Genomic DNA, 72,089 nt, shown 5'->3' with positions numbered 1-72,089 from the left:
GGTTTTTCCATGAGAGCATCTAAGGTGTTTTCTGAAATTTTATGGAAGAATATGAAGCTTAGTGGTGTGTGATAAACAATTTTTGTGAAAGGATTTTCATCTAGATACCTAAAAAGGACTAGTTTGCATAAGTTGTAAAGTAGATGATAAATGTGTAATATAGTGGAAATTTGGAGTTTCTATAAGAGTAAAAAGGGTTCGGCTAGGCTTAAGATGTGAATAAATTCGATAAAAATTGATTTTCGAGCCTAGGGATAAAATGGTCATTTTGTCAATGTCTATGGGCAAAATGGTCATTTTACCAAAGAAGTGAATTTTCGATTGCCTAATTTTATCTAATGATTAAATAAGTGTATTTTTTCTATTATAGATCAAGAAATACCGAATCCGAACCAAACTGAGGGAAAGCCAAGCAACTCGACTAAATCGACTAGTCGCCACATTTTGTAATCCGAGGTAAGTTGTATGTAAATAGTACAACTACATTGATAATATATGTGTTTGAATTGTATCGAAATTATTATAGCATAAATTGCTTGACTTGTGGAAATGAGAAAATGTGATGAGAATAGAGATAGTAGAATTCCTGTTGAAACCCTAGGAAAATAAATCAGATATTCATGCCATGACGATTGGGTCACTTGTGTGAGCTAGTGTAAGACCATGTCTAGGACATGGCATCGGCATTGAGATGAGTGCTTGTGTAAGACATGTTTGGCACATGCATCGGCCTCGAGACGTAAGCCAGTGTAAGACATGTCTGGGACATGCGTTGGCTACTAGATGATAGGCAGTGTAAGACCATGTCTGAGACATGGCTTCGACTTAAGATATGAGCCAGTGTAAGACTGTGTCTAGGAAACGTCATTGGCACTTTACCCCAAGTTTGAGGCTATGGAATATCCGATAGCATTCCGAATGGTTCAACAGTGAAAGTTCTGATTTCTAGTTAATCAAGAAAGTATAACCGTGTTGTGAGTGATACAGGTACCTATTTAGTATGTATAAAATGTGAGCCACATTATATGCTATATGATGTGTATTGAATATTGATGAGTAAGTTTTGCTTATGCCCACTTGTGTATTATGATACTTGTTGATGAATGGCAAAGTATTGTTGTATAATTATTTATATGAAACTTACTAAGATTTATGCTTACTCCCTCTCCTTTCCTTTTTCTTATAGTGCTGCCTATCTAGCTTAAGGATCAACAGAAGTCAGAGATATCAATCATACTATCAATCCAAGCATTCGGTATAGTTTGATTTATATTTTTGAATATGGCATGTATATGGAACTAGACTTGTGTTTTGTGTTGTTATTAATTTGGCCAAATGTGTTGGCTTGGGATAAATTCCTCATTTTTTATTAAGCCTTGAATGATGGCTAATATTCATTTTGATATATACAAATGGTGTTATGTTCATGGATGAGTAGAATGCACAAATGAAATGTTGTCTATTGTGGCTAATTTTGTTGCATGAAATAGTCTTGTACTGGTTTTGGTTGCTTTTGTGTAGGTTGTGTGAGCAAGGGTGGAAAAGAGGATTGGTAAATAGCCTGATTTTGTCCACACGGGTAGACAGACGGGCGTGTGTCTAGGCCGTGTGTGACACACGGCTAGCACCATAGGCGTGTTGTCCAGCCGTGTGTCCCCTGCACATAAAATTTCAAGTTAGTATGCATGATAGTAAACACACAGGCAGAGACACGGCCGTGTGAAAGGCAGAGTCTAGCACACGAGCGTGTGCCTTGGCCGTGTAACTGTAATACCCCCACGCCCGAAACCGTCGCCGAAGTCGAGCTTGAGGGTTTACCGAACAGAATTTATCAAATTAAGAACTTCAAATCATTTGTTTCTACATTCACAGCTTTCTAGCTACCCGCGTCATAGTTACAAGAAAAATCATATCTCGAGTTACGAAACTCAAAATCAAGATCCGTAAATTTTCCCTACATCTAGACTCATATATATATTTACTAATATTTTTCTAGAATTTTTGGTTGGCAAAATTAGTACAGTTTATTAGTTAAAGCCTACCCTGTTTCAGGGTTCGATTGCAATGACCTCTGTGTATTTCGAATCAGATATCTATCTATAAAGAATTTCAATGACTACGAGGTTTCTTTATATTAAAACTAGACTCAACAAGAAATCTGTACATATAAATAATGACTTGTAATTATTTTTTTAAAATATATTATGAATTTTTAAAGTCAGAACAGGGGATCCAGAAATCACTCTGGCCCTGTTTCACAAAAGTTTAAATATCTCATAAAATATAATTTATATTTCTATTTTGTTCAATCCACATGAAAATAGACTCATTAAGCTTAAATTTCATAACTTAATCATCATTTAGTTCCATTTATATTATTTTTAGTGATTTTTCAAATTCTGTCATTTCTGCAAAGAATATTACATTTTAAGGCAAATTTCATCTTTTCATGAGTTGTTATGAACTAGATAACCTATTAAACTTCCATGATATCAAACATGATCTAAATGTAACCATCACCATGACTTATCAATATCAAACATTTTCTCAACCAATCATGGCCATATCATAAAATTATTTACACAAAATAAGTATATTGCTATACATGCCATACTTAAGTTTTACAAGCCATTTACCCGGATGAAAGTCCTTTGGATAGTGTGATCGAACCTTCGACCGTCCCGATTCCCGAGTTGGCTTGTTCAAAACTACAGTAAATAAAGAGGAGGAGTAAGCATAAATGCTTAGTAAGTTCATATGTAAATAACAAGTAACATAACAATACAAATATACCAAACAACTTTAGCATGGTATCACCAAAACATATATCGCATTTCTAAACATCATTCATCATCTTACCACCTTATCGTTGTTGTATCTATTTTCAACCCGAGGGTTAAGAACATACCTGTCCAAAGTGTCCATTTCACAACACTTACCAAAACGTCGCTTGCATCTTAAGTTTTCGTCCATTTCACTAGAAATTTCACCCGTTGAACACATTGGAATACAACTCAGATACACGGATAATTTGCACATAAGTGCCTCATATGTAATCAAGAAATCATGTAACCCGCCCCTAAGTGAACTCGAACTCAACTCAACGAGTTCGGATGCCTAGTTACATTTCATGAACTCGGACTCAACTCAACGAGTTCGGACATTCGCATCCATAAATGAACTCGGACTCAACTCAACGAGTTCAGATGCTCAACCATCCTAGTGACATGTCACTTGTATCCTAATCTATTCCTAAGGTTCAAATGGGCTTTTTCACTCGATCTCACATTTGCCGTCTTCCATGGAATATCGGAACCGATACTCGGTAGCAATTCATATTTATCAAGTAGTACACATAATTTGCATATTACTCAACATTAACCACAAAGCATAATATTTCACGATAAAAAAATCAGCATATCATATAATTAACATCAATAACTTAAAAATAACAATTATGCTACATTATTTACACATGAACTTACCTTGGTACCAAAATATAAAGATTTTGCAATTTAGTCCACAATCTTTTCTTTTCCTCGATCGCGACTTGAATCTCGTTTCTCTTGATCTATAATGCCAAATTAATCTTATTCAATACATACATTCATCAAAACAAAGATTTAATACGAACTTTGGAAAAACTACACTTTTGCCCTAAACTTTTGCATAATTACACTTTTGCCCCTAGCTCGAATTAAACTTTATTCCTTATTCTTATGTTTTATAACATGCTGATCATTTTTCCTTCTATGGCAACATCAAATTCTTACTCTAACATATACTTGTGACTATTAGGTATTTTTGCCGATTAAGCCCTTTTACTCGCTTTTCACTCAAAACCGAGTAGCACAAGTTGTCTAACATAATTTAAAACCCAATATTCTATCATAAAACATCAAAATACACAAATTTCACCTATGGGTATTTTTCCAAATATAAACCCTAGGTTGAATTATTGCTAACATAAGCTTAATCGAGCTATCGGGATTCCAAAAACGTAAAGAACATTAAAAATAGGGCTTGGAATCACTTACTATGGAGCTTGGAAGCTTGAAACAAACCCTAACTATGGAGAACCCTTGAAATTTCGGCCTAATGAAGAAGATGGACAAAAATTGGCTTTTAATTTTGTTTTTAATTCATTTTAATAACTAAATGACCAAATGCCCTTACTACTAAACTTTCCAAAAATTCCATCCATGTCCAATTTTTGTCCATAGACTTAGAAATTGGTCAAATTGCTATTTAAGACCTCCTAATTAATATTTCAATGCAATTTCATACTAAAAACTTCTAGAATGCAAATTTTGCAACTTATTCGATTTAGTCCCTACTTTCAATTTAAACACTTTAGGCATAGAATTTCATCACGAAATTTTCACAGAATCATGCAATCATATCATATTCATCAAAATAATTATAAAATAATTATTTCTATCTCGCATTTGTGGTCACGAAACCACTATTCCGATTAAGCCCTAATTCAGGATATTACAACTCTCCCCCCTTTTAAGGATTTTCGTCCTCGAAAATCTTACCGGTAAACAGGTGTGGGTATTGATTTCTCATAGTTTCTTTAGGTTCCCATGTAGTCTCTTCTACCCCATGCTTTTGCCATAACACTTTCACAAGTGCAACACTTTTATTTCTTAGTTGTTTGACTTCTCGAGCTAAAATCTTAGTCGGTTCTTCTTCATAAGTCATATCCGGTCGTAGTTTAACTTCTGTCGGTGAAGTTATATGTGAAGGATCCGAACGATACCGACGTAACATAGATAGGTGAAACACATCATGAATCTTCTCTAATTCAAGTGGTAGCGCTAGCCGATATGCTACCGGTCCAACTTTTTCAATTATTTCATATGGTCCAATAAAACGTGGACTTAACTTGCCCTTTCGTCCAAATCTAAGGACTTTCTTCCATGGAGACACTTTCAAAAATACCTTATCACCAAGTTGAAACTCTATTTCTTTTCGTTTCAAATCCGCATAAGATTTCTGTCTATCTAAAGCAGCTTTCAAACAATCTCGAATCACTTTCACCTTTTCTTCGGTTTCTTTTATTAAATCAACTCCATAAATCTGATTTTCCTTGAGTTCAGTCCAATACAATGGCGTCCGACATTTACGACCATATAATGCTTCATAAGGTGCCATTTTCAAACTTGTCTGATAACTATTACTATAAGCAAATTCTACCAACGGTAAATACTTTTCCCAACTACCTTGATATTCCAATACACAACATCTGAGCATGTCTTCAAGAATCTGAATTACTCTCTCTGATTGTCCATCAGTTTGTGGATGAAAGGCAATGCTGAAATTTAACTTTGTACCTAATGCCTCTTGCAACTTTTGCCAAAACCGTGAGGTAAACCTCGAATCTCTATCCGAAATGATTGACAAAGGTATCCCATAAAGTCTAACAATCTCTCGGATATACAATTCAGCCAACTTATTAAGAGAATAATCAGACGCACTGAATAAAATGAGCCGATTTAGTCGGTCATCAACTATTGCCCAGATGACATTTTTCTTCCCCGAGTTAACGGCAACCACGATATAAAATCCATAGTAATCCGATCCCATTTCCATTCAGAACCATAATAGGTGAAGTAATCCCAAGGTACTTGGTGTTCAAATTTTCACTTGTTGACAAACTAAGCACTTTGATACAAACTCGAAATATCTCTTTTCATTCCACTCCACCAAGACATTTTCTTTAAGTCATTATACATCTTCAGATCGCCGGATGAACCACCAAACAACCATTATGTGCTTCATGCAAAATCTTTTGAATCAACTCATCATTTTTCGGTACACAAATCTGATTTTTAAACATCAAACAACCATCAAAACCGATTCTGAAATCTGATCCCGTATCAGCTTCACAGTGTTTTCTCTTGGCTAGCAAATCTTGATCATTTTTCTGAGCTTCAAAAATCTCTTGTAAAAACATCGGTCTTGCTCTTAACTCTGCTAGAATCGAACCGTCATCTGACATTTTCAACTGAGTGTTCATAACTCTCAAAGAAAACAACAACTTTCTGCTTAAAGCATCGGCAACCACATTCGCTTTTCCCGAATGATAATCAATAACAAGCTCGTAATCTTTCAATAACTCTAACCATCTTCGCTGTCTCAAATTCAAGTCTCTTTGTGACATCAAGTATTTAATACTTTTGTGATCAGTATATACTCAGCACTTTTCACCATACAAATAATGTCGCCAAATCTTCAAAGCAAACACCACTGCAGCCAATTCCAAATCGTGAGTAGGATAATTCCTCTCATGAGGTTTTAATCGCCTCAAGCATAAGCCACCACTTTTCCTTCTTGCATGAGTACACACCCCAAACCATTTAGAGAAGCATCACTATACACCACAAATTCTTTACCCGATTCGGGTTGTATCAACACCGGTGCTTTAGTTAATAACTTTTCAATTCTTCAAACTCATTGACATTCTTCCGTCCATTCAAATTTAACATCCTTTCGAGTAGTCTAGTCATAGGAGCAGCAATTATAGAAAATCCATTTACAAACCGCCGATAATACCCAGCTAGCCCCAAGAAACTCCTAACTTTAGTTACATTTTTCTGTGGTTTCCAATCAACAATGGCTGAAATTTTACTAGGATCAACTCGTATACCATCACCAAACAATATGACCCAAAATCCAACTTCCCAGAGCCAAAATTCACTTTTACTAAACTTAGCATACAAATGCTTATCTCTCAAAGTTTGCAAAACTATCCTCAAATGCTCAGCATGCTCTGTCTCATCTTTTGAATAAATTAAAATATCATCTATAAACACCACAACAAATCTGTCCAGGTATGGCCAAAATATACGATTCATTAAGTCCATAAACACAGCAGGAGTATTTGTCAATCCGAATGGCATAACTAAAAATTCATAATGACCGTACCTTGTTCTAAAAGCAGTTTTAGGCACATCTGACTCCTTCACTCGCAGCTGATAATACCCAGATCTCAAGTCAATCTTTGAAAACCATGTCGCTCCTTTTAGCTGATCAAACAAATCATCAATTCTCGGCAATGGATACTTGTTTTTAATTGTCACCTTGTTTAACTACCGGTAATCAACACATAATCTCATAGAACCATCCTTCCTTTTCACAAATAACACGGGAGCACCCCAAGGTGAAAAACTTGGTCTCACAAAGCCTTTATCAGTCAACTCTTGCAACTGCGACTTTAATTCTTTCAACTCTGTTGGTGCCATTCTATATGGAGCAATTGAGATCGGAGTTGTTCCCAGTATCAAATCTATACCAAATTCTACTTCCCTGACTAGAGGCAAACCCGGCAATTCTTCTGGAAATACATCCGCAAATTCACACACAACTGGCAATGATTCAACTTTCTTTTCAACTTCTTTTGTATTAATTACATACGCCAAATAAGCTTCATAACCCTTTCTCAAATATCTCTGAGCTGACATCGAAGAAATCATACTAAATATTGCCTCTGATTTGTCTGGTTCAACCCGCAAGATTTCACCACTTTCACATTTTAATTCTATAACCTTTTCTTCGCAATTTACTATAGCATCATGCAATGTCAACCAATCCATACCCAAAATAACATCAAATTCATCAAACGACAACAACATCAAGTCGGTCGGAAAGTAATGACCCCGAATCATTAAAGGGCATTTCTTGCATACTTTATCAACTATCACACATTTGCCTAGTGGATTCGACACTCTAATCATAAATTCTATGTTCTCAACAGGTATATTCATACTAGACACCGGTTTCATGCATACATATGAATGAGTAGAACCGGATCAATCAAAGCAATAACGTTAGTATCATAAAGAGAAAATGCACCGTAATCACATCGGTGAGGAAGCATCTTCACGCGCTTTAATAGCATAAGTTCTAGCCGAGCTCTTCCTTCAGATCTAATCACGCATCTCTGCTACATTCTTATCGCTTGTTTCACTTCCACTTTTCTGGATACCTTCCCTTGAGTCTGCACCACTAGCTTTTACATTCTGAAATTTTTCTTTCTCGGCTCTCTCGCGGCGGTCTCTAATAAAATGATCCGGAGAACCACATCGAAAACATTCATTTGCTCTGACGGACCAAAATGATTTCTACCACACGGCACTTTCGGGTTTAACAAATCTCGAGTTCCCTACATCGGGTCAGAGAAGTATTCGAGATTTAGGACCCACATTCCGCTTCTTAAAATTTCCATATGATTGCCCAAATGAAACTTGGGAACGAGGATTCATATTTCTTGACTTTCCGGGTTCTTTGTGAAGGTGCCTTACTTATTGGCCTTTTCTTCCAATTTTGTGTCTCAAATCTACCTTTCTCTTCTCTTTAAGTAGTTCTTCACCTTACAAGCTCGATCAACCAAGATTACCATTTCTTTCGGTTCAAGGATCCCGACAAATACCTTAATGTCTTCGTTGAGCCCGCCTTCAAATCGTCGGCACATCTTGGCTTCAGAGGAACATATTCCCTGGTATACTTACTCAATCGAACAAACTCTCTTTCATATTATGAGACTGTCATATTACCTTGCTTCAGCTCAAGAAACTCTTTACATTTTTGATCAATAAATCTTTCACTAATATATTTCTTCCGAAACTCTTCTTGAAAGAATTCCCAGGTTGCCCTCTCTTTAGGTACCACCGAAATCAAAGTCTTCCACCAATTATAGGCTGAATCTCTCAACAAAGATGTAGCACATTTCAAACATTCTTCAGGTGTACAAGATAATTCATCAAATACCCAGATAGAATTTTCAGGCCAGAACTTTGCTTTCTTTGTATCATCATCAATATTTGCTCTAAATTCTTCACCCCTTGTTTACTTAATTCATCACACGGGGTTCGTGAAATTTTATCATATCCACTCCCCGACGACGGAGGCATAGGTTGAGGAATTGGGGAGGTGGGGAGGTCGACATTTGGGTTCGTACAAACGAACTCAATGTACCATGCACTCATCATTTGGAGAAAGGCTTCCGATCCCTTTCTCCTCCTCCCCGACCAACAAGAGGAGGTGGGTTTTCAATCGGCGCCGCTTCAGCCGAGCTGGCGCATTACTCTCTACTTCATCTCGCACATACTGGATCGGCATCCATTTACTATATAAAAATCATTTAAAAGGTCAAGTCGTCACACTATCACAATTCATACATATGGCATGTATAGCAAAATCCGTACATACAACACGTAGTCCGAGAACTGACTAAACCTACTCTGATACCACCAAATGCAATGCCCCCACGCCCGAAACCGTCGCCGGAGTCGAGCTTGAGGGGTTACCGAACATAATTTATCAAATTAAGAACTTCAAATCATTTGTTTCTACATTCACAGCTTTCTAGCTACCCGCGTCACAGTTACAAGAAAAATCATATCTCGAGTTACAAAACTCAAAATCAAGATCCGTAAATTTTCCCTACATTTAGACTCATATATATATTTACTAATTTTTTTCTAGAATTTTTGGTTGGTCCAATTAGTACAGTTTATTAGTTAAAGTCTACCCTGTTTCAGGGTTCGACTGCTCTGACCTCTGTGTATTTCGAATCAGATATCTCTCTATAAATAATTTCAATGACTACGAGATTTGTTTATTTTAAAACTAGACTCAACAAGGAATCTTTACATATAAATAATGACTTGTAATTATTTTTTTAAAATTTATTATGAATTTTTAAAGTCAGAATAGGGGATCCAGAAATCACTCTGGTCCTGTTTCACAAAAGTTTAAATATCTCATAAAATATAATTTATATTTCTGTTTTGTTCAATCCACATGAAAATAGACTCATTAAACTTAAATTTCATAACTTAATCATCATTTAGTTCCATTTATAGTATTTTTAGTGATTTTTCAAATTCATGTCATTGCTGCAGCAATATTCTGTTTTAAGGCAAATTTCATCTTTTCATGAGTTGTTATGAACTAGATAACCTATTAAACTTCCATGATATCAAACATGATCTAAATTTAACCATCACCATGACTTATCAATATCAAACATTTTCTCAACCAATCATGGCCATATCTTAAAATTATTTACACAAAATAAGTATATTGCTATACATGCCATACTTAAGTTTTACAAGCCATTTACCCAGATGAAAGTCCTTTGGATAGTGTGATCGAACCTTCAACCCGTCCCAATTCCTGAGCTGGCTTGTTAAAAACTACAGTAAATAAAGAGGAAGGAGTAAGCATAAATGCTTAGTAAGTTCATATGTAAATAACAAGTAACATAACTGTGACAGCCCAAAATTGACCCTAGTCGGGATGTGGTTTCGGGACCACAAAACTGAGGCATAAAAATAATTTAAAAATTTATTTTGATGCCTATGATATGTGTTAATTTGTGTGTGACATTTTGATGATTTGATTTAGAGTTATAAAGGTGAATTTCACTAGAAAGGACCTAGTAGTAAGCTTTGAAAGTATGATAGGGAAATGTGTGATGACTAATTAAAGCATGCATGCAAAACAATGGACTTGCATGTCAAATTGCCCAATTATTGCTATAGTGGCCGGCCAAGGTGGGTGTTGATGGGCAAAGGAAACATGCTTCCAACATGTTTGGTTAGTGAGTTATGTATGAAGCAATAAAATAATGTGCTAGCATTAAAGAAAATGTTGATAAAAAAAAAAAGAGTGTGGATGCCCCTTCCCCCCCTTGTTGCCGTGAGTTGAAGGAAAAGAGAGAAAAAAAAATTGTTCATCCTTTCTTTGAGCCAAAACTAGGATGCTTGAAAAAAAAAATTGCCTTGAGCGTCTCCTTGATGCTTGAATGAATAGTATTGAATTGCTTGATGTAATTAAAAATGTGCATGACCATTGTGTAATCTAAAGGGTGGCCATATGACCATTTAAACTCCTTGTCATATTCGGCCATAAGCTAACATAATGAGGTTTTAATAAGTTAAATTTGTGTGAATTAGCTCAAGAACTCAAAGGATCAAAGTTGGACAAGGGGAAAGACAAAGTAATTGAATAGCCGTCGAAGACGTGCGACAACATCCGAGGTAAGTCATTAAGCATGTATTTGGTATTGATTTAAATGGTCATAATATCCATGCAAATTGTGTTTAATGAGATGGTGTGTATATAAAATGTATGTGTATGGAATGATGACATTGCTGAATGTATAAAAGTAGTAACTTGCGTGAGAGCGTTTGGTCTCGGCACTAAGTGTGCGAGCAATAAATGGGCACGGTGACAAGATTGGCACTAAGTGTGCGGGCTTGGAAGGTATGGCACTAATCGTGCGAACTTAAATTATATGGCACTAAGTGTGCGAACTTAAATTATATGGCACTAAGTGTGCAAACTTAAATTATATGGCACTATGTGTGCGAGCTTAAATCGCATGGCACTAAGTGTGCGAGATCGTTTATTAAGCACTACGTGTGCGAATTTAATATGTATGTTCTATCGATTAAATATTTATATGGAGGTGTGATTTTATCGAGTTGAGTACGGACAGCGGAAAAAGTAAGTACCTTGAGTTCATGGCTAATAGATGCTATGTTCATGCTCAGGGTTGAGTTGGTAAGTTTTAAATCTATGTGATGATTTCAATTGCATTCCCGTAAATAAAGTATCGTGGAATAGATGAAAGTTCATTTGATTGCATGATTATTGCGGAAATGAGATGATGTATGGAAATGCCTCTATTATTCTATTGAACAGTATATAAAATGCCATTGGGTGAATTGGTACGAGAATGAACTGAAGGTCCGAGGAACTCGGTACATTTTCGATATGGATGGAGTACCTAGCCTCGTACATTATTTCATGTTGTGATAATTTTATTGATGGATGATTGTCGAATGCTTAGGACTTCTTGAGTTATAAACTCACTCTGTGTTTTCTTGTCACCCATTTTAGGTCCCTTGGATTCGTCTCGTTTGCATGCTCGGGCAACCGTCGTTGAAGTCATCACACCGGCTGGAAATCTTTTGGTATTGTCTTCGTAGTTGAACTAGGAGAACATTTGGCATGTATAGGCTATTTTGTTTTGTTGAATTTTGGGTTGTAAACTTTAAGCCATGCGAAAATGGCCTATGTGGTCGGTTGAGTGTGATTCTAAAACCTATAGTCACGAGCCTTAGAAACCTTAATTTTGATAAGGTGGCCATAGTTTGTATTATGTATGATGAAATAGTTGGGCATGGAAGAATTATGAAATAGTCATTGTTTGCTTTAGTAACAGATGCTGCCAGCAGCAGTGAGGTGAGATGGAAAAATCACTAAAAATAGTAGAAGTAGAATTAAATAGTGAATAAATTATGAAATTTAACCTTGATGAATCTATATTCATATGGACGAAACAAAACGACCATATGAGTTGTATTTTAAGAGATATTCAGGTTTTTGTGAAACAGGTCCAGAACGGTTTCTGGATCCCCTGATCCGAATTTGAAAATTCACTATAAATTAACCAGAGAGAATTAGAAGTCATGCTCTATATTTATAGATTCCCTTGTGAGTCTAGTTTCTCTAGAAATAAACAGCATAAGTGTTGGAGCCCTGTACAGGAAGATATCCAAGTCGTAGTGCACAAAGGTCAGTGTAGTCGAACCCTGAAACAGGGGAGACTTTAACTAATAAAATGTACTAATTTGCTGGTCCAAAAATTCTATAAAAAAATGTGTAGATGGGATTATGAGTCTATTTTCAGGGAAAATTTACGGAACTGATTTTCGAGTTCTGTAACTCGAGATATGATTTTTAAGGTGACAGTGACGCAGTTAGCTAGCCTGCCTGGAATAGAAATTAAATATTTCCAAGAGAGAAATAAGGGAAGTAAGCCCGGTAACACCACGTGGTCAAATCCGGGGACGGTCACGGGTTTGGGGTGTTACATTTTATTGGTATCAGAGCTATGGTTTAGTCGATTCTAGGACTACCATAGCGCGTATGAGTTTAGCTATACATGCCAAATTGTTACTGCTTAAAAATGTGATGACTTCTCACGGTTGAAATTTTTGTTTTGATTAGCAAATGGAACCCGGTGTAGAGAGACCCTTGGCGGATGACGTTGAAAGCGTGGCGGCTGCTCCCGCAAGGGACACCGCTGTTGAGCCTCGGTCATCCGTGAATAATCAAAATGAAGGGCGAAACAAGCCTTCTTCACCATGATGAATGCGTGGGTCGTGCAATATGCCCGAACCAACCCGGTGTCCAACCATTCCCGAATTTAAATACTCCACCCCAAGAGCCCGCAATGCCTCCGATTCTTCGATCCCGTGAGGCCGAGTAAACCACCAGTAGACCTGGTTAGGAAGCGCGGGCTGAGGAGTTCAAGGCCATAGTTACGATGATGCCGAAAAGGCCGAAGTTCGCTCGATAACACCATTCGAGTGTTAGATGAACTGTCATGCACACCCGATGAATGTCTTAAGTGTGCTATATCCTTGTTGCGAGACTCGACTTACTATTGGTGGAGGACTTTAATTTCCATAGTCCCAAACGAACGAGTTACTTGGGATTTCTTTCAATCGAATTTCGAAGAAATACATTAGTCAACGATTCATCGATCGAAGCGTAAGGAATTCTTGGAACTCAAGCAAGGCCGTATGATCAGATTCTGAATACGAACATGAGTTCGTAAGACTTAGTTGGTACGCCGGAGTGTGTGGTGATGAGGTTGCTATGTGCAAAAGATTTGAAGAAGGATTGAATGAAGATTTAAAGTCGCTAGTGGGTATTTTGGAGATAAAGGAGTTCGTAACACTAGTCGAACGAGCACGCAAGGGAAGAACTTGGAAAGGAGAAGAAGAAGGCTGAATTTGAAGCAAGAGATTATCGCAAAAGATCGTGAGTAAAGCTCCGTTCTCGTGTAAGGAAGTTCGGGAGGACACTAGTAAGTCGAGGGCGATCATGGGAATTTCCATCGAGCCCCACCATTGACGGACTCCGAGCTACTTGGTAGCTAGTGTGGGCAATAATCGTCAAGAGAGACTGAATGCCCCCAATGTGGAAGACGACACCTAGGTGAATGTTGGGGTAAGTCATTAATAGGGCTGTTATGGATGCGGTTCAAGGACCACTTCATTAGAGATTGCACGGAGCTAGATGAGAAGAATAAGATGCAAGGTGCAAGACCTAGTGGAACGACGGCTAGAGGTAGGCCCCAAGAATTTACGGAGGTAGGGGTGGTAATCGAGAGGAGCCTCGATACTGGTGTTCGATCCGAGACCCGTGCTCTGCTAGAGCATATGCCATCCGCAAGCACGAGAGGAGACATCCTCCCCGACGTTATCACCGGTACTTTTACTCTCTTTGATACTAGTGTGATTGCATTGATTGACCCCGCTCTACTCATTCATATGTATGTGAAACCTTAGCATCCAAGAAGACTCTACTGTTGAGTCTCTCGAGTTCGTAATTCGAGTGTCAAACCCTTTGGGTCAATACGCACTTGTTGATAAAGTGTGCAAGAGATGCCCCTAATAATTCGAGAATCCTATTTTTCTACCGATCGATGCTTCTACCATTTGATGAATTCGATGTTATTCTTGGTATGGATTGGTGACCGTACATGATCTGATGGTGGACTGCAAAAGGAAAACCATTGATTTGAGGAGTGCAAATAACGAGGTAGTCCGAGTCGAGTCTCTCGATTTAAAAGGAGTGCCGCGATAATATCTTCTATGACCGCTTCGGAGATATGTGAAAAGGGGTGTGAAACATACCTTGCGTATGTGTTTGAAAGTAAAGAGACGGAAAGGAAACTTCGAATCGGTACCAGTGGTTTGTGAGTATTCGGATGTTTTCTCGAGGAGTTACCGGATTGCCACCGGTTCGAGAAGTGGAATTCGGCATCGGTTGTACCGGTACTACGCGATCTCAATAGCCCGTGTCGTATGGCATTAACGAAATTAAAGGAATTGAAGGTTCAATTGCAAGAATTGATGGATAGAGGTTTCGCTCGACCGAGTTTTTCTCCATGGGGCACACCAAAGATTGTTTGTGAAGAAGAAGGATGGAACTATGAGATTGTGCATCGACTATCGTCGATTGAATAAAGTGACGATAAAGAACAAATATCCGTTGCCACGAATTGATGATTTGTTTGATCAATTAAAGGGAGCCTCAGTGTTTTCAAAGATAGATTTGAGGTCGGGTACTATCGGTTGAGGGTCCGAGAATCGGACATACCCAAGACCTTTTAGAACGAGGTACGGTCACTACGAATTCTTAGTGATGCCGTTTGGGCTCACTAATGCCCCTGCGGTATTTATGGATTTAATGAATAGAATTTTCAGGCCATAATTGGATCGGTTCGTAGTTGTATTTATCGATGACATTTTGGTCTATTCGAGAGATGAAACCGAACATCTTTGAACACCGAGGCTAGTGTTGCAAATCTTACGAGATAAGCAGTTATACGCAAAGTTCAGTAAATGTGAATTTTGGTTGAGAGAGGTTAGCTTTTAGGGCACGTGGTGTCCGCATCGGGTGTCAGAGTGGACCCGAACAAAATTTCAGCCATAGTTGATTGGAAACCTCCAAGGAATATTGCCGAAGTTAGGAGCTTTTTGGGGCTTGCCGGATACTATCGACGATTTGTGAAAGGTTTTTCGATGATAATGTGCCGATGACTGAAACTACTCCAAAAGATGTTAAGTTTGAGTGGTCGAACGCTTGTCAAGAAAGTTTCGATCGACTAAAACCTGTTTAACCGAGGCCCCAGATTAGTACAGTGAGTCCCAGAAAGAGTTTGTCATATCTGATGACGCATCCTTGCTTGGGTTAGGTTGTGTGTTGATGCAAGAAGGTCGAGTTGTGGCTTACGCGTCGAGACAACTAAAGCCGCATGAGAGAAAATATCCGACCCATGACCGTGAACTAGCAGCCATAGTGTTCGCCTTGAAGATATGGCGACATTACTTATTTGGTGAGAAGTGCCATGTGTATTCGGATCACAAAGTCTCAAATCTTTGATGACTCAAAGAGACTTAAATCTGCGACAAAGACGTTGGCTCGAGTGTTAAAGGATTATGAGTGGTCATTGACTATCACCCGAAAGGCGAATGTGGTTGCGGATGCCTTAAGTCGTAAATCACTATTCGCTTTACGAGCAATGAATGTGCACTTGTCCGTTTGATCCGACAATGTGTTAGTAGCTGAATTGAAAGCCAAACCATTATTGATACATCGAATTTGTGAAGCTCAGAAAGCCGACGATGAGTTGGTTGCAAAACGGGCTGAGTGTGTTCCGAACAAGGAATCGGAGTTTCAAATCGATGATGACGATTGTTTGAGGTTCAGAAGTCATCTGTGTGTTCCAAAGAATTCGGAACTTATTTCGATAATTCTGAACGAAGCCCATTTTAGCCGAATGGCAATCCACCCGGGGAGTACGAAGATGTACAACGATTTGAAACGTCGGTTTTGGTGGCATGGTATGAAACGAGACATCTCCGACTTTGTTTCGAGGTGTTTAATATGTCAACAAGTGAAAGCGGAACATCAAGTGCCTTCAGGATTACTTCAGCCGATCACGATACCCGAGTGGAAATGGGATCGAGTCACAATGGACTTTGTATCCAGACTGCCATTGTCAACGACTAAGAAGGATGCGATTTGGGTCATTGTCGATAGATTGACTAAGTCGGCTCACTTTGTCCCCGTACGTATGGATTTTTCAATGGACAAACTAGCCGAATTGTACGTTTCTCAGATTGTGAGAGTACACGGGGTGCCTATTTCCATTGTGTCGGATAGAGATCCGAGATTTACCTCGCGATTTTGGAAGAAGTTGCAAGAAGCTTTGGGTACCAAGTTGCATTTTAGCACCGCCTTTCACCCCCAAACCGATGGTCAATCCGAGCGGATAATTCAGATACTTGAGGATATGTTAAGATGTTGCATCCTCGAGTTCAGTGGTTCATGGGAACGGTATTTACCTTTGGTTGAATTCACTTACAACAATAGCTTTCAATCAAGTATTAAGATGACGCCTTACGAGGCTTTGTACGGTCGTAAATGCCATACCCCTTTATTCTGGACTGAACTTAGTGAAGGTAAAGTCTTCGGGGTTGATTTGGTTAAGGATGCCGAGCAAAAAGTTCGAGTAATTCGTGAAAGTTTGAAAGTCGCCGGATCGCCAAAAGTCGTATGCGGTTTGAAAAGAAAAGACATTGAATATCGGGTTGGGGACAAGGTATTTCTCAAAGTTTCACCCTGGAAGAAGGTGCTTAGATTTGGCCGTAAGGGCAAATTGAGTCCGAGGATCATCGGTCCGTATGAAGTATCCGAACGAGTTGGGCCAGTTGCTTACCGATTAATTACGCTTCGAGCTCGAAAAGATTCTAACGTTTTCATGTCTCGATGCTTGACGATATAGGTCGATCCATCGCACATGATTAGTCCATCAGAGGTTGAAATTCAAGCCAATATGAGTTATGAGGAAGAACCGGTTCGTATCCTAGCACGTAAAGTGAAAGAGTTGCGAAACAAGCGGGTTCCGCTAGTGAAAGTGTTATGGCTCAAACACGGGATGGAAGAAGCTACTTGGGAACCTGAGAACTCTATGAAAGAGCGATACCCAAACCTATTTACGGTAAGATTTTCGGGACGAAAATTTCTTAAGTGGGGAGAGTTGTGACAGCCAAAATTGACCCTAGTCGGGATGTGGTTTCGGGACCACAAAACCGAGGCATAAAAATAATTTAAAAATTTATTTTGATGCCTATGATATGTGTTAATTTGTGTGTGACATTTTGATGATTTGATTTAGAGTTATAAAGGTGAATTTCACTAGAAAGGACCTAGTAGTAAACTTTGAAAGTATGATAGGGAAATGTGTGATGACTAATTAAAGCATGCATGCAAAACAATGGACTTGCATGTCAAATTGCCCAATTATTGCTATAGTGGCCGGCCAAGGTGGGTGTTGATGGGCAAAGGAAACATGCTTCCAACATGTTTGGTTAGTGAGTTATGTATGAAGCAATAAAATAATGTGCTAGCATTAAAGAAAATGTTGACAAAAAAAAAAGAGTGTGGAAGCCCTTCCCCCTTGTTGCCGTGAGTTGAAGGAAAAGAGAGAAAAAAAATTTGTTCATCCTTTCTTTGAGCCAAAACTAGGAAGAAAATACAAAGAGGAAAGAAAAGCTTCATCCTTTGGTTCTTCTTGGCCGGTTTGAAAAGAGAAAAGTTGAAGATATTCGGCCATATTTGCATCTAAGTTAAGGTAAGTTTGATGTTGTGCCATGATATTCAAGCATGTTTTAGTAGTTAGCTTGAGTTCTAACTAGCCCATGGTTCAATCTTCACTATATCATGGAGATAAGGTTCGGCTAAGGTGGGTTTGTGGATGTCATTTGCATGCTAAAAGTAAAGCTTGTAATGATGCATGGTATGGTGTGGTATGGCATTCGGCCATGGTAGGAAATAAAAGGAGACTAGTTATTTGAATGAGAAGTGCTAGTAAGGTGATGTACAAATGTTAATGTTTGATTTACTAGTGTATATGTGCGAATTAGCCTAGTTTTGAACTTGAAACAAAATGGTGTTTAGTCGATACAAGCGACCATACTTGTAGAATGTATCAAGTGTTGAAATTGGCCTTAACATAGATGTGTATGTTCGGCCACATGAACAAATACATATGTTGATGTGTATATTCGGCCTTAGGTAGCCTATTGATGGCTTTAGCTTGACTTAGAAATTCGGCTAAGGGGGAAATATTAGCTAGTATGTTGAATTCGATTCGTGATTTCGTATACATGTGACTCTAATGTCTAATGGGTATATGGGCTAAGTACCTTGAGCTTCTCCTTGATGCTTGAATGAATTGTATTGAATTGGTTGATGTAATTAAAAAGGTGCATGACCATTGTGTAATCGAGCTAAAGGGTGGCCATATGACCATTTAAACTCCTTGTCATATTCGGCCATAAGCTAACATAATGAGGTTTTAATAAGTTAAATTTGTGTGAATTAGCTCAAGAACTCAAAGGATCAAAGTTGGACAAGGGGAAAGACAAAGTAATTGAATAGCCGTCGAAGACGTGCGGCAACATCCGAGGTAAGTCATTAAGCATTTATTTGGTATTGATTTAAATGGTCATAATATCCATGCAAATTGTGTTTAATGAGATGGTGTGTATATAAAATGTATGTGTATGGAATGATGACATTGCTGAATGTATAAAAGTAGTAACTTGCGTAGAGCGTTTGGTCTCGGCACTAAGTGTGCGGGCAATAAATGGGCACGGTGACAAGATTGGCACTAAGTGTGCGGGCTTGAAAGGTATGGCACTAAGTGTGCGAACTTAAATTATATGGCACTAAGTGTGCGAACTTAAATTATATGGCACTAATCGCAAACTTAAATTATATGGCACTATGTGTGCGAGCTTAAATCGCATGGCACTAAGTGTGCGAGATCGTTTATTAAGCACTACGTGTGCGAATTTAATATGTATGTTCTATCGATTGAATATTTATATGGAGGTGTGATTTTATCGAGTTGAGTACGGACAGCGGAAAAAGTAAGTACCTTGAGTTCATGGCTAATAGATGCTATGTTCATGCTCGGGGTTGAGTTGGTAAGTTTTAAATCTATGTGATGATTTCAATTGCATTCCCGTAAATAAAGTATCGTGGAATATATGAAAGTTCATTTGATTGCATGATTATTGCGGAAATGAGATGATGTATGGAAATGCCTCTATTATTCTATTGAACAGTATATAAAATGCCATTGGGTGAATTGGTACGAGAATGAACTGAAAGGTCCGAGGAACTATGGTACATTTTCGATATGGATGGAGTACCTAGCCTCGTACATTATTTCATGTTGTGATAATTTTATTGATGGATGATTGTCGAATGCTTAGGACTTACTGAGTTATAAACTCACTCTGTGTTTTCTTGTCACCCATTTTAGGTCCCTTGGATTCGTCTCGCTTATGTGTTTCGGAACCGTCGTTGAAGTCATCACACCGCTGGAAATCTTTTGGTATTGTCTTCGTAGTTGAACTAGGAGAACATTTGGCATGTATAGGCTATTTTGTTTTGTTGAATTTTGGGTTGTAAACTTTAAGCCATGCGAAAATGGCCTATGTGGTCGGTTGAGTGTGATTCTAAAACCTATAGTCACGAGCCTTAGAAACCTTAATTTTGATAAGGTGGCCATAGTTTGTATTATGTATGATGAAATAGTTGGGCATGGAAGAATTATGAAATAGTCATTGTTTGCTTTAGTAACAGATGCTGCCAGCAGCAGTGAGGTGAGATGGAAAAATCACTAAAAATAGTAGAAGTAGAATTAAATAGTGAATAAATTATGAAATTTAACCTTGATGAATCTATTTTCATATGGACAAAACGAAACGACCATATGAGTTGTATTTTAAGAGATATTCAGGTTTTCGTGAAACAGGGGCAGAACGGTTTCTAGATCCCCTGCTCCGACTTTGAAAATTCACTATAAATTAACCAGATAGAATTAGAAGTCATGATCTATATGTATAGATTCCCTTGTGAGTCTAGTTTCTCTAGAAACAAACGGCATAAGTGTTGGAGCCCTGTACAGGAAGATATCCAAGTCGTAGTGCACAAAGGTCAGTGTAGTCGAACCCTGAAACAGGGGAGACGTTAACTAATAAACTGTACTAATTGGCTCGTCCAAAAATTCTAGAAAAAAATTTTTAGATGGCATTATGAGTCTAGTTTCAGGGAAAATTTACGGAACTGATTTTTGAGTTCTGGAACTCGAGATATGATTTTTAAGGTGACAGTGACGCTGTTAGCTAGCCTGCCTGGAACAGAAATTAAATATTTCCAAGAGAGAAATAAGGGAAGTAAGCCCGGTAACACCACGTGGTCAAATCCGGGGACGGTCACGGGTTTGGGGTGTTACAATAACAATACAAATATACCAAACAACTTTAGCATGGTATCACCAAAACATATATCACATTTCTAAACATCATTCATCATCTTACCACCTTATCGTTGTTGTATCTATTTTCAACCCGAGGGTTAAGAACATACCTGTCCAAAGTGTCCATTTCACAACACTTACCAAAACGTCGCTTGCATCTTAAGTGTTCTTCCATTTCACTAGAAATTTCACCCGTTGAACACATCGGCATACAACTCAGATACACGGATAATTCGCACATAAGTGCCTCATATGTAATCAAGAAATCATGTAACTCGCCCCTAAGTGAACTCGGACTCAGCTCAACGAGCTCGGGCGTTCGCGTCCATAAGTGAACTCGGACTCAACTCAACGAGTTCGGATGCCTAGTTACATTTCACGAACTCGGACTCAACTCAACGAGTTCGGACATTCGCATCCATAAATGAACTCGGACTCAACTGAACGAGTTCGGATGCTCAACCATCCTAGTGACATGTCACTTGTATCCTAATCTATTCCTAAGGTTCAAACGGGCTTTTTCCTCGATCTCACATTTGCCGCCTTCCATGGAATATCGGGCCGATACTCGGTAGCAATTCATATTTATCAAGTAGTAAACATAATTTGCATATTACTCAACATTAACCACAAAGCATAATATTTCACGATAAAAAATCAGCATATCATATAATTAACATCAATAACTTAAAAATAACAATTATGCTACATTATTTACACATGAACTTACCTTGGTACCAAAATATAAAGATTTTGCAATTTAGTCCACAATCTTTTCCTTTCCTCGATCGCGACTTGAATCTCGTTTCTCTTGATCTATAATGCCAAATTAATCTTATTCAATACATACATTCATCAAAACAGCATTTAATACTTAACTTTGGAAAAATTACACTTTTGCCCTAAACTTTTGCATAATTACACTTTTGCCCTTAGGCTCGGAATTAAACTTTATTCCTTATTCTTATGTTTTATAACATGCTGATCATTTTTCCCTTCTATGGCAACATCAAATTCTTACTCTAACATATACTTGTGACTATTAGGTATTTTTGTCGATTAAGCCCTTTTACTCGTTTTCACTCAAAACCGAGTAGCACAAGTTGTCTAACATAATTTAAAACCCAATATTCTATCATAAAACATCAAAATAAACAAATTTCACCTATGGGTATTTTTCCAAATATAAACCCTAGGTTGAATTTTTGCTAACATAAGCTTTAGCGAGCTACCGAGATTCCAAAAACGTAAAGAACATTAAAAACGGGGCTTGGAATCACTTACTATGGAGCTTGGAAGCTTGAAACAAACCCTAACTATGGAGAACCCTTGAAATTTCGGCCTAATGAAGAATATGGACAAAAATTGGCTTTTAATTTTGTTTTTAATTCATTTTAATAACTAAATGACCAAAATGCCCTTACTACTAAACTTTCCAAAAATTCCATCCATGTCCAATTTTTGTCCATAGACTTAGAAATTGGTCAAATTTCTATTTAAGACCTCCTAATTAATATTTCAATGCAATTTCATACTAAAAACTTCTAGAATGCAAATTTTGCAACTTATTCGATTTAGTCCCTACTTTCAATTTAAACACTTTAGGCATAGAATTTCATCACGAAATTTTCACAGAATCATGCAATCATATCATATTCATCAAAATAATTATAAAATAATTATTTCTATCTCGCATTTGTGGTCACGAAACCACTATTTCGATTAAGCCCTAATTCAGGATATTACAGTGACCCTTAAGAAATGCTAACGTCAGAAGCAGAATGTTCAGGTTTTTACACAGGGTATTTTTCCAAATATAAACCCTAGGTTGAATTATTGCTAACATAAGCTTAATCGAGCTACCGAGATTCCAAAAACGTAAAGAACATTAAAAACGGGGCTTGGAATCACTTACTGTGGAGCTTGGAAGCTTGAAACAAACCCTAACTATGGAGAACCCTTGAAATTTCGGCCTAATGAAGAAGATGGACAAAAATTGGCTTTTAATTTTGTTTTTAATTCATTTTAATAACTAAATGACCAAAATGCCCTTACTACTAAACTTTCCAAAAATTCCATCCATGTCCAATTTTTGTCCATAGACTTAGAAATTGGTCAAATTGCTATTTAAGACCTCCTAATTAATATTTCAATGCAATTTCATACTAAAACTTCTAGAATGCAAATTTTGCAACTTATTCGATTTAGTCCCTACTTTCAATTTAAACACTTTAGGCATAGAATTTCATCACGAAATTTTCACAGAATCATGCAATCATATCATATTCATCAAAATAATTATAAAATAATTATTTCTATCTCGCATTTGTGGTCACGAAACCACTATTCTGATTAAGCCCTAATTCAGGATATTACAGTGACCCTTAAGAAATGCTAACGTCAGAAATAGAATATTCAAGTTTTTACACACGGGCGTGTCATGGCCATGTGAAGGACACAGGCCATGGGCACGGACGTGTGCCAAGCCGTGTGAAAACCCCTGTAGGTGTGCATTTGGATTATTTCCACACGGGCGTGTCCCTGTATTGCCTAGGCCATGTGAGCCATACGGGCCAACCACACGACCATGTCAAATTGATCACACGAGCGTGTTGCCCCTTCTACACAGGCGTGTGCCCCCGTGTCAAATGTCATTTTTCTAAAGTTAACTAAAGAACCCGAGTTGTTTTCGAATGATTTTCGATAGGTATTTTGGGTCTCGTAGGCCCATATTAAGGACATGTTGATAAGCTTGAGAAAGTTCTAAATTTGTCCAAGTCCTGGAGACTCAGAATTTGTAGTAAGCACGAGTTTAATTTAGGTAACGCCTTGTACTCTGTCCCGAAGTAGGATACGGGTATGGGGTGTTACATTTAGTGGTATCAAAGCTATGGTTTAGTCGATTCTAGGACTAACCTAGTGAGAGTACGAGTCTAGCTATACATGCCATAACTGTATATTGATAGTGTAACGATCTTTAACAGTTATAAATCGTATTTTTATATAGTAAATGGATCTTGATAGAGCTACGGCGGATGACATGGAGAGTAACGTGCCAGCTCTCGCTGAATGGACCGTGCCAGTTGAAAGTGAGCCTGTGACTATGGGCCAAGGTGGAAGGGCCAGAGAAGCCTACCTCCGAATGATGGATGCTTGATATTCAGAGTTCGTTCACGCGAATTTGAACACTCCACCTCCCCCATCTCCTCCGATTCCTCAGTATGCTCCTGTAGCTCTGCAAGACATGGACGTGTTTAGGAGAGAGAAGCCTCTAGTAGACAAGAGCCAGAAATAAAGGGCTAAGGAATTTCGGGCTAACATAGATGACGACCCAAAGAAAATAGAGTTTTGGTTAAAGAATACCATCAGGGTATCTAATGAACTGTCTTGCACACCTGAGGAGTGCGTGAAGTGTGTTGTATCACTCTTGCGAGATTTGGCTTACCAGTGGTGGAACACACTTGTGTCTGTGGTACCGAAAGAGAGAGAATAACATGGGAATTTTTCTAAGAAGAGTTTCGAAAGAAGTACATTAGCCAGAGGTTCATAGAGCAGAAAAGGAAGGAATTTTTAGAGTTGAAACAAGGTAATAGGACTGTGACGAAATATGAACGAGAGTTTGTGAAACTCAGCAAATATGTATGGGAGTACATGTCCTCAGAAGCCGCTATGTGCAAAAGGTTTAAGGATGGTCTAAATGAGGATATCCTAGTATTTGTTGGCATTTTAGAGCTAAGAGAATTTATGGTACTCGTTGAGAGAGCGTGCAAGGCAGAAGAGTTCGTTAAAGAAAGGAGGAAAGTGGCTATTGAGTCGTGGGACTAAAAGAAGAGACAAATGGGGAAATTACATCAAACCTCATCCAAGAGATCGAAGGAATTCACTACCCGATCGAATGCTTCGATAGGGTTTTCTAATAGGAACAAGAATTGGCAGAACGCTACTTCTAAAGCCCAGACCATTTCTGTTGCGAGCGCCGTTAGTGCTCAACCAATTAGGCCAAAATGTTCGCAATGTGGTAGACGCCATTTCGGTGAGTGCCGAGGCAAAAAAAGAGGGTGTTTTAAATGTAGGTCACTGTACCATTTCATCCGAGACTGTCCCGAATTAGAATAGGGAGAGAAAAAGCAAAAAGTAAAGGTAAGTAGTGCTCCATTGAGGTGTAGACCACAGAAGAACCCGAAAAGCAGGGCTACTAGTAGAGGTACTCCAAGAGATGCTATAGTAAGGTCCGAGGGCTGAGCGCCTGAAGGACTTACGCTATTCGTACCCGTGATGAGGCAGAGTCTCCCGACGTGATCACAAGTACCTTTTCTAATCATGATATATCTGTTGTTGCTTTAATTGACCCAGGGTTTACCCACTCCTATATTTGTATGGAATTGATACCTCTTATGAGCATGATAATAGAGTCAACTGAATTTGTGATAAAAGTGTCCAACCCCTTAGGAAAACATGTGCTTGTAGACCAAGTGTGTAAAAATTGTCCTTTGGCCATTAGAGGTCATTGTTTTTTGGCTAACTTGATGTTATTGTCGTTTAATGAATTTGATATAATCTTTGGGATGGATTGGTTGACTTCTCATAGTGTTGTAGTGGACCGTGGGAGGAAAATTATTGAGTTGAAATATGCAGATGGGAATGTCCTTCGGGTTGGACCAGATGAGCCGAATAAATCGCCTAAAGTAATATCGTTTTTGGTTACTGAAAAATATATGAGGAAAATATATGAGGCTTATCTCGCTTTTGTGTTGAATACTTCAGTACCTGAGACGAAGATTGAATCGGTACCAGTAATTTTTGAGTTTATAAATGTGTTTCCAGAAGAGTTACCCGGATTACCTCTAGCTAGGGACGTTGAATTTTGTATCGAGTTGGTCCCTAGTACAGTACCTATCTCGACCGCTTCTTATAGAATGGCCCTAACAGAGTTGAAAGAGTTAAAAGTACAGCTGCAAGAGTTAACGGATAAAGGTTTTGTGATACCTAGTTATTCACCGTAGGGTGCACCAGTGTCGTTTGTGAAAAAGAAAGACGGGTCAATGAGGTTATGTATCGACTATAGACAGCTTAATAAGGTAACTGTGAAGAATAAGTATCATTTTCCAAGGATTGATGATTTATTTGATTAGTTGAAGGGAGCCACAGTGTTCTCCAAGATAGACTTGAGGTCTGGTTATTATCAGTTGAGAGTTAAAGAGTAAGATGTCCCGAAAACTACATTTCTGACAAGATACGGGCATTTTGAGTTCCTTGTCATGCCATTTGGTTTGACTAATGCCCCGCCGGTGTTTATGGATTTGATGAACCTTATTTTTCAGCTGTATTTGGATAAGTTCGTACTGGTCTTTATTCATGACATACTGATTTACTTGCGTGATGAGGGTGAGCACACGGAGCATTTAAGAATGGTTCTACAAACTTTGAGAGATAAGCAACTTTATGCCAAGTTCAGTAAGAGCGAGTTTTGGCTTAAAAAGGTCGAATTTCTAGGACACATTGTGTCAGGTGATGGGATCAGAGTTGATCCAAACAAGATCTCGGCTATTATTGAGTGGAAACCGCCAAGGAATGTAACTGAGGTTCGAAGCTTTTTGGGTTTGGCCAAATATTATAGACAGTTTTTAAACGGATTCTCTATGTTAGCTACGCCAATGAAAAGGTTGTGGCAAAAGGATGTCAAGTTTGAATGGATAGAAAAGTGCCAACAGAGTTTCGAAAAATTAAAGGCCTTGTTGCTCGAAGCCCCAGTGTTAGTGCAACTGGAGTCGGGCAAGGAGTTTGTGATATATAGTGACACCTCCTTGAATGGTTTGGGCTGTGTACTTATGAAAGAGGGTAAGGTCATAGCTTACGCTTCGAGACAACTAAAGTCTCATGAGCAAAATTACCTGATGCATGATTTAGAGTTGGCTGCCATTGTATTCGCGTTGAAAATTTGGAAACACCATCTGTATGGCGAGAAGTGTCGGGTGTTCACCGATCACAAGAGCCTTAAGTACTTGATAAGTCAAAAGGAATTGAATCTATGGAAATGAAGGTGGCTAGAGCTGATAAATGATTACGAGTTGGTGATTGACTATCACCCGGGCAAGGCGAACAAGGTCGTCGATGCCTTGAGTAAAAAATCGTTATTTGTGATGAGAGCAATGAATGCTCAATTGGCTTTATTAGATGATGGTTAGGTTCTAGTAGAGTTGAGAGCTAGACCGGTGTTTCTACAAGGTATTCGATAAGCTCAGAATAACGACAGTGATTTGCAAGCCAAGAGAACCCAATGTAAGTCAGGTGTCAAGTCAGATTTTCATATTGCTACTAATAGATGTATAATGTTTAAAGATAGAGTTTATGTACCCAAGGATAGCGAGCTTATTCGGAAGATTCTACAAGAGGCACATAGTGGTTGTTTGTCCGTCCACTCGAATAGTGTGAAAATGTTCAACGACCTGAAGAAAATGTACTGGTGGATGGAAATAAAAAGAGACATTTTAGAATTTGTTTCCAAGTGCCTTGTGTCTCAGCAAGTGAAAGCTGAACACCAAGTACCTTCGGGTCTACTTCATCCTATCACGATCCCCGAATGGAAGTGGGATCGGATTACCATGAATTTTGTGACGGGTTTGCCATTAACCTCGAAGAAACAGGATGCTGTTTGGGTCATTGTGGATAAGCTAACAAAGTTGCGTATTTTATACCAGTGCATACCGACTACTCCCTTGAAAGATTGGCTGACTTATACGTATCCGATATTGAGAGGCTTCATGGAGTGCCGTTATCGATTATTTCAGATGGGGACCCGAGATTTACTTTGAGGTTTTGGAAAAAGTTACAAGAGGCATTGGGAACAAAGTTGAGTTTTAGCATGACATTTCACTCGCAAACTGACGGTCAGTCGGAAAGAGTGATTTAGACATTAGAGGACATGTTACGGTGTTGTGTTCTAGAATTTTAGGGAAGTTGGGAAAGGTACTTACCATTGGTTGAATTCGCCTAAACAATAGCTATCAGTCGAGTTTGAAGATGGTACCTATGATGCTTTATATGGGTGAAGGTGTCAAATGCCCTTATATTGGATCGAACTCAGAGAGAGTCAGATTCACGTGGTCGATTTAGTCAAGGAGACTGAAGAGAAAGTTAAAGTGATTCGTGACTATTTGAAGGCTACCTCGGATAGGCAAAAATCCTATATGGATTTGAAACAGAAGGAGATCAAATTTCAAGTTAGTGATCGAGTGTTTTTAAAAGTATCCCCGTGGAGAAAAGTTCTCAGATTTCGTAGAAGAGGCAAGTTGAGTCCTCATTTCATAGGACCTTATAAGGTTATCGAGAGAGTAGGACTGGTTGCCTATCGTTTGGCTTTGCCACCAGAATTGGAAAGGATTCACGACGTGTTTCATGTATCCATGCTATGTCGGTATAGATCAGACCCTTCGCATTTGATTGCGCCAACAGAGGTTGAAATTTATCCAGACATGACTTATGGCGAAGAGCCGATCAAGATTTTGGCTCGGGAAGTCAAATAGCTAAGGAACAAGAGTATAGCACTCATGAAATTTTTGTGGCATAGACATGGAGTCGAGGAAGCCACATGGGAACCTGAGTAGACTATGAGAGATCAGTACCCGAACCTATTCGCCGGTAAGATTTTCAGGGACGAAAATCCCTAAGGGGGAAAAATGTAACAACTTGATTTAGAGCCTAGTCAGAATAATGGTCTCGAGTCCACAAATCTGGATTCAAATAAAGTATTTTATCATTATTTTGGAGTCATTTCATGTTCATATTAGTGTATGAAAAATTTGGTGCGTTAATTTTGACGTTCGTGAGCCCAATTGCAAAAAAGAACTAAATCAAATAAAATGCAAAAGTCCTAAATTGATAGCTAAAAGTGTCAAATTAGAGAACCTAAATTGGGGTTCTTTAAAAGACAATTAGACCCTATAGAGATAGCTTGGCCGGCCATAGGAGACAAATTGATGAGAAAGTCAAAATTAGGTGAGTTTTGGTCACCAATTTTGACTAGTTTTAATATTTAAAATAAAACAAAGGCCACATCCTCTTTATTTTTCTTCTTCACCATTTTTTACCAGCCATATGAAGGTTTTGAAGCTTGAAATTTGCAGCAACTTATCATCTCTAGAAGTAAGTAATTTTCATACCCTTTGTGGAAGATTTTTACATTTTTAGACCCCTTGAAGCATGAGCTCTCAAATGAGGGTACTATTTTGCAAAATGGTTGAAAGTATAGGGTTTTTCCATGAGAGCATATAGGGTGTTTTCTGAAATTTTATGGAAGAATATGAAGCTTAGTGGTGTGATGAACAACTTTTGTGAAAGGATTTTCATGAAGATACCTAAAAAGGACTAGTTTGCATAAGTTATAAAGTAGATGATAAATGTGTAATAATTTGGAAATTTGAGTTGCTATAAGAGTAAAAAGAGGTTCGGCTAGGCTTAAGATGCAAAGAAATTTGATAAACATCGATTTTCAAGCCTAGGGATAAAATGGTCATTTTGTCAAGGCTAGGGGCAAAATGGTTATTTAACCAAAGAAGTGAATTTTCGAATGCCTAATTTTATCTAGTGATTAAATAAGTGTGTTTTGCTATTATAGATCAAGAAATACTGAATCTAAACCTAGACCAAGGGAAAGCCAAACAAATCGGCTAAATCGACTAGTCGCCACATTTTGTAATCTGAGGTAAGTTGTATGTAAATAATACAACTACATTGATCATATATGTGTTTGAATTTTATCGAATTTATTATAGCATAAATTGATTGACTTGTGGAAATGAGAAAATGTGATGAGAATAGAGATAGTAGAATTCCCTTTAGAACCCTAGGGAAATAAATCGGATATTCATGCCATGACGATTGGGTCATTTTTGTGAGCTAGTGTAAGACCATGTCTAGGACATGGCATCGGCATTGAGACGAGTGCTAGTGTAAGACGTGCCTGGGACATGCATCGGCCTCAAGAGTAAGCTAGTGTAAGACATGTCTGGGATTAATATTTTTGAATATTGCATGTATACTTGTGTTTTGTGTTGTTATTAATTTGACCAAATGTGTTGGCTTGGGATTAATTCCTCATCTTGTATTAAGCATTGAATGATGGCTAATATTCATTTTGATATATGCAAATGGTGTTATGTTCATGGATGAGTAGAATGCACAAATGAAATGTTGTCTATTGTGGCTGATTTTATTGCATGAAATAGTCTTGTACTGGTTTTGGTTGATTTTGTGTAAGTTGTGTAAGTAAGGGTGGCAAAGAAGCTCGGTAAATAGCTTAATTTTGTCCACAAAGGTAGACAGACGAGCGTGTGTCTAGGCCGTGTGTGACACACGGCTAGCACCATGGGCGTGTTGTCTAGCCGTGTGTCCCCCGCACTTAAAATTTTCAAGTCAGTATACATGATAGTAAACACACAGGCAGAGACACGGTTGTGTGTCTCAGCCGTGTGAAAGGCACGGTCTAGCACATGGTCGTGTGCCTTAGCCGTGTGACCCTTAAGAAATGTTGACGTCAGAAACAGAATGTCCAGGTTTTTGCACATGGGCTAGGACACGGGCATGTAATGGTTGTGTGAAGAACACGGGCGTGTGCCAAGCCGTGTGAAAACCCTATAGGTGTGCATTTGGAATTATTTCCACACGGACGTGTCCCTGTATTACCTAGGCCGTGTGAGCCACACGGGCCAACCGGACGACCATGTCAAATTGATCACATGGGCATGCTACCCCTTCTACACGGGTGCGTGCCACTATGTCAAGTGTCATTTTTCTAAAGTTAACTAAAGAAACCAAGTTGTTTTCGAATGATTTTCGATGGGTATTTTGGGTCTCATAGGCCCATCTTAAGGACGTGTTGATAAGCTTGAGAAAGTTCTAAATTTGTCCAAGTCTTGGAGACTCGTAATTGGTAGTAAGCACGAGTTTAAGTTAGGTAACGCCTTGTACTCTGTCTAGACGTAGGATACAGGTATGGGGTGTTACATTTTGGACTAAATTGAATGAAAATATTTTTGAATGAGCTCAATTTGAATATGTTTAGATCAAGAACCAAAGAAATCGGATTTGGATTGGGGGAAAGCAAAAGTTTTTGACTAGCTGTCCTGTTTCGTTTTACATAGTCTGAGGTAAGTTTATAAGCAAATAGACATACCTAATTATAATTACTTGTAAATTATACTTGCTGAAATGAAATATGTGATTTTATATATATACGAGCCAAATATGAATAAGATTGATTACCTTGTTTCTGAATTTTTTTCAACTGAGCTATGTTGTCCAAAAGCCCCATATGAACATTAGGAATAATTAGGATACATATGTCATGACATAGGATTTTGATATATGTGTACAAGTAAGACCTTGGCATATATATGACTCTGATATATGTGTGCGAGTAAGACCCTGTCTAGGACAGTGGAATCAATATGTGGTTACATGTAAGACCACATCTGGGACGTTGGCGTTATACGATACATATATGATTATCCGAGTGTCCTAGCCAATTCTGAATGGTTCATCGGGCAAAGATAAGTTGTGTTCAAATGTGTAAAATGAGCTAAACGGCCAGGTATGAATTTGCTTATTACCTGTCTAAAATAAGGTAATTAAGTTATTGATATTGTAGTAAATCATGTTGATGTAAGTAAAGAATGTATATGAATATGAAAAGTATAATCGGCCTTTGAAATAAATAATGTGAATACCTTTAAAATGATTCTTGAATATGTGTAAGAAAGATCAGGTATATTCAGTCATATATAAGTATATGTATGAGATGTTGAATTATGATTCATGAGCATGTGTATTTAAATGTAAGCACACTTTGTTTTAAGGACATTTAAGCTTCGAAAATTGAATGATATTTTTGTGAAAATAAATATATCACCATTTGGCCTAAGTAGCATATATGTCTGTGAGTACATGATATTTATAAAATCATAAGATTCTGGCTAAATGTGATAATGATGTTATAATTTGGTTTATTTTTAATGATTCGATTATACCTTTGAATTATTAATTTACTTATGACTTACTAAGCTTAAATAGCTTACTCTGTAAGTGTTCATGTTTACCTTTGTTTTATAGATCTTGGATACAAGTTACAAGCTCAAGGACCATCAGCCAAGTCTATCACACTATCAACCGTCTTCGGTATTTTATAAGCTGAATTTTTAGAACTATGGCCTATATAGGTTGGATTATATTTTGAATTGTTTAATTTTGGTTTATGTAACTATGAGCAATGCGAAAATGGCTTAATACTTAGTTATGCTTGGTTTTAATGCCTTGTCTTGATGATGGTTATGCTTGGTTGTGATTTTGGTGTTATGTTCATTATATATCTTCAAGTGAATAATGGCTTGATTAAAATGTTTGATACGATGGGTTTTGGTAATTTAGTTTAGATGAATGAATTATAAGGTAATGCTTTGAAAATAATTGGTGATTTTTTATATGTGCATTTGGTTGATTTCGGTTATGACATATGGATAAATAGGTATGTTTATGAACTCGATTGTGGTTCGTGATATTTTACAAATTCATTATGTATGCTTAAAGTAAAGGAATTGCTATAAGTTTTGTAGGTACGTTATACATGATTAGGCATTTAAATATGCACAAGTATATAATGTATTGGTTTGATGTTTATATATATTAGATAATATATATTTTTATGTATTTAACTTAAAGTATAAAATATATGTGTGACATGTATGTTATCAAGGATGTCTCAGATTCGTCAATTGCAATTGAAAATGGATAAATATGTTATATGAATTACATATCTTGATAAGTTACAAAATGACTTTGTTATATCATAAATTTGATCACCTAAAGTGGTTAATTATTGATATTAAATTCAATATATGATTTGTTGTATAAACTTTGCTTAGAATTAATAAAGTATAAGTTTGCTTATTCGGTTATCGAAGAATACATTTGATAAGTATGCATACTATATATATAGGTTGGTAGCTTAATATTCATGTGGTAAGTTGATGTATATATTCAAATGAAATTTATGCGTTTAATTTGGTTATAAAAGTAATGTATGTTAGTATAATGTGTTTGATTAAGTATATAATTATATATGGTTGATGGATATGATTTGGTAATTGGTTTATTTTGGTAAACATGTGGATTTGTTAATGGTGTGGCTTATTAAGGTTAAGATTATGACCGAATTAATGCCTAATTGATTGGTTAGACATATGAGGTTAAACTTGATAGTATGCATACATGATTTGGACATGTAATGAAAATACTTGGCTATGAGTTTAATATTCAATTCTCATGTTTTCGTATAATGTTGACTAAATATAAACTTAGAGGTTATATGATTTATTGAATCAAAGTATGAAAGTTTGTTATGAATTGTATTTGTTTGGTAATGTCTCGTAACCCCATTCTGGCGACGGATACGGGTTAGGAGAGTTATATTTTATTGGTATCAGAGCTACGATTTAGTCGATTCTAAGACTAACGTAGCGCGTGTGAGACTAGCTATACATGCCATATTATATACTGTGATAGTGTGATGACTTTTGACATTTGAAAATGTGTTTTCATATAGTAAATGGATCCCAACAGAGCTGTAGCTGATGATGTCGAGAGTGTAGTGCCTACTCCCGCGCAAGGGATAGCTGATTTTCGATCGATTTTGAGTAACCAGGAAAGAGAGGCTAGACAAGCCTTTTACCAAATGATGAATGACTGGTTTACTCGGTATATCCGGACTAACCGGGCTGCACAACAACCTCCACCCCTGACTAATCCATCTTCGACGCCTGCTTTACCTTAAGTAACTGATCAGCTGAGATTATATAAGCCACCTGTTGATAAAATCAGAAAACACGGAGATGAATAGTTTCAAGCTACTGATGATGATGATGCTGAGCGGGCTGAGTTCTAGCTTGATAATACTATACGTGTGTTTGATGAGTTGTCCTGTACCCCGGATGAATGTTTAAAATGTGTCATATCTTTGCTTCGAGACACAGCATATCACTAGTGGAATACTCTAGTTTCAGTGGTTCCGAATGAGCGGGTGACCTGGGAATTCTTTCAGACTGAGTACTGTAAGAAATACATCAGCCAGAGATTTATTGACCAGAAGCGCAAAGAATTTCTGGAGCTGAAACAGGGTCGGATGACCGTGACATAGTATGAGCGAAAATTTGTGAGACTTAGTCGATATGCCCGAGAGTGTATTCTACCGAAGCTATAATGTGTAAAAGATTTGAAGATAGGATGAATGAAGACATTAAACTGTTACTCAGCATACTTGAGATAAAAGAGTTCGTAGTACTAGTTGAGCGAGCTTGCAAAGCTGAAGAGCTCGGGAAAGAGAAAAGAAAAGCTGACTTTGAAGGTAGAGATTTGCAAAAGAGATTATTCAGTAAGTCATTCCAGTCGGCACCAAAAAATTTTTGAGATGATTTTAGTCATTCTAAAGCCACTTCGGGTTATTCCAGACGGGATCAGAGTACACCACCTATGAGCTCAAGAGCTACCTTAGTAGCTAGTGTGGGTAATGTTAGATCAAATCAACATGAGTGTAAACAATACGGCAAACGACATCTCAGCAGTTGCAAATTGCAAGATCGGGCTTGTTTTAAATGTGGATCGATGGATCATTATATTCGTGAATGCCCAGTGTTAGCTGAAGAAAATCCAGTGTAGAATACGAAAACGGGTAATATTGCAGCCTGGGGTAGACCACTCAGAAATGATGGTAATGCGAGTGGCAGTCAGAGAGAGACTAAAGATACAGCAGTCAGATCTACGGATCGTGCACCTGCCAGAGCCTATGCTATACGCGCATACGAGGAGGCTTCGTCCCCAGATGTCACTACTGGTACATTTACTCTTTATGATACTAACGTAATTACATTGATTGAACCTACTTTGACTCATTCTTATGTGTGTGAGACTTTAGTATTCAGTAAGACTCTGCCTGTTGAGTCTACTGAGTTTGTGATTAGAGTGTCAAACCCCTTGGGCCAGTATGTTGTGGTTGATAAAGTGTGTAAGAATTGTCCCTTGATGGTTCGAGATTAGTGCTTTCTGGCTGACTTGATGTTGTTGCCATTTGATAAGTTCGCATAATTATGGGTATGGACTGGTTGACTTTGCATGATGCTGTTGTAAACTGCAAGAGAAAGACTATTGATTTACAGTGCCAGAATGATGAGATTATTCGGATTGAGTCTAATGATCTTAATGGGTTACCAGCAGTGATTTCTTTGATGTTAGCTCAGAAATATGTGAGAAAAGGCTGCGAAGCTTACTTTGCATATGTCCTTGATAGTAAAGTGGCTAAAAGAAACATTGAATCAATACCTGTTGTGTGTGAGTATCCGGATGTGTTTCTTGAAGAATTATCAGATTTACCACCTATTCAGGAGGTAGAGTTTGGCATTGAGTTAATGCCTGAGACGACACCAATATCCATAGCTCCATACAGAATGGCACCTACTGAATTAAAAGAATTGAAAGTTCAGCTGCAAAAGTTAATAGACAGAGGTTTTGCTGACCGAGTTTCTCACCCTAGAGTGCGCCAATGTTATTTGTGAAAAAGAAAGACAGAACTATGAGAATGTGCATTGATTATAGATAGCTCAATAAGGTGACTATAAAGAATAAGTATCTGTTACCACAGATTGATGATTTGTTTGATCAACTGAAGGGAGCCACAGTGTTTTCGAAGATAGACATGAGATCAGGCTATTATCAGCTGCAGGTTAAAGACTCTCATGTACCAAAGACTGCTTTTCGAACGAGGAATGGACACTATGAGTTTTTGGTTATGCCTTTTGGATAATGCACCTATTGTTTTTATGGATTTGATGAATTGAATCTTTAGACAGTATTTGGATCGGTTTGTAGTTGTGTTCATAGATGACATTTTGATCAATTCCCGTAATGAAATCGAACATGTCGAACATCTGAGACTTGTGTTACAGACTTTTTGAGATAAACAGTTGTATGCAAAGTTTAGTAAATGTGAGTTCTGGTTAAGCGAAGTCAGTTTTCTGGGCCATGTTGTATCAGTATCGGGTATTCAGGTTGGTCTAAGTAAAATTTCAACTATACTTGATTGGAAACCTCCGAGGAATGTTTCTGAAGTCTGAAGCTTTCTGGGACTTGCTGGTTATTTTAGATTATTTGTGAAAGGTTTCTCTATGATTTCAGCTCCGGTGAAAAGGCTATTGCAAAAAGATGTTAAGTTCGAGTGCTCAGAAAAGTGCCAAAAAAGCTTTGATCAATTGAAAGTCCTTTTGACTGAAGCTCTAGTGCTAGTTCAGCCAGAATCGGGAAAAGAATTTTTTATCTATAATGATGCATCTTTAAATGGTTTGGGCTGTGTTTTGATGTAGGAAGGCAGAGTTATAGCTTATGCCTCGAGACAGTTAAAGCCACATAAAAAGAACTATCCGACATACTACCTAGAATTGGCAGCTATCGTGTTTGCATTGAAAATTTGGTGCCACTATCTGTTTGGTAAGAAATGTCATGTTTATTTAGATCACAAAAGCCTAAAATACTTGATGAATCAGAAAGATCTGAACTTGAGACAACGCTGATTGTTAGAACTACTAAAAGACTACGAGTTTGTAATTGACTGCCACCCAGGAAAGGCCAATGTTGTTGCTGATGCTCTAAGCTGAAAATCACTATTTGCTTTACGTGCAATGAATACGCATATGGCTATGTCTGATGATGCTTTGATAATAGTTGAATTAAAAGCAAGATCGTTATTTTTTCAGCAAATTTATGATGCCCAGAAGGTTGATGATGATTTGTTAGCAAAACGAGCTCAATGTGATTCAAATGCTGATTCAGAGTTTCGAGTTGATTCTGATGGTTGTTTGAGATTTAGAAACTGAATATGTGTACCGAGGAATTCAAAATCGATCCAGATTATTTTGAATGAAGTTCACAGCAATCGATTATCTGTCCACCCAGGTAGTACGAAGATGTACAATGATCTGAAACAACTTTACTAGTGGCATGGTATGAAACGAGACATTTCTGACTTTGTTTCGAAATGTTTAGTCTATCAGCAAGTGAAAGCCGAGCATCAGGTACCTTCTGGATTGCTTCAGCAGATTATGATACTTGAGTGGAAATGGGACAGAGTCACAATGGACTTTGTATCTGATTTACCGTTGACACCAAGCAAGAAAAATGTAACCTGGGTTATTGTGGATAGATTGACCAAATCGGCTTATTTTGTTTCGATTTGTACAAATTAGTCACTTGATAAGCTAGTTGAATTGTATATTTCTCAGATTGTGAGATTACATGGTGTGCCTATTTCTATTGTTTCGGATAGAGATCCGAGGTTTACATCGCGGTTTTGGAAGAAACTGCAAGATGCATGTAACAGCTCGATTTTGGGTCTAGTCAGAATAGTAGTTTCGGGACTACAAACCCAAAGTCCAAAAAAATTATTTTATTAATTTATTAAGGTTTACAGCATGATGGAATTATCATGTGAAAATTCCATAAAGTAATTTTACTGTTTGAATGCTTAATTTGATAAAAGGACTTAATCGCGTAAAATACAAAAGTTGCATTTTATTTGTTAAAAGTGTTCAATGGCTATTAAAAGGAAGTGTGGAGTACTTGCATAGCAATTATCCCATTGATATTGTGAGTAGACGGTTAGGCAGAGCATGAAATAGTGAATTTTGTTTTTTTATGTTTTGATCAAAGGGTATTTTGGTAATTAAGTTAATAAGTATAATAATACAAAAATAGTAAAAAGGCATCATCTTTTTCTCTTTTCTTCTTGAACCGAATGTGAAAATAAAATGGGCAGCCATGGAGAAAGCTAGATTTGGCCAAGCTTTGTGCTTTAATTGGTGAGTCGGTTTTGCTCAGTTTTTAAGAATTTCTACGTTTTTGAGACTGTTGCAGCTTAATCTAGTTAGCCCGTATCTTGGATTTCTGAACTGTTAAAGATTTTAAAAAATGCCATTGATGAATAAGCATGTATTGTGAAGTTTCTTGATAGATTATGAATGATTGTTGATAGATATACAAGTTTTGTTAAATGATTTTTAATGAAAATACAAATTAGGGGCTAATTTGCGAAATTTATAAATTTAGTGGTTGAAATGTGAAATAAATGAAAATGTGGGCTGCTATATGCATGAAAAAAGTTTGACTAGGCATGGGTAGCAAAGAAATTGAATGAATTTCATTTTACGAGCCTAGGGGCAAAAGCATAAATATGACAAAGTTTAGGGGTAAAAATATAATTTTACCAAAAATGTGAAACTGGGTTAATTTGAGTAGCATGATGGGTAAATAAATTAAATGTGTTGTTATAGATCAAGGAAGATGAGATTCAGACTTAAAATAGGGGAAAAACAAAGAGTATGACGAATAAGTCCTTTTCACCAATTGTGCTACCGAGGTAAGTCCGTGTGATTAAATAAGCATGATATCCATGTTATTGTTAATATACTTGAAATCTATCTTGCTATCATTATATTGAATTATAAGTTGATGATATTGTACATGAGAAAGTGATGCCAAATGTTAATAACATTTGGGTGATGATTGAATACATTAGAAATTTGATGGAATATGATATTTCATTAAAACGAGTAAGTCGGGTGTGAATAATGCAACTACATTGTTATCATATGCAATTGAATTGTTATAGCATAAATTATTGATTGTGAATATGAGTATGTATGAATAGAATTGATGTAGTAGAAACTCCCAGCTGAACCTTAGGAATAGATCGGATATCATTGCCATGACATTTGGGTGATATGGATGTGTGCTAGTGTAAGACATGTCTGGGGACATGCATCGGCCACAATATGAGAGCCAGTGTAAGACCAGATCTGGGACATGGCATCGGTATTAAAGCGAGAGCTATTGTAAGACATGTCTGGGACATGCATCAACTTCGAGATATGCAAGCTAGTGTAAGACCTGTCTGGGACATGGCATCGACACCGATAGATGAGAGCCAGTGTAAGACCTGTCTAGGACATGGCATCAGCCTCGATATATGAAAGTTAATGTATGACCTGTTTGGGATATGGCATCGACTTAGATATGTGAGCCAGTGTAAGACCATGTTTGGAACATGGCATTGGCATCATATCCTTATGTTTGAGGCTTAGTGATTATCCTATGGTATTCCAAATGGTTCAACGGGAAATTTAAGGTTTAAGTCGAAATGATAGAGCTATAGCTATGTTGTGAGTGGTACAGGTACTTACATGAAATTGATTAAATGTGAATTCAATTCATAATGTATGATTAGTAAGGAATGAATATGAGCATGTTGAGTAACATAAGTATGTATGCCAAGTTCATGAGAAATGATTTCGGTTCATGATGCACATTTGGTGAAGATGTAAATAGGTAATTCATGCCTATAAGAATGATTTTGTGATGAACTTATGATTATAGGTATATACTTATGATGTATAAATATGTATCTTTACCAATGTGATGAAAATAAATTAATAAGGTGTGATAAACTTAGTATCATTAATTTACACTAAAGCAGTTTTGGACAGCAACTATAGTCTGAATTTAAAAATCCACTAAAAATTGTGGAAATTGAGTTATAGGCTGAATAAAATATTAAATTAAAGCTTAATGAGTATAGTTTCACATAGAAGAAACGGTGTAAGCAAAAGAGTTTCATATTATGAAATATTTAAATTGTTGTCGATTGAGTCGTAATGATTTTGAAATCCCCTGTTTTGATTTGATAAAATAATTAAAAATTGTAAAAAATATTTATGGATTATAATTTATATTATTAGAATTATTAATAAGTTTATTTTCAATAGAAATAGACGGGAACATCATTTGAGTCCTTTATTATGAGATAATTAACTTTTAGTGAAGAAGGGTCGAAACTGTCAGACAGCGTAAAAGGGGTAATTTTAAAGAATAAACTATACTTATTGGCTAGACCAAAAATTCTGAAAATTTTATAGTAATAAGATATGTGAGTCTAGTTTTAGGAAAAATTAGTGGATCTTAATTTTGAGTTCCATAGCTCCAGATATAAATAATTTAGTAACTGTGACGCGTGAAAACAACTTGACCTAAGCATAAGTAAAAGTGCAAATATGGTTGTATTACCTTGAGGAGCAAGTTGATAATTGCTTATTATTTTCATACGGTCTTACTAAGATTTGAAGCTTACTCCCTTCCTTCCCTTTTCTTTAGTGTTGTTAGGTTATCTCGGGATTAGAGATCGTTGAAGGCAACATCACACTATCAAGTCATCACCCTTGTAATATCAATATATGTTAAACATTTTTAAGTGAGTGGCATGTATAGGGACTTATCTTTATGTTATGTGTTATTATAATTAGCCAAATGCATTGGCTTATATTGATTTATTTGTATATGGACAAGAGGTGTGTCTTATTTTGATTATGGTTTGTGAACCTATCTATCTATGCTATGTTCTAATGCTTGTGATGAGATGGTGTGATTATGTTTGTTTGTCATATATGGTTGGCATTAATGTTATGAATGTGTCTTAATATGAGATGCTAAAATCATTAAAATGATGTCATGATATGTGTCCTTCATGTGTATAAAGATGTGAAGGATTAAGGGTACGTAAAGGCTTAGAAAATAGCCTAAGTGTTGACCACACGGACAGAGACACTGCTTTGTGTATCAACCATGTGGGGGACACGACCTTAGTACACAGGTGTGTGACTTGGCCATGTGACTTTAAATGTTTGCTGATGTCATAAACAGAGAGTTACACAGGCTGAAGACACGGGTGTGTCCAAGCCAAACGGGCGTGTGACTCTCCAAAGTGTGAAAATTTTCTAAGTGTTGCAAAAGTTTTATATATTTTCGGTTTGGTCCCAAACCAGTTTGAATGCATGTTTAGGGCTTCGTAGGCCCATGTATGGGACATTATGCATGTGTATGAAAAGTTTTGAATTAAAATAAATTTTGTAGCCTGATTTTTGCATGTTTGTTAACGATTAAGTCCGGTAATGCCTCGTACCCTGTTCCGGCATCGGACACGGGTAAGGGGTGTTACAATGCACTAGGTACGAAATTACATTTCAGCACTACTTTCCATCCACAAACAGATGATCAGTCTAAACGAATCATTCAAATACTTGAGGATATGTTCTGATGTTGCATTCTCAAGTTTGAAGATACGTGGGAACGATACCTACCTCTGATTGAATTTGCGTATAATAACAGCTTTCAATTAAGTATCAAAATGGCACCTTATAAGGCTTTGTATGGTCGTAAATGTCATACATTGCTGTACTGGACTGAGCTCAGTGGAAATAAGATACACAGGGTCGATTTGATTATAGAAACTGAACAGAAAGTGAAAGTGATCCGTAAAAGTCTAAAAGCAGCATCAGATCGTCAGAAATCATATGCGAACTTGAAACATAAAGATATAGAGTTTCAGATCGGAGATAAAGTCTTCTTGAAAGTTTCACCGTGGAAGAAAATACTCATATTTGGTCGTAAAGGCAAATTGAGTCCGAGGTTTATTGGATCGTATGAGATTATAGAACGCATTGGCCCGGTTGCTTACAGACTATTGTTGCCACCTGAGTTAGAAAGGATCCATAATTTATTCCATGTTTCAATGCTTTGTAGATATCAATCTGATCCTTCACATGTGATTAGTCTGTCTGAGATTGAGATTAAGCCCGATATGACATACGAGGAAGAACCGATTCGTATTTTGGCTTGCGAGATTAAAGAGTTGCGTAATAAGAAGATTTTGTTAGTTAAAGTACTGTGGCATAAACATGGAGTTGAGGAATCAACGTGGGAACCAGAGGATTTAATAAGAGAACATTATCTGAACCTATTCATCGGTAAGATTTTCGGGGACGAAAATCCCAAAGGAGAGTTGTAACAGCCCGATTTAGACCCTAATCAGAACGGTAGTTTTGGGACCACGAATCCGAGTCAGAAAAATATTTAAAAATTATTTTCTGTGTTTATTTTGTGTGAATTTATATTTGTGAAATTTTCGTGATTTAATTTTATCGTTTGAGTGTCCAATTAAATAAAATGACTTAATTATAAAAGGGCCAAAATGAATGTGTCTTTATAAAGGAAGTGTTTATGATGCAATTATGCCATTGGTTTTATTTTTGGACAGTAATGGACATAATACAAGTGATAATATAATGTTTTAATTAAGGTTATATATGTAAATTAAATGTTAAGTTATATTATATCATAAAACATAAAAAAATAAAGCCATGTTCATATTTTTTTTACACTTCCAAAACTTAAATAAGAAAGAAAAGAAAAAGAAACTAGGGTTCGGCCATAGTCAAGCTCAATCAAGGTATGTAACTAGTTCAGTTTTTGATAATTTTTACGTTTTTGAGATCACTGCTTCGAGTACTACAAAACCCATGCTTAAATTTTTTATTTTGGTGAATATTTTGAGTTATGCCATTGTTGAGAGCTTGTGATTTATGTTGTTTGATGATGAAATATGAAAGATATGTTTTGTAACACCCCGAACCCGAGACCATCGCCGGTGTCGGACACGAGGGGTTAACGAGACAAATCCTCTTAAAGTACCGACCAATTCGGCATTTCCAGACAGGCTGGAAAACTGCGTCACCGTCGCCTTAAAAATCATATCTTGAGTTTCAAAACTCGGAAACTGATTCTGTAAATTTTCCCTGAAATTAGACTCATATATCCATCCATGGATTTATTTCTAGAATTTTTGGTCATGCCAATTGGTACAGTTTATTAGTTAAAGTCACCCATGTTACAGGGGTCGACTATGCTGACCTTTGCGTGTTACAACTTGAATATCTCTCTGTACAGGGCTTTAATACTGGTGCCGTTTGTTTCTAATGAAACTAGACTCAAAATGGAATCTGCACATATAAGGTATGACTTCTAATTCTTTCTGGATAATTTATAGTAAATTTTCAAAGTCGCGACAGGGGACCCAGAAACCGTTCTGACCCTGTCTCACGAGAACTTTAATATCTCTCGGTATACTGTTCATATGATCATTTCGTTACTTTCATATGAAAATAGACTCGTCAAGGTTCATTTACATAACTTATTCACAATTTAATACCCTTCCTACAAATTTTGGTGATTTTTCACATCCACGTCACTGCAACTGGCAGCATCTGTTTTTAAGGTAGGCCTTACCTATTTTGTAGTTTCCATGGACCAACTATAGTCTAGTCATACATAGGTCCTCCTATGATCATGTTTAGCCATTCCAATGGCTGATCATGTGACCAACACTCCCATTCCAATCCATAATAACATCATGAAACCATATAAAATTACAAACCACAAATGGTCTAATTTCAGTACTCCACTTTTACGAACCATTTTCGCATGGCCGTACATATATACATCACAAAAGCACTTGAAAACAACCGAGGTAGTCCTATACATGCCATATCCAAAGTTCAACTAAAAGAGTACCAAAATGGGGACTTTGATAGTGTGGATGACTTCGACTTCAAGGATCCCGAATCCGATAGCTAACGAGCAAAATCTATAAGACAGAAACAGAGAAACGGAGTAAGCAATTTATGCTTAGTAAGTTTGAGCAAGAAATTCCAGCACAACAAAAGCTTAGCATTCATAAAGCTAACGGATAATTTCATATGTACAAACTCTCAATATCATACTCATTTCACATTTCAACCCCTATGATCATACATAAGGGATAACCTTAGTCACATACCGGAAACTCATTACTCGACTGAGCGAATATTATTCGAAGGGAATCAACTGATTCAAGCTCATATGAACATACCTCATTGCTGGAATTTTTCTCAAGCGCATTAACTGAAATTTTACAGCAAGATTGCTTATTCTAGAATCACGTACCTTCGGAATTTAACCGGATATAACGACTCGCTCAAATGCCTTAGGGACGAAGCCCGGTTATAGCGACTTGCACGAATGCCTTCGGGACTTAACCCGGGTTTAGTAACTTGCACAAAGCCTTCGGGATTAGCCCGGATTTATTAACTCGCACGAATGCCTTTGGATCCTAGTCCGGATATAGTCACTTAGCACAAAGCCTTCGGGACTTAGCCCGACATCATTCAATAACCGAGCACAATTGTCAATAAATTATGACACATTCAGATTTCATTTTCAATAGCAAAGCTCAAACACAAGGCACTTTTTACACTTGCAATTTCGCTCAATAGCCACACACAAAGAGCATGATTTTAATTTGCTTTAAACATGATCTAATCAATTCGAATTTAAGCTCTATTACTCAAGAACTTACCTTGGATGTTGTCGGCGATTTCGACGGCTACTCGACTACTTTTTCCTTCCCTTTATCGGATTTAGCTCCCTTTGCTCTTGAGCTTAATTTGACAAATAAATTGATTTAATCATTTGAGCATCGAAGAGAAATTCAAGGTACTTAGCCAATATATATACTCATTTGGCATCAAAGTCACATATGTACGAAATCATGAATCGAACTCAACACATTAGTTAATATTCCTCTTAGTCAATTTTCTAAGCCAAGAATAGGCATCAATATGCTTGCCTCTAACCGAGTGCATGCACACCAATTTCCCTCATGTGGCCGAATATGCATGTCCATGTTGAGGCCAATTATACACTTCATACCACACCAAAAAAAACAGCATACATTTTACTAACTAATGCATTCCATAATGTAACTCAATACACATCTATCATTTCCTTCATGATCGAAACATCATCACAAGCAAATATACACCTTGAAATAGTATATATGTCATACCAATACATCATGTACAACATATATACATATATATATGCTAGAGCCGAATCTCAAGTTGATTGTAACTAAACACGAACAAAATTTCAAAACACAAATCTTACTTTCCATGCAATGAGCATAAATCACACTTTTGGATGTACCATGGCGAATACATCACAACACCATAATTTTGGTCATGATTAAACAAAGAACTTAGCATCTCATTCAAAATGCTAAAAGAAAATCTAAGAGTCCTCAATCCCCCATCACATGTATCATTATCAAGCTTGATATTTAGCATGCAATGGCATTTACACCACATTTACTTTGGCGAATTTCATTCCCATGACATTGCAAAGATTTGAACCATGGGCTACCAAGAACATCAAGCTAGCAACTAAAAACATGCATGAATTTCATGGCACAATCTCAAACATACCTTAATCTTGATGCAAGTTTAGCCAACCTCTTCCTAATCCTCTTCCAAAACAAACATGAAGCAAAATTCCTTCCTTCCTCTAGTATTTTCGGTCAAGAGAGAATGCAAGGTTGGATGAACAATTTTTTCTTTTTTTTCATCTACAATACACTGCAATGGGGTTTCACACTCACACTCACATTTTTTTCTTTTCTTTCTTTATTACCCATGCTTATTTGTTTATTATTTCTCCTAATGCCCAACAAAACATGTTTCATGACATGTTTAGCCCATGATTCCTTGTCATGGCGGCCACTACAACTTGGGGGAATTTGACATGCAAGTCCTCCCTTTGACTACATGCACTATTAGGTCCTTATAGATTAGCCTTTCACTTTTCAAAAGTGTCACACAAGTCCTACTAACTCAATTCACATGCAATCGGCTAAATCGAACTTGAAATTTTCACACATTCATAATTACATATTCTAGACAATAAATTTTACATTCAAACATTTCGGTGACTCGGTTTAGCGGTCCCAAACCACTTCCGCTAGGGTCAATTTTGGGTGTCACAACTCTCCCCACTTAAGAAATTTTCGTCCCCAAAATCTTACCGTAAATAAGGTTGGGTATCGCTCTTTCATAGAGTTCTCGTTTTCCCAAGTAGCTTCTTCTATCCCGTGTTTGAGCCATAACACTTTCACTAGCGGAACCCGCTTGTTTCGCAACTCTTTCACTTCACGTGCGTGATACGAATCGGTTCTTCCTCATAACTCATATTGGCTTGAATTTCAACCTCGATGGACTAATCACGTGCGATGGATCGATCTATAGCGTCAAGCATCGAAACATGAAAGACGTCATGAATCTTTTTGAGTTCGGGGCAAAATCGCACGATATGCCATCGGACCGACTCGCCAGATATCTCATATGGCCCAATGAACCTCGGGCTCAACTTGCCCTTACGGCTGAATCGAGTATCTTTTTCCAAGGTGAAACCTTGAGAAACACTTTATCTCCCACCGATACTCGATGTCTTTACGCTTTAGATCCGCGTCATTTACTTCGACGATCGAGGCTATCTTCGACTTTCACGGATTACTTTCACTTTCTGCTCAAAGATCTCTAATCAAATCCACCCGAAAATTTTGCTTTCACCGAGCTCACCAAAACAATGGTGTACGGCATTTACGACCGTACAAAGCCTCGTAAGGTGCCATCCTAATACTTGATTGAAAACTATTGTTATAAGCGAATTCAATCAAAGACAAATACCATTCCCATGAACCATCGAACTCGAGGATGCAACATCTCAACATATCCTCAAGTATTTGAATTATCCGCCGGATTGACCATCGGTTTGGGGGTGAAAGGCGGTCTTTGAAATGCAACTTGGTACCCAAAGCTTCTTGCAACTTCTTCCAAAATCGCGAGGTAAATCTCGGATCTCTATCCGACACGATGGAAATAGGCACCCGTGTAATCTCACAACTCGAGAAGCGTACAATTCGGCTAGTTTGTCCATTGAAAATCCGTGCGTCACGGGGACAAAGTGAGCCGACTTAGACAATCTATCTACCACGACCCAAACCGCATCCTTCTTACTCACGACAATGGCGGTCCGGATACAAAGTCCATTGTGACTTGATCCCATTTCCACTCGGGTATCGTGATCGGCTGAAGTAATCCTCAAGGCACTTGATGTTCCGCTTTCACTTGTTGACATATTAAACATCTCAAACAAAGTCGAGATGTCTTGTTTCATACCATGCCACCAAAACCGATGTTTCAAATCGTTGTACATCTTCGTACTCCCGGTGGATTGCCATTCGGCTACAATGGGCTTCGCTCGAATTATCGAAATAAGTTCAATTCTTTGGAACACACAGACGACTTCAACCTCAAACAATCGTCATCATCAATTTGAAACTCCGATTCCTTGTTCAGAACACACTCAGCTCGTTTTGCAAGCAACTCCTCATCAACTTTTTGAGCTTCCCGAATTTGATGAGCCAACAATGGTTTGGCCTTTAATTCGGCTACTAACACATTGTCGGGTAAGATAGACAAGTGTGAATTCATCGTCAGAAAGCAAACAAAGTGATTTCGCTTAAGGCATCCGCAACCACATTAGCCTTTCCCGGGTGATAATCAATGACGAGCTCATAATCTTTTAACAACTCGAGCCAACGTCTTTGTCGCAGATTTAAGTCTCTTTGGGTCATCAAATATTTGAGACTTTTGTGATCCGAATACACATGGCACTTCTCACCAAATAAGTAATGTCGCCATATCTTTAAGGCGAATACGATGGCGACCAATTCGAGATCATGGGTCGGATAATTTTTCTTATGTGGCTTTAATTGTCTCGACGCATAAGCCACAACTCGCCTTTCTTGCATCAATACGCAACCCAACCCAAGTAGGGATGCGTCACTATAAATGACAAACTCTTTGCCCGATTCGGGTTGCACTAGAATTGGGGCTTCACCAAATAAGTTTTCATTGATCGAAACTTTTCGACATTTCTCCGTCCATTCGAACTTAACATCCTTTTGGAGTAGCCATCATTGGCGTGGCTATCATTGAGAAACCTTTACAAATCGTTTGGTAATAACCTAAAGCCCCAAAAGCTCGAACCTCAAGAATATTTCTGAGGCTTCCAATTAAGTATGGCTGAAATTTTGTTCTGGTCGACTCGAATACCCGATCTGCGATACCACATGCCCCAAGAAGCTAACCTCTCTTATCCAGAACTCACACTTGCTGAACTTAGCATATAACTGCTTATCCCGTAAAATTTGCAGCACTAACCTCAGGTGTTCAACATGGTCGGTCTCATTTCTTGAATAGACCAAGATGTCATTAATGAATACGACTACGAACCGATCCAAATATGGTCTGAAGATCCGATTCATCAAATCCATAAATACCGCAGGGGCATTAGTAAGCCCAAATGGCATCACTAGGAACTCGTAGTGACCATATCTCGCTCAAGGCGCTCTTGGGTACGTCCAATCTCGAATTCGCAATTGATAATAGCCCGATCTCAAATCTATTTTCGAGAACACCGAGGCTCTTCAGTTGATCGAACAAATTGTCGATACGCTGATAACGGATATTTGTTCTTTATCGCCGCTTTATTAAGTCGACGATAGTCGATGCACAACCTCATGGTTCCATCCTTCTTTTCACAAACAACACCGGCGCACCCAAGGCGAAAAACTCGGCGAGCAAAACCTCATCCACCAATTCTTGCAACCGAGCTTTCAACTCCTTTAATTCCGTTGGTGCCATATGATACGGAGCTATCGAAATTGAGTGGTACCAGTACCAATTCGATGCCAAATTCTATTTCCGAACAAAGCAGAACCCGCAATTCTTCGTGGAAAACATCCGGTATTCACAAACCACTAGCACAGATTCGGGTTTCTTTTCTGACTCCTTGTCATCGAGCACATATGCAAGGTACGCTTCACACCCTTTTCTTACATATTTCTGGGCCAATATTACTGATATTATAGTCGGCAACCCTTTAAGTCTCAGAGACTCAACCCGAATTATCTCGTTATTCGCGCACCTCAAATCGATAGTCTTGCTTTTGCAATTTACAACCGCATCGTGCATGGTCAACCAATCCAAACCAAGAATAACGTCAATTCATCGAACGGCAAAAGCATCAAGTCCGCGGAAAACAAGAACCTCGAACACTAGGGGACTTTTCTTACACACTTTGTTGACAAGCACGTAATGACCCAAGGGGTTTGACACCAGATTACAAACTCGAGAGACTCAATAGGCAAAGTCTTCTTTGGATGCTAAGGTTTCACATATATAAGAATGAGTAGAACCGTGGTCAATCAAAGCAATCACATTAGTATCGAAAAGAGTGAAAGTACCAGAATAACATCCGGTGAGGCAAGATCCTCGCGTCTGCCGTATGGCATAAGTCCTAGCAGAGCACGAGCCTCGGGTCTTGTTGTAGCATCTCTTGACCCTCTCGACCGCCACTAGTGTTGCCCGCATTTACGGATGGCCTACCTCTAGCAGTTGGTAGCACCCGGTTTCCACTTTGACTTACATTTTGTTCAAGCAACCTCGGGCAATCCTTGATAAAGTGGTCGGCCGATCCACACTTATAGCAGAGCGATCACGGAACCTCACACTCCCGAATGCCATTTGCCACAATGCGACTCCGCTCGCTCTCTCTCGCGATCATTTCCACCATCGGGATTGAAGTGACTCGTGTGGTCACAGGGGTCGATCGCGATCTCGTCTAGAAAAGCCCGGCGCCTCTAGACCGGCTCACATCATCTCGAAATCTCTTCGATGCTGTTGAAGAGACTTTCCGAGGACCTTTTCAAATTCTCCGGTTCCCACATCAACTTTTGTTTCTCTTTTCTAAGCTCTTCTACTTTACAAGCTCGCTCAACAAGTACTACGAACTCTCGTATCTCGAGAATGCCAACGAACATCTTTATATCATCAATCAGCCCATCCTCGAGCGCTTACACATAATAGCTTCGGACGAAATGCATTCTCACGCTGCATCGCTAAGCCTCACAAATTTTCGTTCGTAGTCAGAATCGACATAGAGCCTTGCTTAAGATCAAGAAATTCCTTCGCTTTTGGTCGATGAATCTCGATCGATATACTTTTTCTAACTCGGTTTGAAAGAACTCCCAAGTTACTTACTCTCTAGGCACCACGAAGTCGAGTACTCCACCAATAGTAGGCGGAATCGCGTAGCAAGGAGATGGTACACTTTAAGCACTCATCGTGTACAAGATAGCTCATCGAGCACCGGATAGTGTTGTCCAACCAAAATTCAGCTTGCTCAAAGATCGTCATCATCCGTAGCTTTAAATTCAGTGGCCCCATGTTTTCAATCCTCGTCGATCGGGGCTTACTTGACCTTATTTGGTCGATTCGGAGGTATTGTAGGTGCGGGGTTGCATTAGTCGGGAATGGAGGTTGTGGAACAGTAGTGTTAGTTCGAATGTATTGGTTGAACCAATCATTCATCACACTATAAAAGGCTTGCCTAGCCTCATCATTCGGATTGCTGGCCATAGGTTGAGAGTCCGCCGCTGTCCCTTGCGCGCTGAGCAGCGCCACACTCTCCACATCATCAGCTATTGCTCGGTTGGGATCGGGATCCATTGCTATAAACAAACACAAATTCATTGTCGTAAATCACCACACTATCAATTTATCTCTATATGGCATGTATAGCTAGACCCCAAACATATCACGGTAGCCCTAGAATCGACTAAACCATAGCTCTGATACCAATAAAATTGTAACACCCCGAACCCGAGACCATCGCCGGTGTCGAACACGAGGGGTTAACGAGACAAATCCTCTTAAAGTACCGACCAATTCGGCATTTCCAGACAGGCTGGAAAACTGCATCACCGTCGCCTTAAAAATCATATCTTGAGTTTCAAAACTCGGAAACTGATTCCGTAAATTTTCCCTGAAATTATACTCATATATCCATCCATGGATTTATTTCTAGAATTTTTGGTCAGTCCAATTGGTACAGTTTATTAGCTAAAGTCACCCATGTTACAGGGGTTGACTATGCTGACCTTTGCGCGTTACAACTTGAATATCTCTCTGTACAGGGCTTTAATACTGGTGCCGTTTGTTTCTAATGAAACTAGACTCAAAATGGAATCTGCACATATAAGGCATGACTTCTAATTCTTTCTGGATAATTTATAGTAAATTTTCAAAGTCGTGACAGGGGACCCAGAAACCGTTCTGGCCCTGTCTCACGAGAACTTTAATATCTCTTGGTATACTGTTCATATGATCGTTTCGTTACTTTCATATGAAAATAGACTCGTCAAGGTTCGTTTACATAACTTATTCACAATTTAATACCTTTCCTACAAATTTTGGTGATTTTTCACATCCACGTCACTGCAACTGGCAGCATCTGTTTTTAAGGTAGGCCTTACCTATTTTGTAGTTTCCATGGACCAACTATAGTCTAGTCATACATAGGTCCTCCTATGATCATGTTTAGCCATTCCAATGGCTGATCATGTGACCAACACTCCCATTCCAATCCATAATAACATCATGAAACCATATAAAATTACAAACCACAAATGGTCTAATTCCAGACTCCACTTTTACGAACCATTTTCGCATGGCCGTACATATATACATCACAAAAGCACTTGAAAACAACCGAGGGTAGTCCTATACATGCCATATCCAAAGTTCAACTAAAAGAGTACCAAAATGGGGGCTTTGATAGTGTGGATGACTTCGACTTCAAGGATCCCGAATCCGATAGCTAACGAGCGAAATCTATAAGACAGAGAAACAGAGGAAACGGAGTAAGCAATTTATGCTTAGTAAGTTTGAGCAAGAAATTCCAGCACAACAAAAGCTTAGCATTCATAAAGCTAACGGATAATTTCATATGTACAAACTCTCAATATCATACTCATTTCACATTTCAACCCCTATGATCATACATAAGGGATAACCTTAGTCACATACCGGAAACTCATTACTCGACTGAGCGAATATTATTCAAGGAATCAACCGATTCAAGCTCATATGAACATACCTCATTGCTGGAATTTTTCTCAAGCGCATTAACTGAAATTTTACAGCAAGATTGCTTATTCTAGAATCACGTACCTTCAGAATTTAACCGGATATAACGACTCGCTCAAATGCCTTAGGGATGAAGCCCTGGTTATAGCGACTTGCACGAATGCCTTCGGACTTAACCCGGTTTAGTAACTTGCACAAAGCCTTCGGATTAGCCCGGATTTATTAACTCGCATACGAATGCCTTTGGATCCTAGTCCGGATATAGTCACTTAGCACAAAGCCTTCGGGACTTAGCCCGGACATCATTCGAGTAACCGAGCACAATTGTCAATAAATTATGACACATTCAGATTTCATTTTCAATAGCAAAGCTCAAACACAAGGCACTTTTTACACTTGCAATTTCGCTCAATAGCCACACACAAAGAGCATGATTTTAATTTGCTTTAAACATGATCTAATCAATTCAGAATTTAAGCTCTATTACTCAAGAACTTACCTTGGATGTTGTCGAGCGATTTCGACGGCTACTCGACTACTTTTTCCTTCCCTTTATCGGATTTAGCTCCCCTTTGCTCTTGAGCTTAATTTGACAAATAAATTGATTTAATCATTTGAGCATCGAAAGAGAAATTCAAGGTACTTAGCCAATATATATACTCATTTGGCATCAAAGTCACATATGTACGAAATCATGAATCGAACTCAACACATTAGTTAATATTCCTCTTAGCCGAATTTTCTAAGCCAAGAATAGGCATCAATATGCTTGCCTCTAACCGAGTGCATGCACACCAATTTCCCCTCATGTGGCCGAATATGCATGTCCATGTTGAGGCCAATTATACACTTTATACCACACCAAAAAAAAACAGCATACATTTTACTAACTAATGCATTCCATAATGTAACTCAATACACATCTATCATTTCCTTCATGATCGAAACATCATCACAAGCAAATATACACCTTGAAATAGTATATATGTCATACCAATACATCATGTACAACATATATACATATATATATGCTAGAGCCGAATCTCAAGTTGATTGTAACTAAACACGAACAAAATTTCAAAACACAAATCTTACTTTCCATGCAATGAGCATAAATCACACTTTTGGATGTCCCATGGCGAATACATCACAACACCATAATTTTGGTCATGATTAAACAAAGAACTTAGCATCTCATTCAAAATGCTAAAAGAAAATCTAAGAGTCCTCAATCCCCCATCACATGTATCATTATCAAGCTTGATATTTAGCATGCAATGGCATTTACACCACATTTACTTTGGCCGAATTTCATTCCCATGACATTGCAAAGATTTGAACCATGGGCTACCAAGAACATCAAGCTAGCAACTAAAAACATGCATGAATTTCATGGCACAATCTCAAACATACCTTAATCTTGATGCAAGTTTAGCCAACCTCTTCCTAATCCTCTTCCAAAACAAACATGAAGCAAAATTCCTTCCTTCCTCTAGTATTTTCGGTCAAGAGAGAATGCAAGGTTGGATGAACAATTTTTTCTTTTTTTTCATCTACAATACACGGCAATGGGGTTTCACACTCACACTCACATTTTTTTTTCTTTTCTTTCTTTATTACCCATGCTTATTTGTTTATTATTTCTCTCTAATGCCCAACAAAACATGTTTCATGACATGTTTAGCCCATGATTCCTTGTCATGGCCGGCCACTACAACTTGGGGGGGAAATTTGACATGCAAGTCCTCCCCTTTGACTACATGCACTATTAGGTCCTTATAGATTCAAAAGTGTCACACAAGTCCTACTAACTGAATTCACATGCAATCGACTAAATCGGAACTTGAAATTTTCACACATTCATAATTACATATTCTAGACAATAAATTTTACATTCAAACATTTCGGTGACTCGGTTTAGCGGTCCCGAAACCACTTCCCGGCTAGGGTCAATTTTGGGCTGTCACATGTTTTAGATTAACATGTTTTGTATTGAAGTTTTTGATGATTTTGAGTAATCAGAACTAAATTGCAAAATAATAATTTGAGGGACTAAAATGTGAAATAAATGAAATATGTGGACTTGTATGAGTATGAGTAAAATTCAGCCCAACATGGGTATTTTGAAATTTTGTATATTTTGTGTTTTGTGCAATACGGACAAAATTGTAAAAAGTGTAAATGTCAGGGTAAAATGGTAATTTGCCTGTTTATGTGTTTTTGGACTAAATTGAATGAAAATATGTTTGACTGAGATTAATTTGAATATATTTAGATCAAGAACCAAAGAAATCGAATTTAAATCGGGGGAAAGCGAAAGTTGTCGACTAGTTGTCCCGTTTCGTTTTACATGGTTCGAGGTAAGTTTATAAGCAAATAGACGTACATAATTATAATTATTTGTAAATTATACTTGCTGAAATGAAATATGTGATTTTCTATATATATACTAGCTGAATGTGAATAAGCTTGATTACCTTGTTTCTGAATTCATTTCGACCGACTTACAACGTCTGAAAGCCCCGTATGAACCATAGGAATAGTTAAGATACATATGTCATGACATAGGATTTCGATATATGTGTGCAAGTAAGACCATGGCATCGATATGTGACTCCGATATATGTGTGCGAGTAAGACCCTGTCTAGGATAGTGGCATAGATATGTGGTTACATATAAGACCACGTCTGGGACGTTGGCATTGTACGATACATGTGATTATCCGAGTGTCCTAGCCAATTATGAATCATGTATCGGGCAAAGATAAGTTGTGTTCGAATGTGTAAAACGAGCTAAACGGCCAGCTATGAATTTGCTTATTACCTGTCTGAAATAAGGTAAGTAAGTTATTGATATTGTAGTAAATCATGTTGATGTAAGTGAAGAATGTATATGAATGTGAAAAGTAAAATCAGCCTTTGAAATAAATAATGTGAATACCTTTAAAATGATTCTTGAATATGTGTAATAAAGATCAGGTATATTCGGTCATATATAAGTATATGTATGAGATGTTGAATTATGATTCATGAGGATGTGTATTTAAATGTAAGCATACTTGGTTTTAAGGACATTTAAGCTTCGAAAATTGAATGATATTTTTGTGAAAATAAATATATGACCATTCGGCCTAAGTAGCATATATGTTTGTGAGTACATGATATTTATGAAATCGTAAGATTGTGGCTAAATGTGATAATGATGTTATAATTTGATTTATTTTTAATGATTCGATTATACCTTTGAATTGTTAATTTTCTTATGACTTACTACGCTTAAATAGTTTACTCTGTGAGTGTTCTTGTTTGCCTCTATTTTATAGATCTTGGATACAAGTTACAAGCTCGGGGATTCTCAGCCAAATCTATCACACTATCGATCGTCTTCGGTATTTTATAAGCTGAATTTTTGGAACTATGGCATGTATAGGCTGGATTATATTTTGAATTGTTTAATTTCGGTTTATGTAACTATGAGCCATGCGAAAATGGCTTAAAACTTAGTTATGCTTGGTTTTAATGCCTTGTCTTGATGATGGTTATGCTTGGTTGCGATTTTGGTGTTATGTTCATTATATATCTTCAAGTGACTAATGGCTTGATTAAAATGTTTGATACGATGGGTTTTGGTAATTTAGTTTAGATGAATGAATTATAAGGTAATGCTTTGAAAATAGTTGGTGATTTTTGATATGTGCATTTGGTTGATTTCGGTTATGACATATGGATAAATAGGTATGTTTATGAACTCAGTTGTGGTTTGTGATATTTTACAAGTTCATTATGTATGCTTAAAGTGAAAGAATTGCTATAAGTTTTGTAGCTATGTTATACATGATTAGGCATTTAAATATGCACAAGTATACAATGTATTGGCTTGATGTTTATATATATTAGATAATATATATATTTGTTATGTATTTAAATTAAAGTATAAAATATATGTGTGACATGTATGTTATCAAAGATGGATGTATTCGATTTATTGCGATTGAAAATGGATAAATATGTTATATGAATTACTTATCTTGATAAGTTACAAAATGACTTTGTTATATCATAAATTTGATTATCTAAAGTGGTTAATTATTAATATTAAATTCAATATATGATTTGTTGTATAAACTTTTCTTAGAATTAATAAGTGATAAGTTTGCATATTCGGTTATTGACGAATACATTTGATAAGTATGCATACGATATATATATATATATATATAGGTTGGTAGCTTAATACTTATGTGGTAAATTGACGATATATTCGAATGAAATTTATACTTTTAATTCGGTTATAAAAGCATTGTATATTAGTATAATGTGTTTGATTGAGTATATAATTATATATGGTTGATGGATATGATTTGGTAATTGGTTTATTTTGGTAAACATGTGGATTTGATAATGGTTATGACCGAATAAATGTCTATTTGATTGGTTAGACATATGAGGTTAAACTTGATAGTATGCATACATGATTTGGACATGTAATGAAAATATTTGGTTATGAGTTTAATATTCGATTCTCATATTTTCGTATAATGTTGATTGAATATTAACTTGGGGGTTATATGATTTATTGAATCAAAGTATGAAATTTTGTTATGAATTGTATTTGTTTGGTAATGTCTCATAACCCCATTTCAGCGATGGATACGGGTTAGGAGTGTTACAGGGAAGAGGACTCGGGAGACATCACCAAGGAAGGATTGAGGCGCCAATGATGAAGGACAAACAAGACTACTTCAGCTTAGGATTTAAGTCGGACGCAAGATAAAGAAAGAAAGAACTGGAAAAGAAGCAAGAGAAAAGGAAAGCACGGTTGAATGGGGAGAAGATCAAATGGGAACCAATGATCTTTCCCCATATATCAAAGACTTTTGTGTCTAGAGGAATCATTCACCCTGAGAGGGAGACGCCAAAGAAAGAAGCCATAAAAGGAATGTTGGAAAATTTGGACATCAACACCACATATGAAGAAGGGACTAGAGGAGAGAATTTGTCGGGCATTCATCCATATGAGCCGCGAAGTGTAATGAACAATTGGACTGTGGAAGTGATTCCTGTATCTTTAGAACTGACACAGAGTAATGTTCAAAACACACTTATTGGTCTAGGCCTAGGAGTAATTCGACTCCTTTTTGTGAAAGAGGCCTTTGTTCAAAATCGTTATTTCAATAAAGTGCATCTTTGCTATCATTTTTGAGCAGATATTCTTTCATTCTTTTCATTCGTAATTACACTACGCAAATAATTATTCTTAGATTCTTTTATTTTTTGGACTTTCCTTCAAATATTCTTTTATTCTTCATTCACAATCATATGATGCAAATAATTATTCTTAGATTCTTTCGTTCTTTGGATTTTTTCCTTCACCTTCATAATAGGTCCCCGGATATCAATAATATGAGCGACGATGCTAATAACTCAGAGTCTCCTTTTGAGTGAGATATGTTTTTGGATGATTCTCGGGGTTCTGAAGATGATCAAGATTGTAACCTATCTCCTGATTTGTTGAGGATGGTAGAACAAGATGAGAAACAAATTCTACCTCAGAAAGAGTCGATAGAAATTGTGAGCTTGGGAGAAGAGAAAGAGTTGAAAATCGGAGCTAGTATCACCATAGAAACGAAGCGAGACCTTATTGAATTACTTCAAGAATTCAAGGATGTCTTTGCATGGTTATACCAAGACATGCCCGGGTTGAATACTAATATAGTGGTGCATCAACTTCCCATAAAAGAAGAATGTAAGCCAACTTAACAAAAGCTTAGAAGGATGAGGCCCGACGTCTTGCTAAAAATAAAAGAAGAGGTCAAAAAGCAGTTCGACGCTGGATTTCTGAATGTGGTAAAATACTCAGAATGGGTAGCCAACATCGTCCCCATCCCTAAAAAGGATGGAAAAGTACGAATGTGTGTAGACTATAGAGATTTGAATAAAGTCAGCCCAAAAGATAACTTCCCACTACCTCACATTGATATCTTGGTGGACAACACAGCAGGTTACTCACAGTTCTCCTTTATGGATTGTTTCTCGGGATACAATCAGATAAAGATGCATTTTGAAGACATGGAGAGGACCACATTTGTAACCATGTGGGGAACTTTTGCTACAAGGTGATGCTATTTGGATTGAAAAATGCGGGAGCAACATACCAAAGGGCCATGTTAACCCTTTTCCATGACATGATGCATAAAGAAATCGAAGTTTATGTTGATGATATGATCTCAAAGGCCCGAACAGAGAAGGAGCATGTAAAAGTCCTGAGAAAATTGTTCTTAAGATTGAGAAAGTTTTAGCTAAAACTTAATCTAGCAAAATGTACATTTGGAGCCAGGTCCAAAAAGCTACTAGGATTTGTGGTTAGTGAGAAAGGGATCGAGATCGACCCAGATAAAGTCAAAGCCATAAAAGAGTTGCCTCCACTGCATACTCAAAAAGAAGTTCAAGGATTCCTAGGAAGACTAAATTACATAGCTCGGTTCATTTCAAAACTAACCGAGAAATGTGACCCCATTTTTTGTCTCCTTAAGAAACACAACCCAGGTGTATGGGACGAAGAATGATAAAAGACTTTCGACAAGGTCTAATAAGCCACCCTACCCAAATAAGCCATTGATAATATATTTGGTGGTATTTGAGAATTCCATGGGATGCGTACTCGGCCAGCATGATGAGTCAGGAAGGAAAGAAAGAGTTATATACTATATTAGTAAAAATTTTACTGAATGTGAGACAAGGTACTCACCAATCGAGAAGTTGTGTTGTGCTTTGGTTTGGACAACCCGAAGGCTAAGACAGTATATGTTGTATCACACCACTTGGCTCATCTCGAAACTGGATCCTCTGAAGTATATGATGGAGTCAACAGCTTTGAATGGAAGAATAGTTCGATGACAAATTCTGCTTTCTGAATTTGACATAGTTTATGTGAACCAGAAAGCTATAAAAGGAAGTGCGATAGAAAATTTTCTAGCCAGTAGAACTTTGGAAGATTATTAACCCTTAAAGTTTGATTTACCGAACGAAGACTTGATGTACGTTGCAACCACTTAAAATAACTCTCAAGAAAACCACACTTGGAAGTTAAATTTCGTTGGAGCCTCAAATACAGTAGGTAATGGAATTGGGGCAGTCTTGGTGCCCCCAAACGGAGATCATTATCCCTTCACTGGCAAACTGAATTTTGATTGCACAAATAATATGGCAGAGTACAAAGCATGTATCATGGGTATCCGTGTAGCCATAGAATAAAAAATCAAAGTGCTAGAGGTATATGAGGATTCTGCACTACTAATCTATCAGCTCAAAGGCGAATGGGAGACGAGAGATCCCAAATTAATCAATTATCGAAAGATAGTTTTGGAGTTAATGGAAGAATTTGATGACACCATTTTCTACTACCTCCCACGAGATGAGAACCAGATGGCTGATGCCTTGGCTACCTTAACTTCTATGATCAAAGTAAACAAACAAGAGGACATGAAGCCTATCCAAATGAGTGTTTATGAGGTTCCGGCTCATTGCTGCACCATTGATGAAGAAGAGAAAAAAGATGATCACCCTTGGTATCACGGTATATTGCCATATGTGAGGAATTATGGATACCCAGACCAGGCAACCGAGACTGATAAAGGACGTTGAGAAGATTGGCCATTGACTATCATTGACTATGTCTTGGATGGAGAGATCCTATACAAAAGAAGAAAGGATCAAGTGCTATTAAGATGTGTGGACGCTGTAGAGGCCAAGAAAATTCTGGAAGAAGTCCATAAGGGCGTCTGTGTTACACACGCTAACAGCTTTACAATGGCCAGGCAAATTATGAGATTTGGTTATTACTGGTCCTCCATGGAAGGGGATTGTATTAATTACGCCAAAAGATGTCATAAGTGCCAAATCTATGGAGACAAGATTCATGTGCCTCCTTCACCTCTTCACGTTATGACTTCCCCATGGCCTTTCTTTATGTGGGGCATGGATATGATTGGGCCGATATCGTCAAAAGCTTCTAATGGGCATTGATTCATTTTCGTGGTCATTGATTATTTCACTAAATGGGTGGAAGCCACTTCATATGCCAGTGTCACAAAGTCGGCAGTCAACAAGTTCTTGAAGAAAGAGATCATATGTCGATATGGAATGTCAGAAAGGATCATATCAGACAATGCTCTGAATTTGAACAACAGCACAATAGCGGAGGTTTGTAACCGGTTCAAAATCAAGCACCATAACTCGTCGCCGTATCGCCCAAAAATGAATGGTGCGATGGAAGCAGCCAATAAAAACATCAAGAAGATTGTGGGGAAGATGATTGAAACTTATAGAGATTGGCATAAGAAGCTACCATTTGCCCTCTATGCTTATCGAACGTCTGTCAGGACCTCTACCGGGGCAATGCCTTTCTTATTGGTTTATGGAATGGAGGCAGTTTTACCCATTGAAGTTGAGATTCCTTCCCTTAGAGTTTTGTCAGATGTGAAGTTTGATGAAAAGGAATAGATCCAGTCTTGATACGATCAACTGAATTTGATTGAAGAAAAAAGGCTAAAGGCTATCCGTCATGGCCAGATGTACCAAAAATGGATGATGCGAGCTTATAACAAAAAAGTCCCCCAAGAGAATTCCATGAGGGAGATCTGGTTTTGAAAAAGATTCTTCCAATACAAAAGAATTTCAAAAGGAAATGGATGCCAAACTGGGAAGGACCTTATGTGGTAAAGAAAGTCTTTTCAGGAGGAGCATTGATTCTAGCCAAAATGGATGGTAAAAACTTGCCCAATCCTGTGAATTCGGACTCTGTCAAGAAGTATTTCACCTAAAAGGGAGAGGCCAATGTGAAAACCCACAAAGGGCACTTTAAGACCTTCAAGACAAAAAAAAAGAAGAAGAAGAAAATTGAGAGGCCAAGGCGACCACAAAGGACGCTTTGAGACCAAAGGGGTTTTGAATTGAAAACCTGAAACGGGCGGCTCAAATTTTGAAAATGGGGCATGTGGTAGCCTTGTCCTCTCAGAATTAACAAGAAGTAGGAGCGTTACATCTTGGGGCATCAACAAATATTTTAGATCTCCTAAACACATATCTAGCTCGAAATGGTCTTCGAGAAGTTTGAACAGAGAAGCTCATACTACGATATCGGGGGCATCTGTTTTCATCTTATTCATTTTTTACTTCAGCAAATTTTCTATCTTGATTGATTTACTTCGAGCTTTGCTCTTAATAAAATTTCATCTTTTCCATTGTGATAGCCTTTTTCAAGCATTTTTCATTGAAACAATGATTATTGGATTTACAATATTCATATGAAAGAAGCTCTGCATATTACTCTGAAAAGTTTATAAATGGTACAAGAACCTGAAACAGGACCACTAGTTAGAACTAACCCAAATTCAAAAATTGAAAACATTAGAGGGAGAATAGTCCAAATTACGACTATCTCTTCAAATTTTCTGTCAGAGATACCAGATGAGTAAGAAGGCACAGTAGCGTATTAGTGACAGAACCTTGATGAACAACGAGCAATGACAACCCAAATATTAAAGGGGTCATTCTCATGACATTTTGCATTCATGCAAATATCATTCATACACATCTAGTTAGGAGCATTCGATTCATTCTGATCATAGCATCCTAATCATTTGGCATAAGTATAGGCCCATCAAACAAATTTTACAGGTCTTGTTCCCTAGAGAACGGCGTAACAGACCAGTGAAACCACAAATCCTATACCTCTGAAATTGCAGTAGGTCGAATTAAGTCATCATGACGAATCTTATCTCTCTGAAGTTGCTGTGGAGCAGATTGAAGCAACAAGTCTTATCTCCCTGAAGTTGCAGTGGAGCAAACTAAAGATAGCGAATCTTATTTCCCTGAATATTACAGTGGAACAGATTAAAGCTACAAATTATGGCGAATCTTTTCTCTCTGAAGTTGTAGTGGAGCAGATTGAATCCACCATCCTTATCTCTCTGAAGTTACAATAGAGCAGGATAATAATACACAAACCTTATCTCCCTGAAGTTGTAGTGGAGTAGGTTGAAATTACCAATTCTTATCTCCTTTAAGTTCCAGAGGAGTAGATCAAAGCTACAAATCTCTTCTCCCTAAAATTACATTGGAGTAAATCGAAGCTACAAGTCTTATCTCTTTGAAATTGCAGTGAATTAGAACAAGGCTACTTGAAGAAGAGGAGCATCAAAGAAGTTAGTGTAACACCCCTAACCCGTATCTGTCGTCGGATTAGGATTACGAGACATTAACGAACAAAAACACATTTTCAAACAACCACACATTTATACAAGTCATATTCATATATATAAATATAAAACATAAGTTCAATTAAAATAATAAGCATGATTTTATTAATCATAATATGATATACAAATCATATTAAAATATAAATCAAGAATGAACCTTAACCAAAATACCTTGAACAACCATATTTATTCACTAAACTAAATTCATATATTCAACATTATATTTATACACTTATATATATCAAACCAAAACATTATATACTTAATTACATAAGTGCAAAAGCCAAATCACCAATCAACATTTTCATTACCTAATTCACATTCCATTTAATGTACTTACCAACCAAATTATACTACTCAAATAAACTAACCAGAATTTTAAAATAATATATCATTAGAAATCGATACAAAAATCATATTTATCTTTTGCTTATTTGGATAACAAAATTTACCTATATAAATATATACCATAAGATGAGTTATATATATATAAAATCCATTCATCATGTGAATAAAATTTATATAAACAAATACCGAATCACAAGTTGTCATATATTCAAAACATAAATCTTACAAGTAACCAACGAATTTATATAACTAAACCCGTAAACATATCGTCCATATTATAAGCACACATATATATTATATGTTATCATGAAACATGGTTGAGTCAATTAAATACATCTATGAATATGCTTCCACGTATATCATAGCCGATTTTTCATCCACAAATATATATATGCCCGTAATCATCAACCAACTCCAAAGCATATATCACATGAAAATAATAACCGAATACCATAATTAACATGACCAATTGTACAAACATCTATTAGCATTATAATCAACCACATGTCACAAGTATATATATACCGAACTAATATCCAAACATATATTCATTATGTCATTTCAACAATTAACCGAATGTACTTATCAACCAAATGGAATTATTATTATTATTATTATAACAAGTCATAGCCAAATCGTTTTAATCTAGAGTAACATAGCAAATATCGTTCATACTTATAGGTATACTATAGCCGAATCTTTCAAAACACATCCAAATTACTAATCAACTTCAATGCACCACAAAACACATATCACAAATATTATTCATCCATAGCATAAGATACCATAGCCAAAATAAACTCAAAACATAAGCAAACATAACCGAAATTAACATGGAAATTAAGCCATTTTCGCATGGCTCGAATTATACAAAATCAAAATCCAACATTTCAAAACACATACCAACCTATACATGCCATAATTCGAGTTTGATTATTTAAATACTGATGTGACAACCCTAAAGTGACCCTAGTCGGAAAGCGGTTTCGGGACCGCTAAACCGAGTCACTAAATTATTCGAATATGATATTTATTGTCTAAAATATGTGATTATGAATGTGTGAAAGTTTTAAGCTTCGATTTAGTAAATTGCATGTGAATTTAGTCAATAGGACTTATGTGTGACACTTTTGAAATGTGATAGGTTAATCTATAAGGATCTATTAGTGCATGTAATCAAAGGGTGGACTTGCATGTCAATTTTCCCCATTTAATTACTAGTGGTAGGCCATGACAAAGGGTGATGGGCAAAACATGTCATAAAACATGTTGTGTTAATGGTTTATGTTAGAAATGATAAAATAATAATGGGAAGGCAAATGATGACAAAAAAATGTGTGGTTGCCCCCTCCATTACCGTGAATGGAAGAAAGAAAACAAAAGAAAAGAAAAAAAAATGTTCATCTTCTCCTCCTACCTCTCTCAAGCTGAAATTAACCAAGAAATGGAAGAAAGCACACCTAAGGCATTCGGCCATCTTGTGTGGGGGGAATTAAGGTATGATATCAAGTGATTCTTTTGGAATTTTGTGAAGTTGAGTTTGTTTTGGTGCTCATAACATGACCCATGTGTTAATTTTTGAGTTTGTGTTGCAAGAAACATTTGGTTATGTCCTTATATGTCAAATTGATGATAAATTTTTGATATTTGGTGAATGAATATGGGTTTCGGTCATGGTAGATAACAAAGAATGTGGTTGTTGTTCTTGTTGGTTTGGATGAATTTTTGGTGGATAGGTGCTTGAATCAAACAAATGATCATGTGTGTACACTAGGTGCTAGTTGAGAAGAATCACCACTATATTGGAGGCCATTGCTTAATATGAGTTTAGTTATTGAGAGGGATGAATGTGTTTTGAGTTGATGGAATAAAAGAATGCTTAAAGATATGTCACAACAAATTATATGTTAAGCTAAGGTTGTTAAATTATCAATCTTTCTTCCTAGCCGAATATGTGTTTATAAAGTTGAGTTGTTAAATAGATTTTGAAGTTAGCCCATGCATTTATTTTTGAATTTAAGAAGAATGATACATTCGACTATGCTTTGATGTGCTTGGATTGTTGTTCATTGAGTAATGTGGGGTAAGGTGATTAATCGGCTATGAAATTAGCTAAATTGAATAGGTATGTTTAATGATATGCTTAGTATAATGTATGATCTTATAACTCGGTTTGGTATTGAGATAAAGGTTAGATGTATGATTGGATTTTGGTATGTGTTAAATTGGTCAATCAAAGATTAAATGATATATGATTTCCAAATGTGATTGTTAAGTGAATAATATTAGTTAAGTACTTAAGCAAATCTATTGTTTTACTTAAGCTTAAGAGCAAAGAGGATCAAAGTCGGATAGGGGAAAAGAGAAAGTAAACGAATAGCCGTGGACATCTAATCGACGACCACTTCCGAGGTAAGTTTTAAGCGATTAAACATTGAGTAAATTCAATCATAATAGGACATAATGAGTGGATTTAATAAGATATGATGTGGCCATGATATGTGTTAAACTCAAATGGTAAGTTCATAAGTGTTTGGACTTGGAAATTTAAGAGCAAATTGTAATAATTTGCTTGGACAGCAAGCAGAATGTGATTTTAGAAAATCACTATAAATTGTTGGTGTGGAATTATAGGCTGAATAAAATATGCAATCAAATCTTAGTTGGTATAATTTCTTATAAAAGAGACCGTGGAAGCAAAGAAATTTCCTATAAAGAGATATTTAAAGTTGTGTGGACAAGGTGTCGTAATGACTCAAAATCCCTGCTCTGTTTTTGGAAAATCATTATAATTTGTACAAAATGGTTATAAGATAAGATTTATATGCTTAGACTCCTTAATGAGTCTAGTTTCAAATGAAATCAAATAGAACACATTATGAATTCTGTACGATGAAAAATTTGATTCGTAGTGAAGAGTGGTCAGATTAGTCAAATAGTGAAACAGGGGAAACTTTAAGAAAAATCTGGTATTGATTGGCCAAACCTAAAATTCTGAAAATTTTATGGATGGAAGATATATGAGTCTATATTCAGGGAAAATTAACGGAAATTGATTTTGAGTTTTGTAGCTCCATTTATAAATAATTTAGTGACTATTGCTCAGGAAAACAGCTTGTGGTGAATATGTGAATTTGTTGTAAACATTGATCAAACTATTTGAGTTGCTTCTAAGCTATGGCTGAAATTGATGTACAAGATAAATATATATATGTGTGATATGTATATGTGGTAAAGCCGAATGGCTAATGTGAAATATATATATGATATGTATATGTGGTAAAGCCGAATGGCTAATGTGAAATATGTATGAGATATGTATATGTGGTAAAGCCGAATGGCTAATGTGAAATATATGTGTGATATGTATATGTGGTAAAGTCGAATGGCTAATGTGAAATATATATGAGATATGTATATATGGTAAAGCCGAATGGCTAATGTGAAATATATGTGTGATATGTATATGTGGTAAAGCCGAATGGCGAATGTGAAATATGTATGAGATATGTATATGTGGTAAAGTTTAATGGCTAATGTGAAATATATATGAGATATGTATATGTGGTAAAGCCGAATGGCTAATGTGAAATATATGTGTGATATGTAGATGTGGTAAAGCCGAATGGCTAATGTGAAATATGTATGAGATATGTATATGTGGTAAAGTCGAATGGCTAATGTGAAATATATGTGTGATATGTATATGTGGTAAAGTCAATGGCTAATGTGAAATATATATAAGATATGTATATGTGGTAAAGTTTAATGGCTAATGTGAAATATATGTGTGATATGTAGATGTGGTAAAGTTAATGGCGAATGTGAAATATGTATGAGATATGTATATGTGGTAAAGCCTAATGGCTAATGTGAAATATATATGAGATATGTATATGTGGTAAAGCCTAATGGCTAATGTGAAATATATGTGTGATATGTAGATGTGGTAAAGCCGAATGGCTAATGTGAAATATGTATGAGATATGTATATGTGGTAAAGTTTAATGGCTAATGTGAAATATACGTGTGATATGTATATGTGGTAAAGCCGAATGGCTAATGTGAAATATATATATAAGATATGTATATGTGGTAAAGTCGAATGGCTAATGTGAAATATATGTGTGATATGTAGATGTGGTAAAGTCGAATGGCTAATGTGAAATATGTATGAGATATGTATATGTGGTAAAGCCGAATGGCTAATGTGAAATATATATGAGATATGTATATGTGGTAAAGCCGAATGGCTAATGTGAAATATATGTGTGATATGTATATGTGGTAAAGCCGAATGGCTAATGTGAAATATATATGAGATATGTATATGTTGTAAAGCCGAATGGCGAATGTGAAATATGTATGAGATATGAATATGTGGTAAAGCCGAATGGCTAATGTGAATGTTGTAACATGCAATTAAATGTACATGAAACTTGGAGATTATGTCCGGGTAAGACCTGATGACTACGTGTGGAGATTATGTCCGGGTAAGACCCGATGACTACGTGTGGAGATTATGTCCGGGTAAGACTTCGTAAAAAGAATTGCTTATAAATATATTCAATGCGAAAGGTTAAACAGGTATGTACTTCAAGTTTATATATGATGCATACGAAAGCAATCTATGGGACTATTCCTATGATTATGTGACATCGGATTAGTGTGAGAGGTTATGTGAAATCATACGATATATCTATGTCACATGAGCTCACTTTTATGTGAGAGTTTATCTGCCTATTGTATATGATGAGATGTGCATATTCGGTAAAGGGATGGTATGCCCGAAGGAAGAGTGAAATAAAAATACGAACAACTATGTTATAATTTGATTGTTATCTGTTGACACCGCTTAAAACTTCATCGAGCATTGTAATGCTTACTCCGCTTACTCTGCTTCCTCTATCTTATAGGTCTCATTGCGGTTACTGTGCTCGGGATCGCCAAGAACTAGTCACACTATCACTATCCACCGCTTGTTACTTGCTATGTTTAGAACTATTTTATGGCATGTATAGAATAGACTAGTGGCGGAAGAATATTTTTGGTTAATGTATATAAGCCATGCGAAAATATCATCTTTTGAATGTTTACTTAGTGATGTTTAAATTTTACCTTTGGTCGTGCTTAGTACTTATTTAAATGAACGATCTTTAATTCAAGAAAAGTTCAAAATTTTACTGCTCGACGTGAGTTACAAGTCCGTAATGCCCTTACCTATTCTCGCCATTTACGGGATAGGGTGTTACAACCTGAAGTCAGAGATAGTGAGATAGACTTTGCTGACGATCCCCGAGCTTGTAACTTGAATCCAAAATCTATAAAATAGAAACACGCATAAAAACACAGAGTAAGCTTTTGAAGCTTAGTAAGTCATAAGCAAATAAATAACTCGATAACATTATCAACCGAATTAAACCAAGACAACTTATAATATTATAACACATTTAAATCCAAACATATAAAGTTCATAATAATATATATACATTCATTCTTAAATATCACTTTGGCCGAATCCTTATGTAACTAAAATATCATTTTACCATTTTACTTTCACAACCAAATAATCATCACAAACCTAGTTCGCATACCATAAACACATAAGCTCATGTGTCACAATATAGTTTCACATACACATACTAATCATATAACCGAATATATCTCATCATTTATACACAAATATAAGGACTATTCATAACATACTTACTACTCATTCACAAAGCCAAATATACATATCGCATACACATATTTGCTTTATTTGCATTTTACAAGATTTGTAACAAATAACCAAGGTGTTTACTTACCTTACCTCAAGTAGGTAACAAGTTAATTCATACCTGGCATATAGCTCGTTTTACACATTTGAACTCAATTTGCCTTTGCCTGATGAACCATTCGAAATTAGGTAGGACACTCGGATAATCACACATATATCGTACATTGCCAACATCCCAGACGTGGCCTTACATGTAATCACATATCGATGCCACTGTCCCAGACAGGGTCTTACTCGCACACATATATCAGAATCACATATTGATGCCATGGTCTTACTTGCACACATAAATCGAAATCCTATGTCATGACATATGTATCCTAACTATTCCAAAGGTTCATACGGGGCTTTCGGACGTCGTAACTCGGTCGAAACAAATTCAAACATGTAGTAGTCAAGCCTTTTCATATTCGACCATAACAAATATAAATTCATACATTTCATAACAACAAATATATCTAGCATTTAACTACAATTAAACACGTCTATTTTCTTATAAACTTACCTCGGACAATATAAAACGGAAAGGAGCGGCTAGTCGACAACTTTCGTTTTTCCCCGATCCAAATCTGATTTTTTTGGTTCTTGATCTAGACATATTCAAATTAAGCTCATTCAAACATATTTTCATTCAATTTAGTCAAAAACACATAAATGGGCAAATTACCATTTTACCCCTAACATTTACAATTTTTACAATTTAGTCCCTATTGCACAAAATAAAAAATACACAAAATTTCTCCATGACCAAGCTAGGCCGAATATTACCCATAACCATAAAAACTCATATAATTCATTTATTTCATATTTTAGTCCCTCAAATTATTATTTTTGCAATTTAGTCCTAATTACTCAAAATCATCAAAAACTCCAATACAAAACATGTTAATCTAAAACATATCTTTCATATTTCATCATCAAAAAACAAAAATCACAAGCTCTCATCAATGGCATAACTCAAAATATTCATCAAAATCAAAAATTCAAGCATGGGTTTTGTAGTACTCAAAGCAACGATCTCAAAAACGTAGAAATTATCAAAAACCGAACAAAAACCAAACCTTGGTTGAGCTTGAAAGGATGGCCGAACCTAGCTCTTTTCTTTTTTTCTTCCTTATTTGTTGTTTCGGTGGTGAACAATTGAATATAACATGTATTTTAACTAATATTTTATTATGATATATATTAACATTTTAATTAATTATTATTATGTCCTTTCTAATTAAATAAAAATCATTATATTACTTACCCATTACCGTCCACATACATTAATAATGGCATAATTACCACTTTAAGGATTCAATTTAGAAAGCCACTAACAATTCAACCCTTTTTAGAAATAACCCCTAAATTTTTATTTTACGCGATTAAGTCCTTTTATTTAATTGGATACCTAAACGACAAAATTAAATCACGAAAATTTCACAGATATAAATTCACACAAAATAAACACAGAAAATAATTTTAAATATTTTTCTGACTCAGATTCGTGGTCCCGAATCTACTATTCTGATTAGGGTCTAAATCGGGCTGTTACAGTCAGGATTCAAAAACCAGGCAAGATTGGTCCTTCTTAAAAGTCTTTGCTTCATTCTCGTTACATGACAATGAGCAAAGAGGGGTAGCTATATGGCCCAATTTTGGCTCGGGGCCCAATAACCAAAACAAACAATAAAAATAAAACAAAATATAAAACCCAAATCCAATTACATCAACCCAATACATAAAAACCCGGCCCAATGGCCTAAAGCCTAAACCTAGGCTCAACCAGAGAGAAATCATCCCCCCCCTTTTCCCTTTTTTTTTTAGAAATAGAATAGAATGATTTTTTAAAAAAAAAATTGGTTTTATAAGCCTTGTAAACGACGTCGTTTAGGGCTGAATTCAATAGCCCAAAACGGCGTCATTTTGAAGCTCAGTCCGAGACCCGACCCAAGAACCCCCAAGATCCGCTTGTTTTCACTAGAATGGGATATTTATTCCTTGGGTCCCTCCGCTTCTACACCTGGTTTTAATTCGGTCCTCTTATTTTTTTTAATTTTCCCCCATAGTTCTGTTTTCGTTTCATTTGGGTCCTTTATAAAACAGTGCGTCTTGAAAGCACGGGATATTTCCCCATTCGGCCCTCGAATCTTTACATGCGTTTCACCTGGGCCCTAATTTTTTTCCTTTTTTAAATTTACCAGCCAATTTTATTTTAATTTCAATTCGGTCCCTCACTTAATTAATTTCACTTTTTACAATTGTTCCTTTTGATTTTCTTTCATTTAGCCTTTATGCTTGTTTTTTTTATGTATTTTTGAAGTATAGATTTGATTACTATTATACTTCATCTTTTGTTCTATTAATAAGATTTGTTATTTTTGCTTCATTCTGTGACAGTCCTAATTTGACCCTAGTCGGAATGTGGTTTCGGGACCAGAAAACCGAGTCATAAAAATTTACTTTAATTTTTATTGCATATATTTAATGTGATAGTGTGTGTATGAAAATTTAATGTTTTAATTTAGTCTTAGGAATGTGAATTTTCTTGAAAGGACTTAGTTGAGAAACATAGAAAAGATGATAGGTAAATTGTAAGGATCAAATAACAACAAGGTGAGAAAGCTTGGGTTTGCATGTCAAATTGCCCAAAATTCAAGTAGTGGCCAGCCAAGCAATGATGCTTATTCCACTAAGTTGAATTTTATTGTAATTTTTTTTATTAGTTAATGGTTAAAATAAATTAAAGAAAGGAATTAATAGGAAAAAGATGAATAAAATAAGAAAGGAGAGAAAGTATTCATCTTCTTCCTCTTGCGATGCCGTAAGCTAGGGAAAGGAGGAAATTTTCTAAGACATTCTACCATCCTAAGGAGTTGATTAAGGTAGGACTCATGTTAATTTTATTAAATTTTGTGAAAATCTAGTTAGTAGCCAATGTCTTATTATATCCCATATGTTAATTTTCTACCTAAATAGGTGACTAAATGGCATACTGTTAGAGGGAGGTAAATGCTAAGAGTATGGTGCTTTTGATGTTGTGAACGGAAATAGTAGAAAGGTGAAAGAAAATTAGGGTAGATATGTAGATATATGTGGATTTATATGATGTTATAAATAGATGTGAAGCTATACTAGTTTAGGAAAAATTCGGTCAAGTGTTCATGAGATGAAACTATGTGTGTAAATGAATTAAAAATGATATTATAATTGATATTGTATATTTGGCCATCTAATTAAGTACATAGGTGATGTTGAATTTAATTTTGCACATTCGGCTATATAGGTATGCCCATTTGTGATATTACCTTTGATTATATATAATCGACTAAATGAGTGATGTTGGCTTATAAGTTGAGTTTGATTCATGATTATATATATATTTGAATGTAAACCTATTTGAGATAATGTTATGTTGAGAAGTGACGATGCATTCTACCTCGAGGTAATAGATGAATATTTGTTGAAGTTTTAATGTCTTGAACAATTACGGTTGTAAAATGTAATGAAAATTATTAGACTATATATGTGAGAAATTAGCAAGGGTGGTTGCCGATATACAAATATATATGTGTTATATATGTATGTGTAATTGGATTATTGATAGTAAGGTGATATTATATGGTTATTAGTGAATAGCTCAAAAGCATAAGGTAGAAAGATAAAATTTTACCATGTGTTTCTTATGATATAAAATCATTAATATTTTGATATAAATATCTAGCAAGACGGTTAACTAGTTAATTTATTTGATTAAGCTCAAGAACTTAAAGGAGGGGAATCAAGCAAGGGCAAAGCAAAGAACATCGAGTAGCCGAGTTGGAACTGTTTTACCCAACACAAGGTAAGTCCTTAAGCATTTTCTAAGGTTGATTAGTTTGTGCATAAATAATACTAGTGAATCATGAAAGAATACCTTTTGTTAGGTTTTCTTTTGAAGCGATATATATATTATTAATGTGACCGTATATGCTATTTGAATTAAGTAAGTTGCCATATTATAA

The sequence above is a fragment of the Gossypium arboreum genome, chromosome 8 (genome assembly GCF_025698485.1).
Source record: "Gossypium arboreum isolate Shixiya-1 chromosome 8, ASM2569848v2, whole genome shotgun sequence".
NCBI lineage: Eukaryota > Viridiplantae > Streptophyta > Magnoliopsida > Malvales > Malvaceae > Gossypium > Gossypium arboreum.
Note: the sequence above shows the minus strand (reverse complement) of the source record.